General features: G+C 33.9%; 3 protein-coding genes across 13 annotated transcripts in view; 1 reads left to right on the top strand and 2 right to left on the bottom strand.

Annotated features, from left to right (window-relative positions):
• Window positions 1-3,677: 3,677 nt before the first annotated feature.
• On the bottom strand, window positions 3,678-29,551 carry PSAT1 (phospholipid sterol acyl transferase 1). 9 transcript variants are annotated; one of them, XR_016059570.1, is made up of 17 exons: window positions 29,136-29,551; window positions 26,885-27,020; window positions 26,192-26,336; window positions 18,592-18,761; window positions 18,412-18,488; window positions 15,830-16,043; window positions 15,559-15,736; window positions 14,647-14,746; window positions 13,180-13,274; window positions 11,471-11,545; window positions 11,222-11,293; window positions 9,416-9,581; window positions 9,273-9,328; window positions 5,128-5,197; window positions 4,759-4,863; window positions 4,103-4,187; window positions 3,678-4,019 (listed from the first exon to the last, which is right to left on the bottom strand). XR_016059570.1 is itself a non-coding variant. In XM_020675391.2 (15 exons), exons 1-15 carry the CDS (start codon window positions 29,529-29,531, stop codon window positions 3,938-3,940), a joined length of 2,073 nt encoding a protein of 690 aa, XP_020531050.2. In that variant the 5' UTR covers window positions 29,532-29,551; the 3' UTR covers window positions 3,678-3,937. The 9 variants fall into 9 exon arrangements, 4 of the variants coding, with proteins under 4 accessions (XP_020531050.2, XP_088728558.1, XP_088728555.1 ...); XR_002283241.2 differs by lacking the exon at window positions 9,273-9,328 and having other exon boundaries at window positions 11,494-11,545; XR_016059569.1 differs by lacking the exon at window positions 9,273-9,328.
• Window positions 29,552-33,838: 4,287 nt separating this feature from the next.
• Window positions 33,839-52,327, bottom strand: LOC18447285 (RNA-binding (RRM/RBD/RNP motifs) family protein). 3 transcript variants are annotated; one of them, XR_016059573.1, is made up of 11 exons: window positions 52,034-52,327; window positions 48,493-49,949; window positions 48,250-48,387; window positions 45,788-45,843; window positions 38,625-38,696; window positions 37,965-38,006; window positions 37,638-37,727; window positions 36,977-37,084; window positions 36,286-36,378; window positions 35,241-35,311; window positions 33,839-35,131 (listed from the first exon to the last, which is right to left on the bottom strand). XR_016059573.1 is itself a non-coding variant. In XM_006857386.4 (10 exons), exons 2-10 carry the CDS (start codon window positions 49,888-49,890, stop codon window positions 34,351-34,353), a joined length of 2,793 nt encoding a protein of 930 aa, XP_006857448.3. In that variant the 5' UTR covers window positions 49,891-49,949; window positions 52,034-52,327; the 3' UTR covers window positions 33,839-34,350. The 3 variants fall into 3 exon arrangements, 1 of the variants encoding a protein (XP_006857448.3); XR_016059572.1 differs by having other exon boundaries at window positions 45,755-45,843; XM_006857386.4 differs by lacking the exon at window positions 45,788-45,843.
• Window positions 52,328-70,380: 18,053 nt separating this feature from the next.
• LOC18447287 (putative inactive nicotinamidase At3g16190) overlaps window positions 70,381-72,089 on the top strand; it is a 5,454-nt gene continuing 3,745 nt past the window's right edge. The window contains exon 1 of the mRNA XM_006857388.4: window positions 70,381-70,444. Within this exon, the coding sequence (XP_006857450.2) occupies window positions 70,394-70,444 (51 nt within the window). The 5' untranslated portion in view covers window positions 70,381-70,393. The remainder of the gene's footprint in view (window positions 70,445-72,089) is intronic.

Here is a 72,089-nt window from a genome sequence, read left to right on the forward strand (position 1 = left end):
CAAAACTCTTATAAAATACTCAAACGAACCAAGAAAAAATGATGATAAATAGAAATCCTACTAAATGGATAGCAAGAAATGATCTGATAAATTGTTGTATCAAACAGAGTGACCTGATTAATAGACACTATAATTTGTCATTTGCTATGATTCATTCTATTGATTGCCACTATAATTTATCATTTGTTATGATTCATTCTATTGAGCTTGGAATAAGACCGAAACCACATGTAAATCAATAACAAACAAATCCAGTACGAGATTGTAAACACTAATCTCGCCCATAGTTTATATCATCATGCCCTTCATTCCCAAATAGAGAGAAAGAACGCCTGCAAATTTGAGACAGAATGAGAGAGAGTGAAACTGTGAGACAGATTGATCATCTCAATTTGCAGACAGATTGAGAGATAGTGAAACTGTGACACAAATTGATCATCTCGACCTCGAGATGTATGAATATGAAACAAAAAAGATTTTGTGTCTCATAAATAGTGCATTTTGCAACCGTCTATTTTTAAGATTTTTAAATATTTATAGATCTACTTGATGATAGCCATTTTTGAAGTTTAAACTTTTATAATTACATATAAAAATAGATTTTTAATTATTTTTAAGAATTTTTAATATCAAAATTACATGATAAAATTTGGAGGTGCATATTTATAGAAACAACATCCTTAAATAAAAAGATAAAATAGAATTAGAGGGGATATAGAAATATTTACTCAAAAATGGAATATTTGCTCAAATAGAATTAGAGGGGATAAGTATACAGAAAAGGGGAGAATGAGAAAAAAAAAAAACAGATATAGAATATTTTCTTTTTTAAGTATATAGGAATGAGAATAAGAGAGAATACTGGTTTGTTACCCAATTTAACTATATTTACCATTAGTCTCCTCCAATGTTTCAAATTAAAGTAAAAATCAATAGCAACCTTTGAATCCTTTAACTAAAAAATATTACAATTAACTCTCATTCAAGTTCAAAAGGATATTGAACTCTACAGTTTTTTTAGGGATGATCTTGAACTATAAAGTTTGAAAATTGACGTCAAATGGTAATTGGAATAAAGCATTTTATATAGGACATCTATGGAGGCCTATTCACATTTAAAGCATAGGCCTAATCATACATAAATGAAGGCCCATTCACATTTAAAGCATGGGTCTAATCTCACATAAATAAAGTATATCATAGAAAGAGTATCTTCTACCAAAAAAAAATGCCAAATGCGTATTATTTTTTAATATTTCTTTCAAAACATATAAATTACCATACTTCAAAAAACTCAAATTCTTTAAAATTACAGGTGATATTAAATATAGTTATAAAATTAAAAAAAATAATAATAAACTTATTTAAACTGATGATGTCTTTAGTTGTTATAACATATTACTAATAAAATAATAACAAAGTAAATATGATTTTTTTATGAATATCATAATTATATGTTTCTAATTATAAATTTTTCAATATGTATTTATTTTTATTACAATTTTATTAATATTAATGCAGTAATTCATGTATTACGACAATAATAGTATCGTTTCACTAATTATAATTATGAAAATTATATAGAATTATTAAAATTAGAATTAAATATTATTAATATATTCAAATAATAAAAATAAAATTATATGAATTTATTATAATTAATTTACATTTACGATAATAATTTAAATTATTATCATTAACTGTTTTTATAATAATATTAAAATCAACATTAATAATGTGATAGTAATATTAAAATAATTATGTAAATATAATTAATATCATAGAGTAATGTTATGAATATATTTTACACGTTTCCATTGGAAATTTTAAGCGCTCGCTTAACGCATATCAATATATTCAAGTAGTCTCCCCTCTACCTTGCTCTACTTGCATACTTTAGAATAAGAAGTAGGATTAAGCTGCTTAATATATCGCTTCCCCGTGCTTCTTTATTCCTTAGATCTTAGAGCCAGCCTTACTTACTACTCTCACTAAGAGCTTAGTGGACGGACTCCCTGTAACTGTTTATTGCTTCCGTGCTTGCGGGTCAAGGTCGCTCATTTAGGGGGGGGGCATGTATACAAATATATATTAAATATAGGATCAGAAAGACTATCATGACAGAGCTAGAAGTCTGGTTTGCTTTCTTTGCTGGACTACTCTCATGAATAAACATATTTTCTTAATGAAGGCTTTCAGCCTTGACAGTGATTCTATTGTATATTTACGAAATGATTTACATAAATGCTTGAAACATATTTTCATTACATATTTACGTACTTATTTATGTGATCGCTTTTTTCATTCAACGTGTACCACACGTGATCCTACTTGTAGCAAAATAAAGTCTTAAGTAGGCTTTCTATCAAGTAGTGTATTGTATATCCATCCGGATCACATTACACACATTTCTCTATCAGATTTCTTAAAAAAACTCCACCGAAATCATGATCTTTAATTAGGATTCACGCACTGTGATGAACAACACTTGGCAAGATGACCCTAATGGACCTTCAGGTAAAGTATTCCGTTGACTGGTGGAACGTTGCACAACCGCCTCTCTAATAGCTGAGATTTCACATGGTCATAATGGTTTTATATTTTGCTTTTTTTCATTTAAATAATATATTTATCTCAGAACATATTCAAATAAATAAGAATCGCAGCCATCCGCTCATCCCTCTCCTGTCACTCTCTCGCTCTATAACTCAACGAAACCCTCGGAGAGAGTCATTGGTCTCCTGCCACTCACTCGCGGTTCTAATGGTGGAAGTGGAGCAAGGATGACCCCTCTCGCTCGCAGGCACATGCTGCAAGCTTCAAACGCGTCTCTGCTCTCTCTATCAACCAGAATCTCTCGTTTTTTTTCCTTTTTCTGTGGCATTTCATACGGCAGTTAAATATATCTTAGGTTTTATGGTACTTAAATACCATAATATTATACTATAATTATTACAATAATATGACTACTGTGAACATTATTTTTTATCACAAAACGCTCAAATTTGAAGGAAAAAAAAGAACGTCGACAACATTTATAAAAGTTCGAGGTTTTTTTTCTAAATAGACAAAAATTACATTATATTTGTGATCATTTTTCAATTTATTTTTCTATATTTTTTCAAGTGCATGAAGATGAATAAAATTCACATAGTAAATTTAAACCAAATCTAATGCATAGAAAAAGTAAACCAAATCTAATGTGGAGAAAAAACATAAAATAATAAAACATAATCCCAACCATTCAATCAAGATTGGACAATTGAAAGTGCAAGTGAATTACTATAGAAATTTATTTATAAGTGTTTGACAGCATTTCACCGCACACATACAGACGCACATTATATATTACATAATATTGTTTCAACCTAGACCCAGAGTCTGGGTCTGCCATGGAGCCTTAAAAGTCCGGTCAGGGTTGGGGTTGACTAACCCCAATCTGACCTGTTTACAACCCTGATTTCTAATACAAGACAAAAGGCAATTCTAAACATCTGCAGTTTCTTAACAAATTTTCATAAACTCATTGACTGAAAGATCCAAAAACCTTATGATAAATGATCAAAATACACAAAACGAAATTATAGTCAACCTGAAGGTCATTTCTGAATTTTTGTATGTCAAGATAAAAAATTTCAATTTTATAAAAAAAAACTAGCTGGGAATTCAAGATAAAATTTAGCGCAATAAAAGCAAGTTCATACGATGCAATTTCTCCTTACAATTGATCATCTCAAGTCAATATCAACCTACAGAATGATCCCGATCATATGATCACATGTACAATACATTATTAGTCGGAAAAGTTAGCACCATTGAAATAAATTATGAGTTTCAGAGGGTATCTATGGCATGATAAGCAATGAAATTATCCTGTGTTGTAGCTACAAAATGCCAGCTTATGGTAATTGACAAGTGACGAAATTCACTGAGAGGTCTATAGATAGTGTGAAAGAAGATCATCAGGAGAAATCTTCAGCCTACAGCTCTGTCCAAGATGAACATCCCCAAAGAGATACCTAGATTAGCATAGAAATGCAGTGAGGTCTAAAATTTTTGGGCAAGAAAAGAGAGAGAGAGAGAGAGAGAGAGAGAGAGAGACCTGTATTCACAATGGTCAGGCCAAGCACACCGTGCTTTTCCGTAATCCCAGTAACAGTCATCATGCCTCAAAGGTCCTCGTTTAGCTGCATTCATACAATTCTTAAATGAATAGAAATCAATTGGACTTAAGTTGATTGGGTGGTTCTAATGGACATTTAAATGAGTAAGTCTAGAGAAGTTGGAATTGGTTGTCAACGATTTTAGAGTATTTCTGATTGAGTCAGCAATGATGTAGTTCTAATGGGTTCTGACTTTAGAGGTAGGCATCATGTCCATTTTGTAAGAGGAGATATCTTTTTTCCGTGTGCATCTTCTGATTCTCCATATCCTATACTCTAGCTGATTCTTTTTGTAATAAAGTGATATGTGGATAACCACAATGCTTGGCATAATAAGTTAATTGTTGAAACAAAAAATTAAAAAAAACGAAGGCAAAGAACCTTAATCTATAAGAATAAGGAACTGTTGGAATAGCCTGTTCCAAGCATTTCCATTATCTCCTACTTCCACCATTCTTTTTTTTTGGGTAAGTCAACTTCCATCATTCCTTACCATGTTAATTAACCCAGACGCAAAAAACACAAATGTTAACTTCATTACCCAATGATGAATTGATGACAGAATAATTAAACTAAGTTCAATGTATAAACTTACCCTTTGTAACAAACTTCGATTTCGCATCAGGATGGGTATCATGCCACATTTCCAGCCATAGTTCTCGCATAAGAACAGGAGAGCGAACTATGTTCCTATGATTCACTGCAAACAAACATACCAAGATGGTCAACTTCCCACTTGAATATTAAAATAAAAGAAAAAAAAATGAAACTCGGACTTGCTTTTATAGAATGGAAGACCAAAGAAACATCTCTTATTATGTTTCCCACGATAGAGGCTGAGAAAATTTTCAAAAATGTCAACTTTCAGTTAGATTTATAGTGTCAAAAGAAGTCAAATCATTTTTGTGCATGGGAAATGCAGCCAACAATAATGCGGATTGCTTGTTAAGAGGGGTTTACTCACCCAGCTCGTGGTTGGCACCTCCCAAAATTTTCCATGATTAGAAATGCATCCCCAGCATCCAAATTATCAACTGTCCATGTCCATATTGTACAATTTTACAATTTTTCACAAGTGAACGAACTAGTCACCGATAAAAAGTAATTTGTTAAAGTTAAATGCAGTTTTAATCTTGCTTTCTCAACATCAAAGGAAATTATCTATGTTAGCTTCTATCTTGAGCAGCCATATGGACATTCATCCAGATCTTCAATGGCAACAATCATATTCTAGCTTATGAGTTTCTGAAGGCAAGTGAAAATTATGACTGCATGTGCGAATTACAACTAGCTAGGAATACATTACAAGTTTATCATCTCATTCAAGAATGGAAACAAGCTGCCTGTAACACCAATTCACTGGGCAAATGTAGATATAAAGAGGATGGGTTTTCAATCTCCCTCAATAATGTTCTTGAAGGAGCCACATGGTGGATACCCCGGCTCAAGAGAGTTGGGGTATATACAATCTGTTGATGGGGAATGCACCCATGTCTTTATTCTTCCATTCAATATTCGAAAACTCGGCACCTTACCCGCCTAGGCGGTTTAGTCAAGGCGGCAGCCTAGGCGCCGCCTCGACGCAACATGCTGAGGGCAGAAGAATAGCCCTAGCCAAGGTTAATTTGGTAATTTTCCCCCCTAAAAAGGGGGAGTCTTGGAGGGTATCCTAAACCCCCACAACCTATTCTGTGACCCCTAGAGAGATTAGAACTCCTTAAAAACCTCGAATATGTGATTTATCGAAAGATCGCAAAAAATTTTATTTTTTTCTATTTCTTCCCAAAACAGAGGCAATAGTTCGTAGGTGTTTTCTAGTGGTAGATTTTGAAGACTTTTGGTGATCCAATAGATAAGGATTGGGCTGACTTCGTTTTGATTTTGATATTTTTAAAGCATTATCATATTTGAATAAGAGTTTTGATTTGTTTTGCTATAAAGTATTATGTTGTGAATCATTTATTTTTTTCGTTTACTTTTTTTTTCCTTTTATGATATATTTACATGTTTGTAGTTGAAAGATTGAATTATTTTGTGATGAATGAATTTTTTCCTCATTTGGATGATGAAATTGGGCCTATATCGAATTCTTTTATAAATAGTTGATTCTTTTTTTTGTAAAGTATGTCACGTTTTGATATTCTATTTTTTTAATACTTTGTTTTTTGTAAATTAATAATTGTGTTATATCTTAATTCTTATGTGAAGTTATATATGATTATTTTTTTCAGATTGATATCATATACCCATGAAACAAGTGTATATGAAACAAGTGTATCAGAAAACCAATTCGGTTTTACGTTAGGGAGGTCAACAATCGAGGCTATTTTCCTATTTAAGCAACTGATTGAGAAATTAGGGCAAAGGGAAAAGACCTCCACATGATCTTTATTGATTTAGAGAAAGTTTATATTAGAATACCTTGAGATTTGATTTGGTGGGTGTTGGAAAAGAAAGGAGTCTCCAGACACTACATAGACTTGGTGAGAGCTAACTAGTGTACGAACAACTAGTAGAGAGACGAGTGAGCTCTCAGTGACAATAGGCCTACATCAGGGGTCAGCATTGAGCCCATACTTCTTGGTCTTAGTTATGAACGACTTAACTAAGTACCTACAAGATGAGGTACCGTGGTACATGTTATTCGCAGATGACAGTTTTGATTGATGAGATCGAAAACGACGTCAATACAAAGTTAGAACTTTCGAAGGATGCTCTAGAATCTAAAGATTTTAAAATTAGCCAAATTAAGACAGATATATGGAATGCAAGTTTAGTAATAATAGGGGTAGAAACGAAGAAGTAGCTAAGATTAACGGCTAGGAAATACCAAAAAGAGCGCACTTTCGATATCTTTGGTCGATAATCAAAAAAAATGGAGAGATTGGGGAAGATGCTGCAAATAGAATTCGAACTAGGGGGTGAAGTGAAAATGTGAAATCGAAATTTTATGTGATCGCTGCATACTAATGAAGTTGAAAGGAAAGTTCTATAGACAACTGTGAGACCAGCTTTCCACTATGGGGCTGAATGTTGGGCGGTCAAAAATTAACATACCTATAAAATGAGTGTAATGGAGATGAGGATGTTGAGATGGATGAGTAGTAAGACAAAAAAGGATAGAATTCGAAATGAATACATTCGATAAAATTTAGGTGTGATACCGATAGGCGATAAGATGAGAGAGAGTAGACTTAGGATGGCTGGCCATGTGTGGCGCAGACCCAGTATAGTACCTGTTAGGAGGTGGAGTTAGTTCATTTGGAAGGCTCTAAAAGGACAAGGGGTAGGCCCAAAAGGACATGGTTGGAAGTGGTGAGAAAATATATGGAGACTTACACTGAGAGTATGACTATTAATAAAACAGAATGACGAACCAGGACTCGTGTAGCCAACCCCAATTGGATGGGAAAAGGCTTTGACGATGATGATTGATATCATATACTCATTGTTTCATATTATGTGATTTTTGTTTCATATTATTTCCTTTTTTTTCCATAGTTGTTTCATAATATGTTATATATGATTATATGTATATTTGTGCATCTTATTGTAAAGTTCTTCTTTTAGTGTAGTTGCATTTGTTTTATATCTTCATGTAAAACTCAAAGTTTTTTCTTATGTTTTTTTTTAAATAATTAATACTTTAATATTGTGCATGATTCACATTGATACTCAATCAATTATTGTGTCTCTGTGATAATCACTTCTAGTGGATCAAGTGGGCCAAGTGATCTAGGTTGGAAGTATGGATCTTGTTCAAATCCACTTGACAATAATAGGGTAGAGTGCAAGTTTTGTAAAACATCATATACTCCCGGCATCAACAACTTGAAGAAGCATTTAGTCGGCATTAGAGAGGATGTGGCCTCATGCACTCTAGTGCCTGTTGAGGTCAGAAGAGAGAAGATAGAACACTTGGAGGGGATGAAAAACAAGAAACAATGGGTGAGAAAAAGGCATGATGAAATTCTAAGTGTAGACATTTTTGGAGTTCGATGAGAGGAAGAGGACGTTTATACTAAGGTTGGATCTAGGCAAAAAGAGAATAGGGCCTATGGATACTTTCTTCCCCCGCCCTAATCCTGAGGTACTACCACGAGAAAAGGGTCAAACAAGTTTAGAAACACATTTTAAAAAAGAAGATAAAGATAAGGTTGTCCAATATGTGAGGACGTGGTTCTTCCAAGCAGGCATTTCTTTTAATGCTGCTAACTTGAGTAGCTTCAAGGCTATGTTGGAAGCAGTGGGCCAGTTTGTGCCAGGGTTGAAAGCGCTATTTGCTTATAAGCTTAAAGAGCATACTTAGAAAAGAAGTGGAGCGAGCCAATAACTATTTGAAAACCCACAAGGATGTGTGGGGTGTATACGGTTGCACAGTCATGACGGGTGGTTGGAGTGATAAGAGGAACAGAAGCATCATGAATTTGAAGATGAATTGTCTTAGGGATAATGTTCTTGAGGTTTATTGATGCTTCAGACAAGTCCCATGATGCATAATTCATTCTTAATTTAGTTGACCTGTGCATAGAGGAGATAGGGAGGATAAAGTGGTCCAAGTTGTGACCAATATGTATCCAGCTAATATGTCGGCTGCTAGGTTATTAATGGATAAGAAGTCGCGTATTTTTTTGTCCCCTTGTATAGCACATGGCATAGACCTCATGTTAGAGGCCATTGGTAAGAAGAAGATGCCAGCTTGGGGTGATGCAACTTTTCCAAGCCAAAAGTAACTTCATCATAATAACATAAAACCTCAGCATCATAATTACACAAAGTACTTGGAAACTGTATTACTCATAAGTGTAAGAAAAGGGTGAACATAGAGGATAACTAGAGAAGCATTTACAGGTATCCAAAGGGAAAGAAAGACTTTGCCTTTGAGTTGAATAAACCATAAATCCAAACTGCTACGTATTTGGGACATCTTTCAGGCAATAACCCAATACAGTTAAGGATGCATGGTAATAAATAGACCATTCCTTTCCTTAAAAAAAATCGCAGTAAAAAGGACCACCATTAGCTATAGTCTTTTGCAACTGAGCAAGTGTTGCAAACACCGCTCTTAGCCCTTGTATTACAACAGAAAAGCAAATTACTCTATTGTACCTTTTGCAATGGAGACAGAGTGCTGAAATAATGGTGTTAAGAGGTGGAAAATGACGCTGTTGACAAACAAACCTAAACTTAAGAAACAAAGATTAGAATGTACTAATGTGATTACCAACGTACTGCCATTTGGATATGTTTACCTTTATCAAGCTCCCAAACAGCAGTCCTTCTTCCTGGAATGCTTTCACCATCTTCATAATAAGTTATATATTTCACACGCTGTGCCCTTGTCATGTTAGGAACTATGTCTCTTCCATGATGCCCTACATTTAGGTGCACTTGGACATCAAGACCCTCATGCTCTGACTGTATTTACAAGCCAAAAATTGAGAAAGACAATGAGATTCTTAATGAAAAGCAAGCAAATTTTCAAACTGAAAGAAGAATAAAGTTCATTTTAGAAGTAGCATCTTCGCCAAATTTTCCGACAACCTAAAGTGCAGAGTTCGAGAATTATGAATACTCACTTCTTTTTTTATGCTAACTTAAATTTTTTAATAAATAAATATAAAATTCTCAAAAAAAAAAAAAAAAAAAGAAATTCTGAAATTCAATAGCTGGTGAAGCAGCAAGACGAATGGATCAAGATTAGGTGGAAACTCACAGTAAGGTACATACAAACATTTTAAAATTTTATAAATTCAAAAAGAAACAAAACCAATTTTGTAAGACAAGCCGACAACAAAATACCAATCAGACCCAACTTAAACAATTCACAGTAGCTTAAACTTCAAAGCTACAAAACAATATACCAATCATACCCAAATAAAACAATTCACAGTAGTTTAAACTTCAAAGCTACAAACCTAAAGCTCAAAATCTTCAAGTGTGTTACATATAAGATATAATAATAGATCTCTTCGGCTCTAAGATATACTTCAGACAGACCTATTAATAATAAGTATAAATATTTTGAAACTTAATATGAATATTGCTCACTACATGCACAACACCTAGCATCATCACCATCCGAGCCTTATCCCAACATAATAGTCTCTATCATGATCATAAGTATTCTGCTTCTGTCCTTGTTATAATCAGAGGGTCAATGTTTGTGTTACCATAAGGCTACATAACTGTCTTGTCAAAACAATCAGAGAAATCATTTTGATGAGAGCTTTCTCAAAGTCATGCAAACTAGTTATCAGGAAAATAAGACCTAGAGCTACATATTATCCTGTTACTATCTTGAAAACCATAGGAGCCTGCTAAGGGTTTTTTGTCAGGCTTGCATACAGCATGATTGAAATTGGTTTTACTGTCCAGCTAGGACATACGTGGAGGGACTCCTCATGTTCCATAGAGTATTTTCAATTATGATTGAGCATTTTCCTGCTTATTTTCTCCACTTACCAATGCAAAAGCATAGCTAAGGAAATCCAGATTGATCTAGACAGCATAGTGTGGACATGATCAATAAATGCAACTTTGATATCCCAATTTGTATTGAAAGTTTATATGAAGCACTGGATATTTATCAACTCGCAAAAATAGAATATAAATCTACAGAATCCAAGTAAAATTCTCGAATTTCTCGTGTCATATTTTTGCATATTGAACTTAAGGTTGAATAATACAAATTCATATTACAACTCATATGTGGGCTAGCCATGTGTGGCGCAAACCCAATACTGCACATGTTAGGAGGTGCGAGTTAGTTCAAGTGGAATGATAAAAAAGGGTAAGGGATGGAGCCCAAAAGGATATGATTGGAAGTAGTGAAAAAAGATATGAAGACTTATGACCTCACTGAGGGTATGGTCGTTAATAGAGCAATATGACGGACTAGGATTCGTGTAGCCGACCCCAATTAGTTGGGAAAAAGCTTTGACGATGATGATAATGAACTCATGCTCCAGATGCTAATCATATTCCACAAAATGGAATGATAGGAAATTCAATATCAAAGCCACTGAATGATCGATTCATGGAGCAATTAAAGATACCTGAGGACTCCTTGTAACATTCACTCGATTCCCCAGCCAAGTCTTACACCATGAGAGAGAATGGTATGGCACCTGCACAGGAATTTACCATATCACTCTGAAAATAGCGTGTTTCCAAGAGCTAAGGATAAAGGACCATGACAGTAATGCTACAAATCAACATTGGTTCAGAAAAAGTTTACAACATGCGAGCTACTCCGGCACTAAGTACCACAACTAAGACATGGATATGAGTTTATGATCCTCAACCTAATTCAGTATCTTCAGCATACCGTCTCGTCCCCACTTGTGTGTCCATGATTCCCATTAACTGAATTCCCAGATCTGAAGAAAAAAATATATTAGACTCAATTCGTAGTCCACATTCTTCAAACAAGTAGTGAAAATCACCCAAGTATGTCTTGCGCAACATTTACACTGAAAATTTTCAAATGCAAAGATTTAATATATTCAGAGCATTTTGCCAGTAAGATTGTACTGAGACAGAGAAATGAAAACACTCCAATCAAAAAAGAGAGGCACCAACATATAAATCTATATCCTGAAATTCAGAAATTCCTATTTGGCATGTATAGAAGTGAATCATAGAACAAGTGTAAATATGTTTGTCAAATGTGCCTAGTTCTTCCTCCATGCCCAAGTGAGTGTTTAAGGCCATCCAAGCAAGGATCACTCTTTAGGCTTTGACTACAAAGATGTGCAGCACAGAGCCACTAAAAAGAAAAACAAAGTGCCTTCCAGTCATGGTAAATGAAATATAGCTGATTTATTAACATACCAGTTCGAAGTCAATAATGCTTAGATCTTCAATATCAAGTAAATAAATCAGTCTTTGAAAAAGATAGCAATTTTGAAGAATTTAAAAAAAAATAAGGGAAATTTTCGTATAAAACTCTAATTCCTCATATTATTTCATGGTAGACCCTCTTTCCTTTTTTTTTCAAGCGGCATAAGGAAATCCCTAAGGATTTCACCGTACCCCTCATGTCTTATCTCCCTCTTTTATTGACTTTTGACCATAAATATTAGCCCCAACAAATCTTTTTATACCATTTCATCCCAAAAACGTTTTTAACCCTCTTTTTCTCTTTCCACCCATCAAAAAAAATTTTGGGTTGAAATGGTATAAAAAGATTTGTTGAAGCTAATTTTTATGATCAAAAGTCAATAAAAGAGGAAGTTAAGAGATGAGGGGGCATGGTGAAATCTTTAAGGGTTTTCTTATGCCGCTTGAAAGAAAAACGGAAGGAAGGTCTACCATGAAATAATACGAGGAATTAGGGTTCTATACGAAATTTTCCCAAAAAATAAAGAGATGGAAAAGAGAGAAACAAAGACAAAGAGTAAGATAGAGAGATAGAAAATTAGTAGAAAGACAACTGAGAGAGATTTCATAGAACAGAGATTTCATAGAACTTAAAGAAAGGAAAGGAAATATTTAGCACAACATATCAGAAGAATGACAATAGAAGGTAAGGACAATCTGCAGATGGGGGAAAAGGTGTTTTATAAGCCCGCCACTTTCTTATCTCCCATTGAGGAACTAGGGTTGAGGTGAGAGCTAACCCTACGTAGTTGAAAAAGGCTTAACACCATTCTAACAATTCTAAACATCTAAACCTTATCTCCAACTAATAGAATGCAACTGACAAAAACAAAAAACAAAAAAAAAAACACAACATAAAGGCTAGAGGAGCCATAATTTATTTCTTGAATTTATAAAAAGTGCATTTCTTATGTTGTCCAGAGAAACCCAAATCCACAGAGTGTTTCTGGTTACGTTGAAGAAACAAATAAATAAATCAAGAAAGCAACCAATCCTGTACAAGAAGAAAAGCATGGTCATGAGAAATAATACAAAATACCTGTATTATAAGATTGGAATGACATTGAATAATGCATCTCAGAAAAAATTCAAATGATAAAGCTATTACCAACAGAACTTTAAGGCTACTTGCCTTGAGTTTAGTGCTTGTTCAAATTCATATATAACATCAGTTACGATCCAGTTATCAGGATATGGCTTCCCACTTGGAGCAAAATGGTACCCAACCTACATTACCAAGCATATTCTATTGATTCACAATCACCATCATATTCAGCACAAATAGTAAACTGGAAAGAAAAATTTAAAGTGATCTGATATAATCCATAACATGAATAAAGCATGAACAACCAAAATACATCTCTCACTAAGAAAAATTCATTGATTAGAAAACTTAGAATAATGCCATACGCAAGCATTAAATAACCCCATTACCAACAAAACAAACTACATTATGGTATAGAAAGAAAGGGGGTGGGGAAGCCAAATATTTCATCAATGACCAAAGTACACATAAAGCCATTTCATTTTGGGGGCTCCAATACTAATGAACCACAATAGATTCCACCATCAAAATGTGGTTAACGCCAAAATTAAACCGTTACCTCAGATACCTCAGTCTAAGTATGATATGCAATGACCACAACCTGAATATTTGCTCCACTTTTCTTATGACTATGACCTTTTAAACACAATATGACTTAGGAAAGGACAATAAATTTGATGTATCAATTGATATCCCAAAATTTATCCTACAGTCATATTTGATAAAATTACTTCAAATGTATGGTAGAAGAAACAAGTTCAAAATTATACATAAGCAACTCCAGACACAGAATAAAATGATGTTAAAAATAACTCCTAATAAAATGGTGATAATCAGAAGCATGCTCAAAAACTAATAGACCTGTATATTCTCAGAATGTACTTGATGAGAGGATGACCATATAGAGTCATACATTGCCACCCCACCAGCAAATCGAACACTGGAACTCCCATAGTCATCAATAAAACTCTTCATCTACTCCACTTGACATGGTTCTGTGCCAACCCAGCCGGAGTTTATATTTCAAGCAACTACTTGCCTTCACCTGCAGTACCATCTTCACTCATCTGCTTTGCTTTCATTGGGCCAGAGTATTTCTACCATTTTCAGATCAAGACTCTGTCTGACATTCAGACAAGAATTTACCAATACCTTTATTTTTCATAGATTCATCCACATTTCAGTTCTATTTTGGTTGGATTTTGAACTGTTGTCTAAAAGCTAGACATTATAACTGCTCAAACTCAAACCATTGATGGTGAATGTAGGTTAAATATCAACTTTTGAGTGCTCTTCCGGTTATCAGCATTTTATTAGGGCTCTCGAACATTTTACTGCAGATTTGACTGCCATATGAACTTTACTATTTCTACGGAAGGAATAAGTTTCCCCCTAAACCATGAAAGCACTAATCCAAAATTACATAACGGCATGAACAACAAGATATCTGATAAGAAAAAAGAAAGTGGATGTATCCCAATTCCATGTATATAGCCTAAGACTAAGAGGTAATTAGAATATGATAAAACATAGAATTTGGAATATGCACAATACCTCAGTTTTCATGTCTACACCATATATACAGAAAATGTTCTTTAATGGTGGTCTATCCCAAGGTGTTAAAGGATTAAGCACCGGATCATCATGATACAACCTGAAAGTTAAACCATAAAGACCCAAAATCGTTTCAATAAGAATTCTCAGATTCCCAAAACATCAAGCTTCTAAAGATACTTGAATCAAGGATGTGTAAGAAAAAATGCTCAAAGAGCAAATAAGAATAAGAGTCCCGCCCTCCATTCCAACTGTTAATAAAAAAAAAAAAGGAAGCAAATGAGAACAAGAAAGCATTTGACTCTGCCTGCTTTATGTCATTTTTTTTATTCCTCACATAAATAACCATATCTGTCTCAAACTCATCAAAACAATTTTATTTTTCCTCAAAACTGTTGCATATTCTAGAATGCACAACTGTTAAGTACATAACATATTATGTATGCGGCTATAACAGAGATTAAGTAAATACATAAAAAGGTTCAAAAAAAGGAAGCACCACGAACAAATATCTATAGTAATAAAAAGACAATTCATACACTAAATCATAGACAAGTGTTTTCAAGTTCACTTTGTCTCAGCCTCTTCCCGGAAAATGAAACACCATCACATGCAATTCAAATTGCTCCAACTTCAGATGAAAAAAGTTTGCCTTGCTTGTTTAGCTGAAACGATCTCATCAACTAAGTCCAATTTGAGGCATATTTACCGATTTTTAAATTTGTAACTTAGGAAAAAAGTAAAATAACTCAGTTATTTTATCTCTTAAAATAGAAACCTAATCAATGTGACTAATGCCTTAAAAATTGATATGCTGCCTTGCTGTGAGGATCGCCAAGATTACCAAATACAAATTCCACTCATTTAAAAAAGAAGTGGTGTGACTAATCTAAAAAACATAGGGACACTCACTTCTGGAGTTGGTACAGAAGCCTCTCGCTATCCGGGTCATAGTCCTCTATTGCTTTGAAAAAGGTTCCATCTGACAACTCTCTAGCTGAAAAAGATAACTGAACAGGCATTCCACATTCCATTTCTGATGTTACAGCATTTGCTTCTTCTGCAAAAGATGGATAGGCACTACTGTTGCCTGCCATGATCAACACCACAAAAATTTCATATATGGAGCACTCAAAATAATAACTGCATGGCTACGGAGATAGAATAAGAAATACAAGCGCACCCATCTTAGAAGGAACTTCAATATTGATAATGTCTGCTGGCCATCCAGAAAAATTCAGCTGAAATTCCACATCAGCACAATGGCTTGTGTTATTTCCTCTTACTTTCCCATCAAATAAGTGTCTCCAGTGCGAATTATCTGCCCTACAATGTTCTGAGAATGGCAGTAACCACAAAGACGAACCAAACGAATTGTACATCAAACGAGCTGTTCCCTGTTAACTTGAAAAGAAAATAACAAAAATATGTTAGAATAAATGACTTGAAACAAGTACAACAGGATATAAATATAACTAGGAAATAAAAACCAACAAACACAGAATAAAATAACAAAAAATATGCGGTACAAAATGTGAGGTACTTGAGAAAAGGGAAATAACTTAACAATGAATACAAGAAAACACCAAAAACCAAAACTACTAAATATAGTGACACCCACAAATAATTTTGTTACAAATTAGACTTGCCTGCTGCAACATACTGTTTCCTATTACCTATTTCCTCAAGCAATAGCTGATAAGAATATGTTCAACAAATGGATACAACCAGAAAGTAGCAAAATAAGCAAGAAAATAAAGCACCACTAACCAAAATTACTAAATATACTGCCATCCAGAAAAGAATTTATCACAAATTAGACTTGCCTCTCATCAGAGCACCATACTTTTTCCTATTACCCTTTCCTCAAGTAATAGACGATAAGAATATGTGGCAACAAATGGATCAGGACCAGAGAGTAGCAAATTATACAAGAAAAGAAAACACCACTAACCAGAGCTACTAAACAAACTGGCAGCCATGAACAATTTTATCACAAATTAGACTTGCCTATCGTAGGGGCACGATGCTGTTTCCCGTTACCAATTTCCTTGAGTAATAGACGATAAGAATACGTACAACAAATGTTTTAGAACCAGAGAATAGCAATCTATTCAACCACTCCACAAATAGTTTTCAGAAAAAAAGGAAATAAGCCATGGTTCTGAAGATAGAAATACATATTTCTCAAAGAATATAATAATACTATTTCTAGAACTTGACCGAAGGTCAAAGTCAAAAGATTACAAGTCCAAAATTCTGATTTCCGGTTAATTTAACCTCATCTAACTCGATGAAAATGTTAATAAAGTTTGAATAAGAAGAAATACGTATAGGAACCAAAAAAAATTAAAACAGAAAATTTAAACCAGGAATACTTCAGAAAAACAACAAGTCTATTGCTTGAGTTAACATAAGAAGATATTACAAATGAAAGAATCTTTCTATGATAGTTCTTTCTTTTCGATTTAAAGAAAGTTTCAACAGTTTACAAACTGGCCACCTCCGTTTTCTCTGGAAATTTATAACCCTAACATGAAGTCAGGTTGGATAACCACAATTGTAATATGGGACATCCAACAGTGACAGTAAGTATAAACAAGCTACGGGCTTAGAAACATGATCCCCCTACTGTGAGGATTCATCACCCTTCAACTACTTCAAGGCTAGGTATGTTGAGAATGGGGCTGGAGTCGTGGTCGTAGCACCACATGAACCCCAAATAAGATCATACGCTTCTATTCTCCCCTAATACCTTCCAAAACCACTAACAATTTCAAAAACGGGTACGGGCCTGTATCCTCACTGAACTACCCAAAAAAAAAAGCAAAGGCTGGGTATGTTACACATAAAAGCTCTAAAACCTGATGAGTCGATTTTTGCAAAGAGAGAGAAAGATAAAACAGTCACAAGCAAGCAATAAGCACAAGAAAAAATTGCAAAGCAAGCAAGAAAGAAAGAACACAAAGAATTTACGTGGTTCATCATAGATGTGATTACATCCACTGATGAAGATGATAAATTGTTTTCACCATGCAACGATAAAGGGGTACAAGATTGCTCTTACTTGAGAGAATCAGAAACACCAACTCAATCTCTCAATTAGCCTCTCTCAACACTTTGTCTCTCATCTCCCAATGTTTCCCTACTCATTACCCTAAGGAGTCTCTACACACTTAATCTTCTCTACACCCTTAATCTTCTCTACACAACACCAATTCATAGATAAAGAAAGAAAACCCCCAAAATTAATCACTTGTAGGTCCTCTTTATCTTCTCTATCAAAATAAAAACACAATCCCATTAGCTTCATATCCTTTCGGTAAGTTTGTTACTAGGAAGATATTGACTCTCTAATATAAGGATTCCCATGACCCCTACCCACAAAATAGGCAACCATGACCTACAAGACAGGAAATCAAGTCCGTACAAAATACGAAACCTAGTAACTTCCATGTAAGGTTACTTTGGATTCAAGACTTCCCAACAGTGTAGGCAGTCCAAATCAAGGTGGCTAGTGTGCAACATTCAGGCAGTCAATCACTGACCAGTCTTAACAAGACGCACGATTTTGAGGAGATATAATACAGCCAATGTTGACGATCTTAAGAGGAATAGCAGATATAATACAGCCGCTATTGATGATCTTATGAGGACTACATGGCTAAACTATATCAAAAATGCAGTGAAGTCCCTCATACAAAAAAAACAAAATAATAAAGTTTTGAACACCTATTAACTGCATCAAGAGCGTGTGTATATCACCTCAGCAATTGGAAGGCCATAAGTAACTCCAGAAAGTACTGCTTTGACAGACTCTGGTGCACCAAGAAGTGGAGCACCTAAAAAACATCCCGAAAGTCATTAGGTTCAGAAAAATGTAGCAGTTACTTAATTTATGGTGACAAAGGTAAGGGATTTCATATAGAAGGCTGGCTAGCATACCAACGGCAAAATAAGCATGTATGTGATCGTCAAGCCATTTGTTATACATTTTGGGTGCAATTTCCAACTTCAGCCACTCTAAAAAATAATGGAAGACATTGTTACCCATCGAATGAGCAAACACCAAAGATGGACCACCACGGAGTTTGAGGGCAGTCTCAAAAGTTAACCTGCAAAGATGCAATCCACATTTGAAAATCCTTTAACATTTATTTGTTGCATTTAAAAACTTTGAATGCAACACAGGATGATAACTCAAAATAAAGTTCCTACAAAACTAAAGCATCATTGTAATTAAATCTTATACACCAGAGAAATACTAAGCAAACATTCTAATCAAAGAGTGGAGATAGGGAACCCAACGAATTTTTCCAATAAATGCAGCACAGGCATTCAACAACTGGAAAACAAAGTTTTTGCTGCCTAGTAGTAAATGATCCAAGCAAATGGATACTAAATACACAACATAAACAATACCAAATCTTGCAGTTTATACAAATTAAGGAAAGGTGTATTTAGTTGAACACAGGCAACTTAGGAAAATTCAAGACAACTATTATTACCCAATACAAAGGGCCCATCCAAAGCAAATATTGTAGGAAAACCATTTTAAAAAATTCTCGCGAATCACCGACTACATCGAAGCACACTGACCTAGGAGGGGACCTAATTCAGCCAGGTTAAGCGCACCTGCTCGGGTGCCCGCCTGCGCCTTGCTGCCTATGCGGGTGCCTCAACACTGAAGCCAGGAGGTGGAAAACAAACCTTCACGCAAGGGCAAAAATGTCTCACTTTTCCCACTGAAAGGGGGGAAAGGGTTTTGTGGGGCATTCTATCCCATCAAAAACTGCTTAAGTTGTTTCTTAGAGAGAAAGAGAAGACCAAATGGTAAGTAATTGATATTTCTTTCGAAGATTGAAAGAAATTCCAAACTTTTTTATTTCTTTTGAAATCGAAAAGTAATTAATCCCATAGTTTATTAGACTTGAACTGGTTGCGAAAGAAGTCTTTTGGAAACCAAAGGTCACCGTTTCGAGCCAACTTCAATTTCCCATTTTTGGCCTAAAGTTTGGTGCTATTTGTGAATCTTCGGTATGATTTTTTCTGTTTTGGTTTATGTTTTTGTATTTTTCCCTCAAAATTTAGCTTTGGAAATTTGGCCCCTATTCAAGATTGGGTTTCGGACCTTTCATTTGATTTTATTGACATTTTATTAAGATTGGGTCACCCATTCTTAATAAAATGTCAATAAATTTGAGTATCTTTGGATTTAACAAAAAAGTTTATATAAGGTGTCAACCTTATATTATAGAAATAAAGGGCAAGTCAATCCTCAAAAACCCACCCAAAAATGTTGTTTTGACTTTGAAAAGCCTTATAATTGATTATCTAAACATTGAGAATAATGTCTATGAAAAAAAATAGGATTTTAAGTCATAAAAATAGTGCATCTTGTAACTAATTATCTACACCATCCATTCTCAAAAAAATTTAGCATTATAGATCTGCTTGATCTACACCATTTTTAGAGCTTTAAATCTTTCAACTAAGTGTTAAAATCAGTGGATTAAAAAACAGATCGGTGCCCCAGATCGGGCAGCCCAAAAACCCATCGAGATCAGTGAATCGGCGATCTGGATCGGGAATCGGCCCAACTGGTGGGATTAAGCCTTAAAAAAATCCAAAACAATTACTAAAATTCATTATAAATATTGTCTTTTAGGAATCCAATAATAAATGGGGATACTACATTATTAACTTTCATTTTTTTTGTCACTATGTGAATATTGAGATGCTTTTTCCCTGTATGAATTTATGTTAACCATTAAATTTACATCATACAACAAAAAATCATAGAATTATCATGGAAGAAATATAAATCATGCATGGACTACAATAAAGAATGGATTAAATCGATGAAAAAATGACCACCAAAATCTCGAATTGGCAGAAAACCCTATTCTGCTAAAAAACCCCAAATTATTACAACCTAACTAATTATAATCCAAAATTATTACAACCTAACTAACTATAATATTATACACTGAAATTGACATTGTTGGTTTACATTTTATAGTTATTTTATTATACAAATAATAACAAATCCAAAATATCTTATAATATCATCTATTTTAAAAATGTATTATTGACAACTGTAAGAAAAAATAGTAAATCATATAATTTATAATGCAAATAAATTAAAATAAATAAAAGAAAAGATTTGGTTATCAATGTAGAAATAAATTCTAAAGTGGTATGAGTTAGTGTTATTTTTCTCTCTTAAAACATCCTCTAAACTAATGTTTTTTAATATTCAATAAACTAGAATTAGTATCATTTTTTGTTTTTTAATATCCTATGAACTAGTACTAATTTTTAATCTCAATTAACTACTTAATTAATTATTAATCACATAATAAAATAATCCCGTGAGAGAATAGCCTAATAGAGTCTTAAAAATATATGAAAACAGTTCCATATAATTTAAAAATAATTTAGTGTATATAAAAATAATTATATTGCCATAAATTTAACATAATTATATTTAAGTTATTAACATAAAAAAACAACAATTTCATATAATTATGTTAATTTTTGTAAATTATTATATAGAATTTTATTTTTGTAATTATATGTAATTAAAGATTATATGTATTTTATATTTGTATATCATAAAAAAGAAATAAATATATAATTAATCTTAAAAAGGATTAAATCTTAAAAATAAATAAATATAAAAAGAAGACTATTTCATTTGATAGATGTCATCGTATAAGAGAGAGATCTATTTATAAAATATTTAATTTATACACCATTATATATATGAGAGAGAGAGCTATTTATAAAGTATGTAATGTACTTTATAGTATGTAATTTATTTTATATATATAAAGTAAGTAATTTACTTTATATATTATACATATGAGAGAGAGAGAAAGAGAGAGAGAGCTATTTATAAAGTATGTAATTTACTCTATACATATACACCATTATACATATCAGAGAGAGAGAGAGCTATTTATAAAGTATGTAATTTACTCTATACATATACACCATTATACATATCAGAGAGAGGGAGAGAGCAATTCGCACGCACACAGTTTTTTTTTTTTTTTTTATAACTGTTAACTTTTGTATCGATAAAAGAGAGATACAAAATAGTAAAGGAAAATCCAGGAGTACCTTAAGTACACGGAACCCCTGGTAAAAAGAATAGGTCATCCGACCCGATACAAAATAGGGTTATAAAATAATCCCCTTACACAGTATACAGGAAAAGTAAAAAGATAGTAGAGAGAGAAATGGGGTCATAAAATTATCCCTTACACAGTATTAGGGAACTGTACAAAGATAGTAGGAGAGTAGATCACAAAAGATCCCAAGCCAAGAAAGGTGAGCATGTTCTGTAGCCGACCCGAATCCAACTGTGGTATGGTCTAATGTTCAACATGGGCCTTGGCTCCGTCCTTGGCCAGCAGGTCCGTGAATCCGTTCAACGTCCGCGAGATATGCGTCCATAAGACGGGCGTATCCCTGCAAAGATGTTGAATCTCATCACAAATAGACCCACGATACCAAGGGGGGTAGCTATCCTAGAAGCCCAAGAGATAATGTTTCTAGCGTCTCCCTCCACTAATAGTAATTGTCCCCAAGATCGGTCAAAATTTTGTATGCCTCTGAGGAGAGCCATTGATTCAACATATTGTGAATCTTGGATGACGAGATATTCAGAGAAGGTAAATAGTACATTGTGAAGGTGATCTCTGAAGACCCCTCCTGCTCCTTCATGTCCTGGGTTTCCCAAGGAGCAACCATCAAAATTCAATTTGATTGCTCCTTTGGGGGGAGGTTCCCAGGCCCTTGTAACTTTCTTTTTCTTTGGTTTGTGGTATGAAGCAGTTTGTTGGGATGCCACGGAAAAAATGATGGTTTGATGCCCAAAAGGTTACTAACGATGTAACCTCATGGGAATTATCCCACATTGAAGTTTTAGAGAAGATTTGATTGGTATAAATTGTTTGTGGTGGCTGCTTGTTAATGTGCGTGCGTTAGCAGGTGTATGACGTGTGTACCTCATGTTGAGATCCTGCGAGTGACGTGTTATGAACCCCGTGACGTACGGGCAACAAATATGCCCCCAACTTTTAAAAAATTCCAAAGCTTACCCTTCCCGGTTGAATCGCCCGTGTGACTGTAGCAACTCGCCGAGTTATCGCTACAAATCGCCGATTCACCTCTAAACACACTCGATTTCCGGTTATAAGCGATAATTGGCACGGGATGACCAATTCCCGGGTCGAATCAACCGATTTGTTCTGAATCGACAATTTTTAAACCACTGGTTAAATAGATTCGTAAACCATCATAAGTGTTTCGGGACCTAAACTGCATCTTTTAGCAAGATTTAGAGATGTGCCTTCCTTTGTTTAAGGTTGATACCTTATAAAAACAACACCCTTTTTTCTATGCTTTATTAGTCAAATTGTTCAAAGATTGGAAAGGCACATAAAGTGATTCTTTTCTACTTTGTGCCCATTTTCAATTTTTTGGGTGATTTCTTTTTAAAATTTGATGCGGCATTAGTGTCTTTTTTGCATATTAGGTTAATTGGATTTTTTACTTGTATTTTTTATAGTAAATTCCGCAATTGTTTAAATATTTTTTGGGGTTCGGTTACTTCATTCAATACTCGAGTTTAATTTGTTCTATCCTAAACTAAATACTTGATATTTGTAGCTTATAGTAACTTGAATTACTGCATCAATACTTTAGATTTCTAAACTAACAAATATTTCTTATTGCCATTCAGTCAAATTGGTTGGTGTTTAGTGACTCATATTCAAAATTTGGGTAATTGTTTTTTTATGAATTTATCTAGTTTTTATTTTGTAAATTACTCTGAATTTATTAGCTTGGGCTGCTTTCAATACTTTAATTTAATTTGTTGCATCCTAGACTTAAAGTATATGAATTAAAGATTGGGTTTTGATGGTTTCGTATATTTTTCAGGTCGAGATGGTTCTTTATTGAGAAGTTAACAATGTCTTCTATTAGTTCAAATAAAAAAGTTGATATGGGCTAGAAATATGGATCACGACCCGTTCAAAATGACAAGACTATGGTGGACTGCAAATTTTGTATAAACAGCTACATTGTTGGCAGAAATACAATAAAGAAACAATTATGAGAAGAACGTCAAGCTTATGCAATAAATGATACCTGGGATATAGTAGATCTCTCTCCTAAAAAGACAGTGATAGAGAGTTGATGGGTTTTCTAGCTTAATTTTAAGCCAAATGGAAGCATTGAATGGTACAAGGATCAACTAGTAGCCAAATGCCAAAACCTTCAGCTAGAAGTGTGGTATTGACTAGCAAGAGACTTTTGTAACAGTTGCCAAGATGGAAAACCATTCGTGTCGTTTTGCAATCTTTTGCTGCCCACAGAGGGCGGTCTCTTCCAACTGGATGTCAAAAACACTTTCCTTCCTAGAGAATTAGAAGAGGAAGTATATAAGACAAGTGCGCCATTGCCAGGCTCTCCCGAGACCTCCCAGATGGTCCTTAGGCTAAGAAAGGCTCTTTGTGGCCTTAAATAGTTTCACCGCAAGTGTAGCTTGACAGATTCAGTAAGGTCATGGCTGCCATGGGACTCCACAAGACCAATTCTGATTATTCACACTTTGTGAAAAGGAGACCACAAGGTGCTAGACTTCTTTTCTATGTTGATGCAATTGTGGTACTAGGGGATGATGTTGACAGCATATCCTTTCTCAAGACATACTCACCAACAACTAGATCCAAGGACTTGGTGCCCCTTTAGTACTTTTTGGGTATAGAAGTCGCAACCTCTTTTAGTTAACCAATTCTCAAAAAAAAAAAAGTTGCAACCTCCAAGCAAGGAATAGTTATTTCGTCGCAAAAGTATACCGTTGATGGCTTACATGAAACTGGCAAAATAGTTGTTAAACCTCTTCACTGTCCACTTGACGCTAATATCAAGATTGCTGCAAGGCCCTTGGTAAGTTTGGATGTACCAGATGCTGGTTGGCCACCTCATTTATCTAACTATTACACGTCCTGGTATCACCCATGCAATAAACAGAGTCAACCAGTTTATGCAGATGCCACTTCACATTTAGAGGAAATCACACATTGTTTGAGAAATTTCAATGGTACTCCTGGTAAGAGGCTTCTATTCAAACGTAATTCATGATTTATTCTATACAGATAGTGCGTGGGCCAGTGGTCCAGTTGATCGCCAATAGACTACTAGATATTGCACCATGGTTACTTGGAGAAGCAAAAACATGAGTTTACCAGCACAGTGCAGTGCAGAAGCAGAACATCGAGCCATGGTGTCAACTGTACGTAAACTAGTATGGCTACAAGCGCCTCCTAAGTGATATCGAAGTGCACATCGCATTGCCCATACACATGCAATTGACAACCAAATTGTGATCTCCCTTGCCACTAATCCCTTCTTCCGTGAAAGGACAAAACACATGGCTGCTGATTATCATTTTACCAGGGAAAAGTGGCAGCCAAAGTTATATCCATTCCACAAATCAGGACTGAAGATCAAGTAGGCAAGTAGCCAATGTTTTTACCAAGCCGATGGGTCGAGACCGCCTTCATGCCATTATAAGCAAGTTGGGCATGCATGACACTCATGCACCAACTTGAGGGGCAGTGCGCACTTACTCTATATAAGGGCAAATGGCGGATTTTTCTCTTTCTCTAGTAATGTGTTGTCATATATTAGAACTGATTAGTCCTTTCGTAATTTTTGTGGGGCAAAGTTCTTCTTTGTAAATTCTTAACTGTATATTATATAAAAAACAAACCCTAGGCCAATCTTTTGGCCCCCAATGTGGTCACCTTTCCCTCTCTCCTTGTCGTCTCCTTCTCTTGCTCTCAACATGCCTTCTCTCCTCTTTTGTTTTATTATCTCAAAGTGCCTTCTGTCAACAAGCCTTCTCTCCTAGAGATCTAGATCCTCAAACTTTTTGATTTATTTCATTCTGGGACATAAGGCTACAATCATCACTTGCTATAGTGCAAAAAGGCAAAATACTGAACTAAGACCAATGGTTTTAAGCTCATACTCAGCTTGGGATCTGGCCTGGCCTAGAGCAGGGACTTATCAAGTTGACTCGGTGGAGTCTCTTTAAAAATTAAGAGAAATTGTACGACTATGGTGTTCTATAAAACTTGTTGGGTCAACTCTAGTGAGGGTAGAGTTGACTCTTATGAAGTTTTAAACCTTTCAAAGATGGGACAAATATAATTCAGATAAGGTAAGGCCTTTTCCTTAAAATGCTGGCATAGATGTAATGTCCATTTATCATATTCAATGAATGCTTTATCACTTAACCAAAAGAATATGCAACTCCAAAAGCCTATAAGATCAGCATCTTGGGCTTAGTTTTGACAGTAGAATGGCCAGTATGATACCAGCATATTTGACAAGGAAAACAAATTCTTTTGTCAATATTGATAATGAAAGTAAATAAAAGTCATAAATTGATGTGCCAATCTTGTGCTTGGTGAAGATTAATACAAATATTATAAGCAAACTCCATACAAGATAGACATACTTTAGCTTATGAAAGTAAAGGTCTCGCTCCTCAAGCATTGATGCCGATAGTCTCCAGTCATAAGGAACCGCCATGATTGCATTTGCCTCAATTCCAAACTCAATGCACCATCGGACCCAGTCCTTCCAGACAGAAGAAAGAGGACCTGGAAAAGTTATCAAAATGTATGAATTCCAAAGCCAATAGACTAGCAAGTATCTATCAAAAATAAATGTTATATTTAATACTAACAATACTCAATATATTTTCGTCCAAATTTTCTACATATAAGCATCAAAAACACAAATGATGTTATATTTAATACTAACAAATTGGTTAGTAAGATAACAGACAACATAACTTCACAGCTGCCAGCATCAAGTTTGCCCGGACGAATCAAGCACCTAGCTCGCATTATATTGTAAAGAACCAAAAAATAAATTATTTTTTCATGATATTGCAAGGGCAAATAGTTGAGAGAGAGAGAGAGAGATCACTTGCAAGGGCCTCAGCTCACTATGGATCACATATAAACATAAGAACGCACTTTCATAGTGGAAATAATTTCTTCAAATAAAACCATTTTTTCAGGGTTGATGCATTAGAAGACCACAAAGCATTGCTACTGAAGAACCGATAACTTTCAAAAAAAGACTATGGTGACATAAAAACTCAACCATAAATAAATAATATTACTTAATTAACAAAACCAACCTGTTATATAACCTGGATCCAACTCTGTAATTGCAGAAAGTCCACTGTCAGGTCGTGATTTGCACTCAGGATGGTCTGTTTGATTATAAGGGTCTAGTAGCATGCATTTGAGCCAACAATTCACAGCAGATAGAACCTGCACAAATCATGAGATCAGAAATATCAGTTTGAGGGTTCATTCAATTGTTTGATATGATCTTGTGCAAGTCCAACTTAAGTATAAGTAACCAAAAGCCACAAATTGAAAGAACCCTTTCAGATAAGCTCATCAAATTAGCATCATGAACCCTGCAGGCTGTGTAAAACAAATCTCAGGGGCTTAACTGCCCAATTTGTCAAAGAAAACCAGTGCAATACATTGACAGATTAAGACATCGTGCAGTACAAACTCATAAGTTATGTAACTTCCAAATAAATCATATGAATTTCAAACAAGATAAACATGTGGCACAACTTCTCCATGCCCATATTACAACATAGAAAAGTAATCTCATATTCACCATCCAAACCATTATCCAGAACATCTGCTAGATATTATGTATTTGGGCAATCAATTAAACCACCTCTGCCCCTTAATGGTCAATAAAAATGATGAAGCCTAATTAAATGGGTAATCAAGTAAACCCCCCCTGCTCCTCAATGGTCAATAAAAACAATGAAGGTGAATGAAAATGCTGTTCTACCCTAACTCAATAAACTAATCACTCCAGTCAACAAGTGGAAAAACTACACACTACATAACCTGGATCACATTCATATTGCCAACTAGTTAGGTCAAATTCATTACATAAATCTAAAGGGCAATTCAATAAAAAGCAATAACTGGTGATATAGTGTTACAAGTTCAATAATATAGTAGGCATGGGGTGTTCCCATTAAAATTGTAATTTTCCCTATTTTATAAACCTTGATTCTATACAAAGTATTCGCTATTCACTTCAAAGCGCATTTAGATTACCGATAATTCACTAAAAAAAATCCTTAAAAAGCATGCGAATTGGAGCTTATTCACAAGAGACCATTTATTAAGCAATTCAAAATACTCATCATTACCTACAACACAACAAAACTAAGCACTTAAATTATCACCATTCACTATAAAGAAAACTCACGATTTCAAATTGAATAATTAAGCATCAATATAAATGAATGCTCTAAAGACACCTAATTAAGAGTTCTAGTTGCAGCCTATTCATTATGAAGAACATAATCACACTCAAATGACTAATGTCTTCCACAAAATCCCCTAAACATACAGAACATTAAGAGTTATAATTTGCAGCACAGCATTTAACTACTCGGCCAAGTTGCTCGGACTCAATCCCTAGCAGAACCAATTAGCCGAGTACAACTTGGGTCTATAAAAAAAAAAATTAATAATAATAATAATCGTATAAACTTGTAGGATCAATTTATGAAAATTATACACGCAAATTGGATGTGTTTTACAATGATTTATGAGTTCTTATTGTCAAATGCCATATTTATGTATTTTCCCTTTTTTGGATATTCTTGACAAATATCCAACCATAAATCATTTTTTTATAGATCCATGTTTTATAATTTGTTTTCAGCTTATTTGAATTTATTATGGTAGTTGGTAGTTTTGTTTCACTTTTAAAGATAAAATTATATTTTTAGCATGTTTTTGTTTATTACGGCTTTTTGGGCCCTGTTCATTACTCGAGTGGACTCTGGCCGTGTTACTTGAATTGGGAAAGGGCTGACTACGAGGCCCCACCGAGTCTCTAACGTTGTTGCAACCAATCTATTATGAAAACCATAATCATGCACTCAACTGCCTAATCATTCCTGTAAAAACTTTTTTCTCATTAAACTTACAGGATATTTACTTCAAAAGAATGATTATTTACCCAATTAGAAGCATCAAAATGACTGATCATTCCCTAACAAACAAATAAGAATTCAACGTACAAGAGAAACAAAACCTTATTAAGCATTCAAATTAGTCAGCGTTCACGACAGAACTTGAATAAGCGATCAATTAGTAAATCAATCATTCAAAACGAGTCTTCACTGCAGCGTCCTGATTAAACATTCAAATTCGCTATCATTCAAAAGTAGAATTACCAAATAAGCAAACTGATTATTCACTGGAAAACCTTATGCAACTTCAAAATTCACTCGTGACTCACCACAAATAATAATTATAATTTAGCAACCGAATCACTGATCAAACAAAAAAAAAAAGGAAAAAAAACCCAAGTTCTCCAATGGAGAAAATCTTCACCTTCCGGGTATCAAGCCATACAGCATCGAGGGGGTTGAAATCGAGAGGAGAGTAAGGGCAATCGAGTACCGACCAAGCCCTAAGCTGAGTAGAAGCGAAACCAGGGATTATCACGCCTGAGAACTTCGAGTAGTGAGAGGACGAGTCCGAAGCTCGAACAATGATGGATTCTAGGGTTAGAGTTAGGGTTAGGAGCAGGAAGATTGCGTATAAAGGCTTTAGAGAGAGAGAAGCCATGACTGGTTCGAGCAAAGAGCCGGGGTTTCCTGCGAGAGCACCAGAAAATGAAAGAATAAATATTTCCTCGCCCCTATGGCTTAAAAAATGGAGCAAATGGCTGCGATTTTCGCCTGTTTTGCTATTCCCACCTGAAACTGCTATTCCCACCTGAAACATGGGTGGAAATATAAGAAAAGGGCATGGATTTTGAGTGGAAATGGCGCACGTTATTTTACCTTTGGACTTTTCACCGCGTTTTCGCTTTGTTTCGTACTGTCGTGGTTCCCGCCAACTTGTGGCCGCGATTGAAGTGTAAAAGACTGAAACTGTCCCTATCTTAGAAGTTTAAGAGAAATGTACCCAGAACTTTTAACGACTGGTGCTAACATTTTGGGTGGGGATTGCGTAAGGTTGCAGTCTTACCTTTAAAATTTATTATAAGTAGTAATGTTGCCGTCAAAAAAATTTAAAATGGCATGTTTTTTTGTATTTTTAATTTATAAAAATTTAAATTTTATAAATAGTTGAAATCAAATAGATCTATAAATATGTGAAAATCTTGAAAATTGAAAGTCGAAATAAGGTGTTACAAGGTGCACTATTTTTGGGACTCGAAATCTTCTTCTTCTTTTTTTTCCATGTTATCTTGATTTCAGGATTATCAATTAAAGGGTTTTCTAAAATTATAACAGCTTTTGTAATAGATTTTTTAGGTGCACCTTAATTCCACAATTTAATATTACAATTTTGTATAATTTTTTCCTAGTATCTTTACAATTTTCCTAATACCTACATGATGAGGTACTATGGTGCATATTGTTCGCAGATGATAGTTTTGATCGATGATACCCAAAACGACATCAACTCAAAGTTATAACTTTTGATGGATGCTCTAGATTCTAAAGGTTTTAAAATTGACTGAACTAAGACAGGGTATATAGAATGCAAGTTTAATTACAATAGGAGCAAAGACGATGAAGTACTTAAGATTGACGAACATGAAGTAAAAAAAAAGACCGCCATTTCGATATCTTGGGTTGATAATCCAAAAAAATTGAGAAACTATGGAAGATGTCACGTACAAAATTAGAGCTAGGTGGACAAAGTGGAGATGCGTAATTAGAATTTTACGATCGCCACATACCAATGAAACTGAAGGACAAGTTCTATAAGATAGTTGTGAAACCAATTTTGCTCTATAGGGCGGAATTTTGGGTGAACAAAAAGTAATATAACCATAGAATGAGTGCAGTGGTAAAGATAATCTTGAGTGGCAAGACAAAAAATGATAGAATTCAAAATGAAGTCATTTGGGAGAATTTAGGTGTGGCACTAATAGGCGATAAGCTGAGAGATAGTAGACTTAGATGGGTTGGCCATATGTGGTGCTGACCAAGTGCAGCACATGTTAGGAGGTGCAAGTTAGTTCAAGTGAAATGATTGAAAGGGACAAGAGATAGGGCCAAAAAGACGTGGTTGGAAGTAATAAAAAAATATATGGGGACTTATGGCCTCACTGAGGATATAGCTTTTAATAGAGTAAAATAGTGGACTAAGATTCGTGTAGCGAACTGTAATTAATTAAAAAAAAGATGATACTGATATGTTACAGTTTCTTAATTCTACTTTAAATTGGACATGGTTTTTACGAGTCTAGGACTCATACCTATATACAATTACGTAAATAATATATTCGCAAATTTTCGGTATATACATGTAAATTATATATTCATAAATTATATATACGTAATTTTTTCGGTTTATATAATTTCTAATGTCATGAATGTGCAAAACATAAATAAATTTCAAAAACCATAAAAATGATAATTTTCTAAGGAAAACTCTAAACCTTTAATTTTGTCTTTTCATTGGATAGAATACAACTCCTCATGTGGGATCCCTTAGGAAACGCAAACATAGTTATGCGTCCCTCTTATGCATAAACCACATTTTCTTTAGAATATGATGGAGTTTCTATAAGGCCTAAGGTATGTGAAAATACAAAGTAAATCCCGACCTCGAATCCTCATCTAGAAAGTACTTTGGATATTGAAAATCTTCATTATGTTTCTAAAATCAATTTCCAAAAAGTTTAAAACTCCAAAAATGATATAAATATTGTAAATATGTGAACTAAGCCAATCAGTCTTGCTTGAACAATGGAAAGAGTCACAGGTTTATCCCTCCATCAAATCAAATTAGCCAAAAGTGTGTGTTCATGACCCATGCTAGAAAACATTTACTTTTAGGGCAGAAATGGATGGTCTGAATAATGTGTTACAATATGTATTATTTTATGACTTGAAATCCTATTATTTTTTCACAACCATAATGGTAAAGACCGAGATGATCTATTTGAAGATTTTCTAATGCCAAGCTACAATTTTTGTTGAGTTTTGAAGTGAGGTTTTATTTGTTTTTATAGGACTCACTTTAACATATTTTACAATAAATAATTCATACTTTATTCTTCCCATACAATGGGATTTTGTTTCTATAAGGTTGCAACCTTAAACGATCCAATTAAGCCGCACCTTAAAATTTTATTATAACATGTAATTTTGTTGTAAAAAATTCTTAGTATTATCTTACAATATATTTTCATACTTAATTAGAAATTTTTAAATTTAAAAAAAGATTAAAATGAGTTAGATTTATAAATATATGAAAATTTTGAAAATTGATGGTCTAGATAATGTGTTGCAAGCTGCACTATTTCCGAGACTTAAAAACTCTTTTTTTTATATATATTCATACATCTCGATGTTGAGATGATCAATTATAGGGTTTTTCCAACATTAAACCAACATTATGGTTCTATATTTTAAGGTTGCAACCTTATATAAACTTTTTCCATTTCATAAAACGTAGGTACTTATCTTTAATCCGAGAGTTGCCCTGCATGTCATAATATCTCTCTCGAACAACTACGTTCTGTTTTCTCCACAATCGATTTGCTCACCTCCCTAGTTTGCGATATGAACTCCAGGGATATGAACTTTATTATCTCAGGTTGGGATATGAACTTTATTATCTCAGGTTCCATGTTGTAGCTTCCCACCTTCGAATATCTCATGTTCCATGGTGTAGCTTCCATTCCCACCGGCACTTTCGAATAGCAACCACTGACGATTTAAAATGCTCGCATTTTAATTATGGGTGTGGTTTCTATAAGATTGCAACATTAAACAATCCAATCAAGGTGCACCTCCAAATTTTATCATAACATGTATTTTTAACGTAAAATATTTTTTATCTGAAAATCTATTTTCATATCTAATTATAAAATTTTAAGCTATTTTCATATCTAATTATAAAATTTTAAGCTCCAAGTAGATCCATAAACATATAAAAATTTAAAAAATAGACGGTCTGAATAATGTTTGCAAGATACACTATTTTTAAGACTCAATTTATTTTTTTCATATTCACATATCTCATTGTCAAGATGATCAATTGGAAGGTTTTTCAACATTAAAACAACCTTTTTTTCCAATTGATTTTTAAGATGCTTATGTAATTCTACATTTTTAGGTTGCAACCTTATATAAATTATGCCTTTAAATATTTTAAAGTTACTTTTTATTGGATAGTGCATGGCTTTCCTTGTTCTAATCATTTTTCCAATCCCGAGTCCAAAAATACCGATTGACGGTTCAGATTCTTCCTAAAGTCACAAAAGAGGCCGAAAACTCTCATAACATATGATACCCAAATTTTCCGCTTTGTATTTGGGCTACAGTAATTATATGGTTCTCGAATTTGCGTCCCATCAATCAGTTCCATGGTGATGCTAGGACACAAACTATCTTAAAAGGCGCAGAAAATACAGAACGAACCACCCCGAGTTTGAAGAAAACACCGAGATAAACGTAAGCTGATGAGCCACAAGATTCTATGCTCCCATCAAAGTATACTATTTCTTTGCTCCGCCAGGTCAAAAGGGTCTCTTTTTGTATCTCAAATTTTTCTGATGTAACATCTTTAACCTAACTACCAAAAAAAGGAAAAAATATTTGAAAAAATATTTAAAAAACATACTTCATTGAAAAAAGTCCCAAGATTGGAACAGACGGATAGGTATCTCAACACAATGTACTAGGCTCCATTCCCACCATTAACACTTCTAAAAAATAAAATAATAATAATAATAATAGGATCATTCTTTGGTGGATCCCAAAACTTAAGAATGAGAAAATCCTCATCAGTAGCTCTGCTCTTTTACCAAGGTAATCTCATCCTCAAGAATCTACTTCAAAATAAAATAAAAATAATAATAATAGGTTCATTTGGTGGATCCCAAAACTTCAGAATGAGAAAATCCTCACCAGTAGCTCTGCTGTTTTACCAAGATAATCTCATCCTCAAGAATCTACTTCAATAAAGCATAACACCCTTGAGCCTACTATCATTTGCAAGCACGTGTTGACGCCCTTTCTCTAAAAAAAAAAAAAAAAAAGAAATGAAGAGGTGGTAAACAACTATAACAGCAATATCTACAAATCCATAATATATAACGTAGAGGTCCTTGAATCCCTCTTAGAATTCACGAGAATCAGCAAATAGGTTTTCATATAACCTCAGAAAACCCAGTCATGATCAAGCCTCTGCAACTACTGCCAATCTGGCCTAAGAGGAAGGAAATCCTCAAAACTCCTCTTTCTAAATATTCAATAACTTATAGGTAAACTTGATTTGACGAAACTAAAATGGAAGAGCATATTTTAACCAATTACAGGCCAACCACTCAGTACAGGCTCCAAACGCTAGAGAAATTTTTAGTTACTTCCCGATCTGGGAACCCAGCTCAAAAGAGATTTCTCCCTCATCTGGAATTGAGACATTCAAGCGAAACCAGAAAGTACAACCACTACAAATTCGAGAGATTCACTTACCTCTCTCTCATCCCCAGAACCAAATTCGAGAACAATATCGTATGAGCTTTCTCTCATCCCAGACCCAAATTCGAGAAATAAGATCACATGAGCTTTCTTTCTCATCTCGGGAACCTGGCTTGATAGAGATCATAAGCCACATACTCCACTGCAACCCTGTGATCACCATAAAGCCGGCCATGCAAGCAGTGAGCAGCCAAGCAAGCAGCCTCTTTCCTAGAGTACTCAACAAGAACACAACCCGGCTGAAAGGCATCAAAATCAGAACTTGGGTTTATCATGGTCTTTTGATCATCACCACTACTGCCCATATCAAAATCTTCCAACTTCATAGAACCAGGAGCTTCACATTTCTTCTGAAACTCCTCACTAACTCTATCTTGTTGAGAAAGAGAGAATGTAGGTTCGTGGGCATTGTTATATTGTAGAGAGAGAGAGCATGGAAGCTGGTCTGAAGCATCATCACCTGCCAGAGTCGTTTGTTCACAGTTTGATGTTCCAGATTCATCTTCTTTATTCTTTAATAAGTGTTCATCTTTATCATCGGTAATCATCTCAAGGTCCCGAGTTTTCTCATCAATGGAAGCAACAATTTCAACATTCTCAGAATAACCAGGCTCCCATATTTCTATTTCTTGAATTGGGTCCTGATCAGACATTTGCATATCACAATTTACAGGGTCTGATTTCTCCAATTCGTGAAGCGAGTCTTGTTTGGCTCCTAGTATATCACTATTTACAGAATCCAATTTCTCCATTATCTGAGTTGGATCTTGTTTGGGTCCTGGCGAATCATTGTTTCCAGTGGTAATGGTCATGTTAGGGGCCTCCTCGGAGCTTTTGCTTAATCGAATGATATTCACCGACTTAACTGTGCCAAACCTGTACAATTATATGCTCAAACACAATTAAGATGCCATTTTCCAGATATTTATGGTTATTAATACAAGTCTCTAAGGAACATGGCCAACCAGTATACGTGATTACAGACCTCGTGCATTCAATGCGTATGTCTTCCAATGATTCTTCGATCTCGGACTCAGACAGATCATCCATGTTGAACTGGAATCACATCAAAGTAAACAAACTCAGCATCTGATGAACAGAGAGAACAAGGTCAATAACAAGGGAATGAAGATCATGGTTACAAGACCAAGAGTGGTTTTGAGAAATACCTGTACCATCAATCTTGAAAAATATAAAGAATATCATGCACTACTCTTCAAGGAAAGATAGTTATGCCATTGTTATTAAGATGCAGTAACTTGCAAATCCTACTCTCTAATTTATAAAACCTATTTTTAATAAACACCCTACACATACTCTCTCTCTCTTTATCGTTTCCTTTGTCTTTCAAATGTCGAAACCAGTGTTTTAAAGCAGTGACCCAGGTCAGGACTTGACAAACGCAGCAAGTCCCATCCTGATCCAGCCATGAAAAGCACTACAGGGGTTAGAAACTGTAAAAACTCGGTCGAGTCCCATGGTATTGGCACAGGACTCACCATGGTACAGAGGCAAGTTGACTCGAGCCCAAGTTTTAAAACTAGTCGAAGCCCATGAACCATACTCCACTTTTGCAAGGGAGACACAAAAAGAGCACAATATATGGTAACACCTATTGGATCGGTAGCTGCCTCTCAGCAGCAGCCCTAAAAACCCTACACACTGATGTGGGGGCAGAACAGCGGGGGTGGGAGAGATTCATGATCAGCTAGAGAGAGAGAGAGAGAGATGCCAATAACCCATGATCAGAGAGAGAGGACTGGGGTAGAGGGGCGGGGGGAAAACCATGATCTAATAGGTAGCAGCCTCTACTTACAGTTACAGTAGATACTGCAAAACAACTGACCACCCCAAAACACAAAACCACAGTTGCAAACCAAATAAAAGGAATAGTAGAATTTGCAGTAGGCAAGGTGCTCAGACAAAATAATTGTAATTTTCTCTTTCTAAGGCAAATATTTCTTATTTTATTTTTTGTAATTTTTTTCCCCGTAAATTCTTTCTCTTTTTCTTTTTTTGCAAAAACATACCACATTCTTCAACTTCAGGATCTGTGTGGGTTCCTTCAGTAGTGGCTTTGCATGCTGAGGTATCCCATAGGAAGGAGGGCCTTTTGAAATTTCCTGAAGAAAAGCATCCATTTAAGTATAGTTTTAAAATACTGCCTTAAAACGAAGGGAAGAAAAAACCCTACAGAAGATAGCAATTTTGTAATGAGTAATGATCCTATGAGACCCTCCCACACCCATGTGTGTAGGACCTCAAAGGATCACCATTAAATTTAGCACAGATCTCTAAAAAAGTCAAATCCCACACCCATGTGATAACTTTTCTAGAGATCTGTGCCAAATTTAATGGTGCTCCTTTTGGGTCCTACACGCATGGGTGTGGAAGGATCTCATTATGTAATACAAGCAAAATTTTCCTTCTTTCCAGAACTTTACTATCAGTTTCTCCTTGAATCCTAACACATTATAATCAAGGGGAAAATATATTTCAGTCCTAAGGAATATGAATATGCAAAATCATTGTCCATGAGGTAATCAATGCCCAATAAAACAGAAGTGACAAAGTGAGACCCATCATTGGGGTCATCTGCTGCTCTACTGATCCTATTCTCCCTCCATCACCGAGTATTTTATCATTGGACAGTGATGAGTTTAATGGACAATAGTTTTTGATAGCCAATTGGACAATGAATCATGTAACCCTCGGGAGTACCTCTGCAGAGACATCAGGAAAGGCCTGGACCACAGTTAATACACACCCTCCCAATTTCATGCCATTCAGCCCAGCGCATGCTTTAAGGGTAATGGACTGATCAGTGTACTGCAAAAAATAAAGAAATCAAACAGTTTTTTTAATTGATAACAAAGAATGAAACAGGTGCTTTAAGGGTAATGAAGTGATCTGTGTACTGAAACAAATAAAGAAATGAAACAGTTTAGTGATTGGTAAGAAAGAAATGAAACAGTTGCTTATGAGAGATAAAGCATGAATGGTCAGAAGTAACAGTTTAGTTTCAGCCAAGTTTCAAAGAATCTTTGGAAGTTCAAGTTTCATAAAGGATTATCCTTTATCCTGAAAGGTTCTAACTAGGACTGAAAACCATTACATCAATTTGGCCCAGGTTTGGCAAAATTTTCCACCTAATTTCTGCAGAAATTGCTCAAGTTCAATCAATTTGGAAGAAAATCCTAGAAAACAACAAATTGAATTAGTCTAATTTCAGATATAATCTCATAATAAAAGACTCAATATACCAAAGTTACCGACAAATAGAATGCACCCCAAATATCCAAGTGTTGGCACTTATGCTTGCACCAAAAGATAGCCATGCACAATGGAAGATCAAAGAAAGAACATTCATGGCTTTCTATACCTCTAGAAATGCACAAGAACCGCCACTCTCCCGGTTAACTTCAAAATGATAGGCCTTTAAATGTCCAAATACACTGACAATCTCCTGAAGCTGTAAAACATAAGGCCACAAAGGCGATCATAACAACATTGTAGTTTAGAGATGACCCAAGAATGGGTGTGGGTGTGCAAAAAAAAAAAAATTCAAAGTATTTGATGAAGCATTACGGTTCTTCAAAACACTACCAGTAAAAAAGTAAAACATTTAGTATGATTTAGAGCCTAAACAGGTTAGTGTTAACATCTATACAATGAAGGGACATTTCCTTGAACCAGAACATCTCCATACCTTATCAGATGAAAGAGATTTTGGAATGCCCCCAATGAAAATCTGGAAGAAACAATACCAGCGAAGATCATGATTTTATCAATTCATTAACACATATTCGTTCTCCATCTAAGCAAACATGTTTTTCATCATTTAATAAAAAGATCAGGGTTACCATAGTAATTTCACAACGAGGACATGGGCCCGGAAGCGGCTTAGCCGGTCTAACCGGTAAACTGCCGATTCAACCGCTCTAACCAGGTAAGTCCCGGGCGGTCAAAAAAGTGTTTAAAAAAAAAAAAAAAATACAAAAAAAAAAATCTACCAACATATGAAAAGCACATAAAGATTAAACAAAACACATTCAAATAAAGTTGAAAATTAATGAAAAGAAATGAAATTTAACAAATCAATTTGTGCCTAGGGGTATTTTTAAAATGTTTTGAAAAAGATGAGAAACTATAAAGGTGAGTATTAATGACCAAAACAATTTTTAATCTTTACCATAATGTAAAGAATATTAAACAATGCATAACAAATCAAATTCCTTATTTTTGGGAATTTATATATTTTTTTAATTTTTTTTTAAAATACCGGTTGATCACCAAAACCGCCCAATATTATATTCCAGTCAATATATATTTTTCCTCATTTTGTATTCAATATTAGACGTGTCATTACCTTGTGTGGCGAATCCTTCACAATGTCAGATACTGCATCCACTGTAGCCACTGGTTTCTCAGTGGCAACAGCCTGCATGAAAAGGAACAACAGTCAGAGGACAGTAAACGGATGGCATACCTAAAGGAAAATGTCTAAAGATTAAAGGGCCAATCATCCATTATTGGGAGACATTTAAAATGCCGCAGAACTTATATAGTAACAAAATAAGAAGAAAATGAACGAGACTAGTACAGAAATAATATTGTGGAGATGACTAAAAAGCAACATTATTGTTAAATGGTGAAGCCAATCATACAGAGGTGCACAATGAATTGCCAACTGACCTTTCGTCTCCACTCTCAAGCAACCGATTATATAGATGCACATTTAACAGAGACTCCAAGGAACATGAACCAAATGTAGAGAAAATAAATTGTGGCTCCAATAGGAGCTTCTTCAACAAGGAAAAGTTTTGCATCTCTACCTCTTAAGTAAATAACGCTTCCACTCAGTATACAAATCCTGACCCCATATTGAACTTTTAAGATTTCGCTAAATCCTACACAGTCGTATTCTAAGAAGTAAACCTCATACAAACCTCGTACAAACCTCATTCTTTTTTTCTTTTTTTCTTTTTTTTTTGAAGAAATGTTAACTTACAAACCTCATTCTTTGGAGAAGATAAATCAGAATACAGTGGAGAGAGAGACAGAGAGAGCCTGAGCTTGATGGACAAATGTACAGAGAAGAAAGTTGCATAAAAAGAGAATGAAGATAGAGAGAGAGAGAGAACGGACTTGATTGAGAGAGCACCAAGTAGGACAATAAGAGTCAAACCTAAGAACGTACGAAACAAGTAAGATGCATTCAATGAACAATAGATTTTCTATTTGAGAAGGTGTTAATGTAACAACAATAAGTTTTCTTTGATTCTCCAAAAAAAGGGAAAATTTATGCAACCGCACCCCCCAAACCGAAAAAAAAAAAACTGCTGTGAAAATCCCAAACCTTAGAACCCTACAAATGGAAGCCCCACCATACAGTTGTTGGATGCGACGATTTCCTTTTTTTTTTTTTGGTGGGGGTTAGAGGGAAGAGGGGAAAAGTGGGAAAGGGGGGAGGATGAGGGTGTGTCTCACCTCTATTTCGAACAAAAATGCCCATTTCTCCAGAAATAGTTTGTTCACATTTTTCTCGTAAAACCTCCACTTTCTCTCATTAAAACTCTGTTCATAAACCAGAGCCACTTTCTCTTGCTACAACACCTGCTCCAAAAGCTGCCACTTTCTCTCACTATTACTCTACTCGTGAACCTGCCACTTTCAGAAACCATCAACTTCTCTCAATAGAACTCATGCCCCAGAGTAATTAAGAAGAGAGAAAGAGTTTTTTTTTTTTTTGTAACTCCCCTAGAGAAAAGGGCATTTTTCTCCAAAATAGAGCCGACTCCCCTCGGTATGGAGGGGGTTTCATGCAGGGAGAGTAAAAGCGGTGGGGATGCAAAAGCTGAAAAGGTCGGAGGTTTCTGGAAACTTGCATATGGGTTGAATCAAGTTGAATTGCGCGAGTCGATTTAACCTTCAAAGTGGTCTTTTGAACTTCATGCAAGTAAAACGGAAGGGGTAAAAACAGAAACCTTCAACTGTCCATTCTCTCACTATTGAAGAGAAGATTCAGCAAAAAGTTACGTGGTTGCAAATTTTCTATATGGGCAGAGAATATACGAACACCAAATGTAAATCACAAACTAATCTACTTTCTAAAAGGTCCAAGCACAAATATTCCTCTGGTAGAAGTCAAGTCATGGAAGACTACAGAAAGCTAAGTATATCCTCTTAGGCCTTTTTATGTCCAATTAAGACCACACTAAGGTATTAGAAGCCATATCAGAAAGAAGTGGTACAATCATCAATTCACCAAAAGTTAAGAATCTCAAATTTAAACATTGGCTAGCAAAACAATAACTCGTTGGGGAAGGAACATTATAGACATCAGAATATGCAGATCAGGAAATCTATCTAGGCGAGGCAATGCTCTGCCAACAAGTGGAGCATGAGACATGCAAATCACTATATGCATCAAAATCAATGACAAAAACACCATACTAATTAACCAACTTTAAGTTTCAAGTCCCAACACTAGTTTTGTTGAACTTATCAATATTATCAAATTATCAATAACAAATTGGATTAGACGTACCTATCATTACAAAAGCATACTTAAGAACATATGAAACATCATCAACAAGAGATAGAAACAAGTAATTGAATGATTATGCATGGTAACTAACTGAAGCCATTCTGTGCAACAACCCTTAAAACTATTGAATAGAGCCCAACATAAAAGGACACAAACTAGGGAAGCAGACAAGCCACACTAAGCAAAATGAAGCTTCTAGACGAGTGTGCCCAGTCAAACAGGTTATTCAGTTTTGAAGCGAGTAGGTAAACAGTTTGTATGTTCAACACAAAATAGAGAGAGAGAGAGAGAGATGGATTTTGGGATGTTCATATTCCCTGTAGAATAGCTGTGCCTCAGTTTCTCATGTTGTGAACAGAAGCAGGTGGAGCAGTAATAGCAGGCGGGCTAGGCCTTGTGGTTCGCCTGTTTACTTCTTGTGTATTCATGTTTTTAACCAATGTCAATATATATTTCATATCATTTGGGGATAGAAATATATATTTCATATCATTTGGGAATGGTGCTACAAGCATGCTCTGTTAGGAAATGGGATTTCCTTTGGTTAGAACAGCTGTGCCTTAGTTTCTCACATTGTTAACAGAAGAAGGTGGAGCAGGATATTTAATAACAGGGGTTAGGTCTTGTGGTTCGCCTGTTCACAAAATCTTAAGTTGAGCACTGAAGAATCATTATTCATAAACTTTGCAATGGCCATACTCCTAAGAAGTATATACTTCTTGTCTATTCATGTTTCCAACTGACGTTAATATCTATTTCATATCATTTGGGGATGGAAATATATATTTCACATTATTTGGGAATGGTGCTAGAAGCATGCTCCATTAGGAAATGGGATTTCCTTTGGTGTGATAGCCTTTTTGCTATATTGTAGTGTTTGCAGCAGAAAAGGATTATTTGGTGGCAATGCAAGAGTACATTACACTCGCTAGTCTGTGAGTTCAGAAGCTTGATTGTCTCTAAGATGACCCAACCCATGATAGATGTTCTACGAAAAGGGAATACAAAAGGATTTTAATGATGAAAATTGGCCTTTTGTCTTTTGTTATTGGTGAGTAAAGCCGTTCCACAAGGGTTCCTTGATTCAAAAACAGGTCTGGAAGTGAACTTGCTAGGGCTGAAGTTCAAGTGGTGGAATGAATGAGAAAGGAAGCACTTTGCAGTTTGCACCTATGTTATTAGAAGCAGAAGGGACTTTGACAAGGCCCTGCCTCGCCTAAATTCACCTAGCCCTAACCAACTCACCCCCTTCTTCCCAAACACCACAAACACAAACACACACACATGCACACAAATTCTTCACTTTTTATGGTACAAAGTACAATAGGCACACATCAAGATATATTAGAGATATGTGACCATGAATATATCATCATCATTTTAGCCTTGTCCCAATTAATTGGGGTCGGCTATATGAATCCTAGTCCTGCAATCTGCTCTATTAAAGGCCATAAGTCCCCATATCTTTTCGGACTACTTTTAACCACTTCATTTTGAGGCCTACCCCTTGCTCTTTTCAGTCCTTCCACTTGAACTAATTCGCATCTCCTAACAGGTGTTGTACTTGGTCGACGCCACACATGGCCAGCCCACCTAAGTCTACACTCTCATTTTATTGCCTATTAGTGCCACGCCTAAATTATCTCAAATAGATTCATTGTGAATTCTATCCCTTCTTGTCTTGCCACTCATCCATCTCAACATCCTCATCTCCGCTAAACTCATTCTATGGGTACATTGTTTTTTGTCTGCCCAGCATTCTGCCCCATAGAGCAAAGCTAGTCTCACCGTTGTCCTATAGAACTTGCCCTTCAACCTCATTAGTATGAGGCGATCACATAAAATTCCAGTTGCACATCTCCACTTCGCCCACCCATCTCTAATTATGTGTGCGACATCTTCCTCGATCTCTCTATTTTCCTGGATTATCGACCCAAGATATCGAAAGTGTGGTCATTTTTATACTTTATGGCCGTCGATCTTAACTACTTACTCGTCTCTACTCTTATTATTACTAAATATGTATTCCATATACTCTGACTTAGTCTGACTAATTTTAAAACCTTTGGATTCTAGAGCATCTTCCAAAGTTCTAACTTTGTGTTGACGTCGTTTCGGGTCTCATCAATCAAAACTGTCATCTGCGAACAACATGCACCACAGTACCTCATCCTGTAGGTGCCTAGTTAAGTTGTCCATAACTAAGAACAAAGAGGTACGGGCTCAATGCTGACCCTTGATATAGACTTATTGTCACTGAAAACTCACTCGTCTCTCCACTAGTTGTTCGTACACTAGTAACCGCTCCATTGTACATATCTCTCACCAAGTCAATGTAGTGTCTAGAGACGCCTTTCTTTTTCAACACCCACCAAATCAAATCTCGAGGTACTCTATCATAAGCTTTCTCTAGATCAATAAAGACCACCCTTCGCCCTAAACTTTCCAATCAGTTGCCTAAGTAGGAAAATAGCCTCCATTGTTGACCTTCCTGGCATAAAGCCAAATTGGTTTTTAGATACACTTGTTTCATGCCTTAGTCGTTGCTCAATGACTCTTTCCTAGAGCTTCATAGTATGGCTCACAAGCTTGATCCCTCGATAGTTTCTACAATTTTGTATGTCTCCTTTGTTCTTGTAAATAGGTACCACAATACTTCGTCCATTGTCTGGCATTTTTATTGTTTTCAACACCTTGTTGAACAACTTTGTCAACCAGTCAATGCCAATTTCCCCCATGCACTTCCAAACCTCTATCAGGATACCATCTGACCCTAAAGCCTTTCTTATCTTTATCCTTTTCAAAGCTTCTTTCACTTTTGACATCCTAATCCTACGAATGCATCTGTGACCCCACCATCACTTGTACCAAAAGTCCCTTCAACCACTATGTTCCCATTTTGTTCGTCATTTAATAATTTTTGAAAATAGACTCTTCACCTTTCGTTGACCTCATCACCTTGTACCAAGACCCTGTGTTCCTCACTCTTAATGCATTTAATATTGTTTAGATCCCTACACTTTTTCTCTCTTATTTTTGCTAATTTGAAGATATCTTTTTTACCATGGATATATAAAGGAATCAAAACTCATTGAAATCAAAAACCATCCCCATGAAACGAATCATTCCCAACAACCTTATTTGTGCCAAAAAATTACACCACTGGATAGGGAATCCCTCTCAACCCACACATGGCAAAGATTTCACCTCCCAATTTGACTCCTCGAGCATGTAAAAGGAGGATAAAAATTCCCTCACCATACACAATCAGTAAGATAAGCTAGAGGAACATCTTGATAACAGAATTTTACACGACTTAACGGGCCCCCTGGGTTTTGAAAACATGCAAGTTCTTGACAAGCATTCTTAACTCCAAAACAGTACATGTATGTAGCTCACTTGTATCTTTTATTATCAGTGGATGAACAGACCTGAATGTTCTATGGTGCATGAAATGCCCTTTCCATTGTCATTGGAAGCAATAATATCTTTAAGGAGGTTTGACACTTGATGCAACTGATTAATAGGAAGAGCTTGGTGATGTCCACCCTACTTTGAGGCTTCTAGCCTCACTTATGGGTATTGAGATTTACATGAGATGTAGTGTTAGGCTTAGGTATGCATGAAGGGCCCTTTGTTTTGACCTATATGGAAGCCCTACAATCTTGTCACTATCTCAGAGTGAAAACTTAAGGATGTGAGATGTGTGATTATCTGCACTTGGTATTCCTAGAAAGTATAGAAACAGTGCTCAAGTGCCTAGATCTTTCATATCTTTCGAGATCCACCCTAGAATATGGGGTCCAAAAGCCGAAATAAGTGATTCATTTTTAGCCCTTATAAAACTGATTCTTGAACCTTTTCCACGCTCATGTAACGTCGAGGTACTGCAGAAGAAAAAACTGCAAAATCCGATCCAATTTTTTGTAATCGATTGGTTAACATGTTGGTTGACCGTATTCTGAAACAAGGAAAAATATCATTGGCTTATCATCTGCCTGCTTGCATTTTAATTACATTCAGATCAACCGTGATGGTGACCTTCAAAGTTTTTCTTAACATTTCCTCAATTTAATTTATACCTGTAGCTAATCATGACCAAGTGGTAAATATATCAATCTCCAAATTGCACTTCTCAGCCTATGCAAGTTATCTAACATTGAAAACACTAAAAGCAAAAGAACAAACCAACATGTAAAAGCAAAACTAAAACAAATTTTAAACATCCATGAAAGTACAAAAGAATGATGATGAAAGATAGAATTAAAACTTCAATGGACCGTACAAGTTTGAACGGTACATTTTCATCAGAAAAATTTCAACAGTATACATTACTATTCCCAGGTTCTTGTATTTTTAAAGCATACACATGAAAACTCAACAAGGAACAAGAAAATTATATGCAAAGCTAAAACAAATTTAAAACATCCATGAAAGTACAAAAGAATGATGATGAAAGATGAAATTAAAACTTCAATGGACCGTACAAGTTTGAACGGTACATTCCATCAGAAAAATTTCAACAGTATACATTATTATTCTTAAAGCATACACATGAAAACACAACACGTAACAAGAAAAAAGATCAAAGGTTATATTTCAATTCTCAACGTTCCAAGTTACATTTCTTCATCATCCTACGACGAAACTTATTTTTATAACCAACTTTCAGAATTTTCAATATTTATGAACTAGAATCATGTTCCTCTTAAAGTAAAATCAACCAAATAATGCAGGTAGCACAAAATTTGCACATAAATGTCAATACAGAGAAAATTCTAATCGATAGTGGTGTCAAAAATCCAGAATAGGACTGCACTGAATAAGCAGTTGTAAGGATTGCCATTGCATAAGGGCAAACATGAGGTCAAGGCAAAGTGCTCCTTCAAATGTCAAGATCTCAAATAGTAGACATTATACTTGAAAGAGGAAGCTGCAATAACATCAACCTCAGCATTACATCCGGAAGTCTGCTTTTATACCTCCTCGCTTCATCACCATTCTGAATGTGAATTATGAGATACCCAATAAAAATACCCTATTTAAGAGATTCCAACAGGATGGTCAGCCAAAATTTCATCCAGGAATGCTATAAAGATCATTCATACTCAAACCAAAAATTAATCAAAAATGAAATACAAAACTGGCGTATCAAAAGGCATGAAAGCAGTCTTTGGATGTTCAAAGGTTTCTAGTGCGAAAAAAGTACCACTCTTCACATGGAACCTTAGAGCACCAAAAGGATTTTCTTAAAAATTTCAGTGATCTGATGGTAAAAATATGTGGTTCTTTGATATGAATGATGTGATTGGATTCCAAGTGTTAAATCCACATGCTCCATGACTTCAAATTCCAAAGAAAAAGTAAAGGGAAGGATGAAGCGCAATTTATTAAAAAAAAAAAAAAAAGGCTCTCCACCTCAAGGTCCTATAAGAATCTCTAAGGTTGACCCTAAATGAAAAAATAAAAGTGTCGTCACAAGAAACAATTGCATGCCTGCTCCTCTACGAGTTTTCAAAACCAAAACTCTTACAAAATACCCAAAAAGAACTGACAAAAAAATGATGATAAATAGAAATCCTACAAAATGATCACAGTGAGGGATAAATTGTTCTGTGTCAAACAAAACAGAGTAACCTGATTAATGACCACTATAATTTGTCATTTCTATGCTTCATTCCATTGAGCTTGGGATAAGATCAAAACCACATACACAACCATTTTCTGAAAGTCAATAACAAAGAACTCCGGTACGCCATTGGAAACACTAATCTCGAAGTATTTGCGCCATGGTTTATACATCATCATGCCCCCTCATTCCCAAATCCCAAATATTTCACTCATTCCTCAAGGGGAAATATCTGTTTTCATAGGATCATTGGGGACTAATTAATAGTTTAGTCTCTCGATCAGCTTAAAAAAATTATGCTCATAACCTTAAAATGTATAATCTGAAAACCCAAGATGTTTCAAGTGATATCTACAGATGTATCTGATATTGGACCACAAGAAGTTCCAAGCATTATTGGATTTGAATCTAGTAACGGATGTCAAGAGATATTATGAACATTTGTAGAGCCAATAAAACATCATGTGGTTTGAGTAAAAGAGTTTCAACATTTACAAAGTATGGAATCCACATTGAAGACTATGTCAAACATTACAAGGATCAGAAGTCACTAGTTCCTACAATCGGATGTATGCTCAATTTGATGCCGTACCTAGAGGAACATGACCTCATCTATTGCAGTTTACAAACGATAAGTGAGATGCAGATTTAAGCTGGGGGAGGGATCTAATTGGGAAAAGCAATGGCACTCGTAGCATGACTGAAAATTAGAGTACCTCGGCAACTAAGGATTGTGATAATCGAAGTTAATAGATGTATTCAAAGCAAGAAGATCGTCTTTAAAGGATGGCATTCCTGATGGTTATTTTATTTGCTTTAATCACATTGTTACCCTTTTATGATAATCACTTCTGCCTTTTTTCAATCATTACCATTTCAGAAAAAGGAGAAAAAGATATTCCTGAAAGTGAACAAATTACAGGTCCTCCATGGTAGCACTTAGTCATGAATAGTATATTGGGTGAGAAAGGCGGACTAATCATGGATAGTATATCTCTAAAATGTACTTAAAAGAGAAGCCTCTTAATTGTCAAGTAAAAATTTGACTAACCCACCATTCTCATCCTTGCAGCCCCAGAGTGCTTCATGCAAGTAAATAAGATTCTTTGATTACCATGAAAATGCATGTAATCAAAATAATGGTTCATATCAAGCAATGAAAAACTGAATACTATTCATAACCATCAGAATTGCGTTCAATCGGTCAAACATAACCACATATTACAATGGCAAATTTCATACCAAGACCTACATTCTATCAGTGAAACATAAGGGCCGGTTCCTTCTAATATAACCATAAGATATAGTTGTTCCACGTATTGGATATACATCTAATGAAATACACCTCCAGAATAAAAAGAGCACTGAATTTAAAATATCCACTAAAACAGAGTATAATCAATTCTAAAAGGCATCTTTCTGCAGATATATTGCAGATTTTATGACAATAAATGTCCATGAGCATCCTTAGGCAAGCATGTCTAAATGTGTGCGACTTTGATTAAACTTAAGAGTATAAGGTGGATATGCATGTTTGCACATATGGACGTGCATGCACACATAAATGGACACACATGATAATCATCTAACTGCTACTACAACAAAGTCCTAAGCAGAGAAAACTCGATAACAATATGAGTGAAGAATAATATATATATATATATATATATATCACACCTTCCAAATGATAGGAGATGGAATCGAACAATAGTTGCAACGGTCACACTGATGGTAGCAAACTACCAAGAGTGAGAACATATAGCTGAAAATAAAAAAAAACACATGGTAGTCAACACGAAGCAAAAGTAATCTTACTGGTGTTTCGATGAAGTCCTTAGGCCGCCTGATTTTGACTATGGATCCAGAGATTGACTTGCCATCAAAAGCAAGAGCTGCTGTTGCATTTTCAGGTGTAAGAAACTCCACAAGAGCTTGACCCTTTTCTTTGTTTATCTGAGAACACAAAACTAAAATGAGAACAAAGGCCCAGCCATAATGGAATATCCATGATCTTAGCATGCACAAATAACTGATAAGCCAAATTATCGAAACACTTACCAAACAGCTGATGCAGGGATGAGTTCCTTTAATGCGAATAGCACCTGATGATAGAAGGAAATTATTGAGGCATTCCACAACAGACTCATCAGACGCCGATGCCGGAATGTTCTCTAGATAAAGCCTTCTAGACGGTCGAGTGGCTTGAGTAAGTTGAACAGAATCAAAGGGGTTTTCAGCAATTAATATGCCAGTCTTCGTCGAATTTAACATGCTAGAATTTAGAGCAGATGATGCAAAGGAGACAACTTTGGGCAACTCGTGAGTTTGAGATGTAACTACTTGGCGAGATGAAGAAGACTGCAAAGAACCCACATTTGAAATTACACCAGTTGTGTCCAGACCAACAGGTGGGAGATCCCAAGCTGCACTCTTTCTTTCAGGTGAACGAACCATTGGAGACGGAGTTCTCACTGCTGCCTCAGACCTTCTCTTTCGGGGAGAATACCCACCAAGACCACTTGCATTACCATGGCGCCTATAATGCCCATTTGAACTTGACCCGTTACTTCCTTTTCTACTCCTTTCTGTTTCGGAATGATGCCTTCCAACCCTTTCCTTGATAGAATAGTATGTTGACTCATCATGGCCCCAACCACGGTAAGAAGTACGCTTACGTGACCTTGGCGAAAGTGAAACAGATCTTCTTTCTCTACCTCTGTTTGGTTCTCGACTCTCTGACCTTCTACGTTTTGGCCTCGTTTCATCGTGATAAGAGGATTGGTTTGATTGTTTCTTCCTGCTGTTTCCTTCAAGATAATCATCGTCTTCTCTTCTGCTAGGTTCCTGTTTCCTTGCAACAACTCCATCTTTCTCTAGTTTATATTTTTCATCACTTTCACTTTTATGCTTCTTTTTGCTCTCTTTCTTGTACTTATCCCTCTCTTCATGCCTATCCTTTACACCCACTTCACTAAAATGGTGTTTCTTGGACCCTGTATTATGGTCATCCAGTTTACCCCGATGATGACCATGCTTTTCATTCTTGCCCCCGGTATCCCTACCCTTATCCCTGTGCAACTTTTCCTCTTTTCCTTTAGAATACCCATCTTCCTTGGTAGGAAGCCTACCATTTTTCTTTTTGGAGCTGCCCTTCTTCTTAGAATCATCCAAATCATGCTTCCCCTTCACATCCTTTGAAGATGAATCCCTTTTGTGAATTGTGTCAGACCCAGAGTGATCGGAAGTGGCATCAGTTTCTGGAACAGATTTTTTTGTTTTCCCTATAGTTCTTTCGCCAAAAGTCTCTAGAAGTTTCTTGTTATTCCTTCTCAAAATCAAATCTTCTATGGTTAAGGGTCTTGTTCGGGCTGATGTACCCTCATTTCTTTCATTCCTAGATAGCTCATAGAGAATTCCCGATTTACCGCTTAGCCGCTCAACTTCTGCCATCTTCATTAAGCATATAATAGTAACTGTATGCAACTGATATGAAATAAGGAACTCTGAACAACGACCTGGACAGAGTCAAACAAAACGAGTTATGACTGAGCTTCTAAAACATAAAGCCCAAGTGTTTCTACACTGTATGCTTAATCCCAAAATGTCTGCGAAGCAACAGGCCTAAAAGTTATTAATGCCAGAATATGAGCTCAGTCACTAATGGCCTTTTACAGAAAACGCAATTAGGGGCATTTTTTTACTAAAGCTTCTTATTTTCGTGTTACAAATTTTTTGATAATTTCGTGACCTGCAATATCAATTTATCAAACGGGATGCTGCAAAATTTGTTAAGCCTCAAGATCCCATGGGAGAACCACAATAATCATGTGCAAGGTAAATACTGTAGCTCAAAATCACATGGGACCATAATAATCATGTGCAAAGGAAATACTGTAGTAAGACTGCAATCAAGCCCAAAACATGCAGATAAGAACCTGATTTTTTTCACCAAGACTAAAAGCCTCCTTTCACAATTCAGAGCCATAAACATGGATATATCCAGTGCAATGGTATCCATAGTAAATATTTCCCCATAAATTGGAACTATGCACCCTTTTTCTATCATTAATTATGGATCTTTTAAAGGAAAGAAATTAAAAAATGAATAAAATCATAAGGCATTCCACTTTTCTCAAACAAAAGTTGATAGATATGGAAACGAATGAAACAGTGTTCAGTGAGATTATAGGCATAGGAAATTTGGTCATTCGCCATTAGCCATTACTCAACCAGTCGAAGATACAAACAATTACCAACTTCTCAAAAAGTAAACAAGTGGTAAAGTTGCATGAGGGATGTAACCAAGCAGATGGATCTTCAATGTGTAATAGATGTGTTCCAGGATAAACTCGATAAATCTTCCATCTCAAGCAAGGCATTAATAGGTAAACACATGAACTTTATTTATTTGTCAGTAACAAATGAACAATTTTGGTATCATAAAACATAGGGAAAATGATATCAAAAAACCATGTGAGCGAGAACTTCTTACTACTGATGAAAGAACATTTAATGAATGCGGAATGGAAACAATACGTGCAACCAACCCATGTATATGGCAAAAAACACAGTAAATGATCCTTAATTCCATGTTATTGGTAAGAAAATTCTTCCTCTTTTTCACAATGAAGGATATAACATAAAGCCGCACACTCACATTGTCAATATATCTTAGGATGTGAATGAATCTGTTTTTCAATTAATTTGTAATGTAGGACACTACTGCTATGTAGCAACTTTGTATTTCAAATCTAATTTGAACCTCCCCATACTTCAGAGTAAACACCGCATGTATGCTCATGCATTAAATGATTTCATCAGGATTCAAAGAAAGTTTTGGCGTTTTACATCAGCTGCCTACCTAACACAATCCACCTCATTTGCCCGGGGTTGAGACAAGTTAAGAGAAAGTTTAAGGGCCACACCCTTCTTAGACCAAATTACATATGATTTCATACAACTCGTAAAATACCTCGTACTGAATCTACTAAATATTTTACATTTAAAAAAAAAGCAGTAAAAACATCGAACACGCAATTTTTCAAGTTTTTTAAGTAGACGTAAAAATATTCTACTCCTTCTCAAGCATAAATAAATAAATAAAAGAGATGGTACAGTCCAATATCTGAAACTAGAACATTTTCACAAAGAAATAAAATGCATTTTTTAATTTTAATACAATAAAAGGCATTAATCCATAAACCAAATATTCTTTCCAGCAAAAATTCGTATGCCACATTCAAAACGTAACTGGCTAGTAAAAGTTTCAACAAACAATTATAACAAAATATGGATGAAATACTTATAAAGAAACTAAGTAAACATGTATCAAACTCATAAAATTTCCCATTCATAAAATACAAAATAAGTACAAATATCTCTAGAACGAAAAAAATAAAATAACTGACAACCCTATTATCAACATAACTAACAAGCTCGGCCCAAAATTTTGAGTTCTGATAAGCCGAAGAAACATTATTGCAGAAGAAACATAACGAAATCAAAGAGCGACAAAGATTATCAAATAACAATACTTTTAATATGCACCTTGTTTAGATACAACAAATAATAGGTAAAGACACAGAGGGAGAGAAGTTACCAGTTATGAGACAAAACTCATGCTTTCACCTAGTGAAGGAAGTTGCTGTTCTAGAGAGAGAGATTTGCAATTAGGGGATGGAGGCGAAGAGGGAGAAGCTCGGAAGAAATAAGGGTAAGAAAATAGGGGTTAGAGAGAGAAGGGAGTTTGAAAGGGAAGAAACAGAGTTTAGGTTGTTCGCCACATGGTTTGCCTTTCTCGACTGGATGTAACCACGGGAAGGAAGAGAGACACGAATGGGGTAGATATTTACAGGGGCACTTATGGCTTTATGCTGCTCCCGCCCTACCCATAACAAATATAAAAGGAAAAATTACGTAAATATCTTTTATATTTTTCGTTATTGAAACTTTTTTCGTTATTTAATCAATGTCCGTTTTTTCAACTTGATAACACTGTTCATTTTCGGTTTTTTGAAAAATCTAAATTTTTTAAAAAATGAATTTCAAAAACTGAATTTTTTAAGTATCAATGTTATGTATTTCCAAATTTTTAGGGAGTGAATTATTTTTTTTGTTATCATGCATGCCTCTACATTTTCACTTCAAGGGTTTGAATCCCTCATACGCAATCTAAATTTTGTATTACTTTCACGTCAAGGGTTCGAGTCCTCCATACGCAGCCTAAATTTTTTCAATAAAAAATTGATGCTTTTATTTTATTAAAAAGAAGAAAAAAAACTCATCATGGAATGGATGTTTTTATTTTATTAAAAACAAAAAAAAAAAAAAATCCCCCCATAAGTAATCTAATTTTTTTAATAAAAATCTAATGTTTTTATTTTATTAAAAAAAACATTATAAAATAGGCAAAATTTGATACCAAAACCTTTTTGAAGAAAACCAAATACTTTTACCAATATATTATTTGATTAATGGTGATATATATATATATATACCTTTTTGTTTTTATTACTTCTTTTGTTTTAACACTCTGAGTTACATGCAATAAAATTGGTTTTTCAAAAATCAAAAATAAAAAATTTAAAATTTTTATTTTTGAAAAATCAAATATTAAAAAAAATGATTTTCAAAGACAGTAAATGGGTAATTTCATTTTTTTTTTTAAAAAAGCGTTATGAAGTTGAAAAAATGGACATTTGGGTAATAACCGAAATTTTCAAATATTTTCATAATAACAAAAAATATTATGGATATTTGCATAATAGTCCCAATATAAAAATACGGTTGATATTTTGGAAAATATATGAATAACAGCTCAAATTGGGACCAATACCCCCATCAAGCTTTCTAATATTTATACAAAGAGACTATTTATTTTTAACAATAAGTGATCATAATCATTTTTGTTCTTCGGATTTTAAATTGGGTGGTTGCAAGTATGTTATTGACTAGATTCAAAGTTTTTTAAAAAAAAAAAAATTATCGAACTTTGTGATATCCCAAGTCATCCAATTTGACATCTAATAACTACGAATAATTACATCATCCTGGGATAAATGGTTTCATTGTATACAATTTTTTTTTATTTTTTAGCATTCCCATGCCTATTACTTATGGCATTTATGATTTAACCCTTTGTAATTGAACTAAGCCATAAGCCTAATCACCTTTCAAACCTTCGACCTTTTCACATTCCAAACCCCTCATGCCTTTTGTCTCGATTTTAAATTTGGTAGTTGTAAGTGTGTCGACTAGATTCAAAGTTCAAAAATAAATTATTGAACTCTGCAACACACCCGAGGATATCTAATTTGGTATCTATTAGCTAGGAGTATGGAGTCTTCGGGGGTATTGGATTGTGGGTCGGTATTTCGCAAGAGTAAATATTGCTGGTGTAGATGGGCCTTTATTTGGGTGATTGGTATTTGGTATGGTATTGAGAGGCATCTGCTTTTAGGTTTTAGGGGCAATATGTGGGCTTTTTATTGAATATTTTATCATATGTAGAATTGGTACAGTTGTGGTAGTTGAGTGATATATGTTTGGGCTATGTTCCTGTATTTAATTTTTCCTGATTTCAGAGTGCGGTTATGCAAATTAACTTTAAAGGGGTGAAGATGGAGGATGGGGAGCATTTAGTAGAAGTCAATGAGTTATTAGTGAGTTATTAGCAAAGTGCTTTGCAAAGAAGATGGAGGGAAGATGGGTCTGTGCAAGCTAGATGGAAGCTGTAAGGAAAGCTAAGCTAAGGCAAGCTAGGGGGGGAAATCAAAGGAATAACTAAGGGGGAGCACAAGCCCTGCCAATTAAAATAAAAATAATAATAGATGGTAAGATATTATACTTTTTTTCGGTCTGTAGGGGAATCCACTCAAAAAGATTTTTTCACAATATCGATTATTTATTGAATCATCAAATTCTCTTGTACCTTCCACCACTTGTGACTTTTCAAGCTAAACCGCAACGGACGGCGCCAGTTCTGCATGAATTTTTTGATTGCCGCAAACCTAGTATGTCTGTGACGGTACCCACCACGGACATGCTAGGTCTATGGGAGTCGAAAAAAGCATGCTTCCCAAATTTTTCGAACGGTGGTGAGCCTATAGGCGAAAACACTATTCATTTTTCACCCATAAACATAGTGTAGATGCTTCATCTCTCTCTCTCTCTCTCTCTCTCTCTCTCTCTCTCTCTCTCTATCTCTCTCCCATCCTATAGGAAAAATATGGGATTAGCCCACTAGCTCATGTGAATATATGAGCCCAAAGTCTTAAATTAAATATGGGCTGATCTGATGATCACAGATGTCCGGTAGTATTTGAATTTTATTTATTTTTCTAGAAATTCAAAACACTTGAAATTTTAGGTGTGTGTTTATCAAAATAAATGAATCTTCAAAAAAATATCAAAAAAATATTTTACATAAAATAAATTAACCAAAATACCCCCAAAAAGATTTGAGGGGTATTTTGGTCTCTCTATTTTTGTGAATAAATTTTTATATATTTTTATTAGGTGCGTCTTGATGAGAATAACACACACCTAAAATTTCAAGTGATTTGAATTTGTAGAAAAAAAAAATTTAACCACTATCGGACATCTGTGATCGTCATATCAATCCATATTCAATCTGTGTCGTTGGGCTCATATGTTCATATGAGCTAGCGGGCTAATCCTAGGTTTCTCCATATATATATATATATATATATATATATGTCTAGAGTGAACAACACCTCAAAATATAAACAGTTAAAGTTAAAAGGAGTTGTGATGAGTGTATTTATCAAAACAATCATTACTTTTTTATTAAAAAATTATTTAAATAGATAACTTTACCATTAAGCAATGTCAAATTTGAAAATTTTCACAAAAATACATTGGCATTTTGGAAGTTAGTATCTTAGAACTTTATTTGTAGAGTGTCATTGTCTTTTAGTTAAAATTTCAACTTTATTCTTTATGGATATGATAAAAGCACATTTTATCTTGTAGTAATATTTACAAAATTGCCCCGCAAAAGTAACTTTTTTAAAAAATAGACTACTAAATTAATAAATCCACCCTTCAAAACTCTCTCTATCTTATATATATAGATAAAAAGATAAGATTAGCCCAGTAGCTCATATGAACATATAAGTCCAACGTCCCAGATTGAATTTGGGCTGATCTAACGATAACGGACGTTCGATAGTGTTTGAATTTTAATTTTTTTTTACAAATCCAAAATTTTTGAAATTTTAGGTGTGTGTTCATCAAAAATAAGTGAATCTTAAAAAATATCAAGAAAATATTTTATATAAAATAAATTGACCAAAATACCCCCGAAAAGCTTTGGTGGTATTTAGTCATTTTGTTTTTTACAAATAATTTTTTTTATATTTTTATTAGGTAACCATTGATGAGAATAACACACATCTAAAATTTCAAGTGGTATGGATTTCTAAAAAAAAAAAAAATTCAAACACTACTAGACATCTGTGATCGTCAGATCGGCCCAGATTCAATCTGGACCATTAAGCTCATATGTTCATATGAGCTAGTGGGTTAATCCCATGTTTTCCATATATATATATATATATATATATATATATATATATATATATATATATATATATATATATATATATATATATATATATATATATACCTAATAAAAATATAAAAAATTTATTCATGAAAAAAATAAGCAAAATACCCCTTGAAACTTGTCGGGGGTATTTTGGCCAATTTATTTTATGTAAAATATTTTTTTGATATTTTTAGAAGATTCAACTATTTTTTATAAATACACGCCTAAAATTTCAAGTAATTTTTATTTGTAGAAAAATAAACAAAATCCAAATACTGCCAGGCATCCGTGATGGTCAGATCGGCCCAAATTCAATTTGGGCCGCTGGGATCATATGTTCATACGAGCTACTGAGCTAATCCCAGTTTTTTCTTATATATATATATATATATATATATATATATATATATATATATATATATATATATATATGTGTGTGTGTGTGTGTGTGTGTGTGTGTGTGTGTGTGTGTGTGTGTGTGTGTGTGTGTGTGTGTGAAAATGACTAACAAACATTGGCAGCTATAATGAATAGTAGTATATGCGGAATTTCAGTCGTCAGATCTTCATTATGTGGTTCATAATACATATCACTATATTAATTTTAATAGTTTTTTTTTAAAATCTGATCATAGTGACATTTTAAACTGTGCACCAAAAAAATAGGGCGCACAATTAAAAAATATAGAAAAAATATTTTCCATAATATAAAATGGCCAAAATACCATTGAAAAATGATGGGGGTAATTTGGTCATTTTAAATTATTGAAAATACTTTTTTATATTTTATATAGTGCGCAATAATGTTAGGTATATACACCCAAAATTTCATCTTAATTATATTTATAAAAAAACTAAAATTAAAATAGTAATATGTATTTTAAACCACTCGATGAAGATCTGACGGTTAGGATTCTATCTGTATTACTATTCATTATAGCTGTCGGTGATGAGCCTAAGGGCAAAAACGCTGTTCATTTTTACCTATAAGTGCTGCGTAAATGCTATATATATATATATATATATATATATATATATATATATATATATATATATATATATATATATGTGTGTGTGTGTGTGTGGAAAAAACTGGGATTAGCCAACTAGCTTATATGAACATATGAGCCCAACGGCTCAGATTAAATCTAGGCCTCACTTAAAATTTTAGGTGTGTGTTCTTTTCATCGAGGCGCATGTAATAAAAATATATATAAAAAATATATATGCGAAAAGAAATAACCAAAATACTCCAAAAACTTTTCAGAATAACTTTGGCCAATTTATTTCATGTAAAATATTGTTTTGATATTTTTCGAATATTCAACTATTTTTTATGAACACACTCCTGAATTTTTAAGTGCTTTGGATTTTTAGAAAAAAAAATTAAACTGCAAACACTACAGGACATCCGTGATCGTCAGATCGGCCCAGTTTCAATATAGGCTGTTGGGCTCATATGTTCATATGAGCTAGTGGGCTAATCCATATATATATATATATATATATATATATATATATATATATATATATATATATATATAGAAGATGCTAGGGTGAGCCTACTAACTCACAGAATAGTATAAGCCCAATGGCCCAAATTGAATCTGGGCCGATCTGACGGTCGAGAGTTTTTAATTTTAATTTTTTTATACAAATCCAATTACATGAAATTTTACGTAAATATTCTTCTCATCATGCGGCACCTAATAAAAATATATAAAAAAATAATCCCTAAAATTAAAATGACCAAAATATCCCTAAAACTTTACAAGGGTATTTTGGTCATTTTTCATGAAAAATATTTTTTAAAAAATATATTTTGAATATTCTCCTATTTTTTTATCAACACACGTCTAAAAATTTCAAGTGATTTGGATATGTAGAAAAAAAATTAAAATTCAAACACTATCGGGCATCCGTGATCTATAGATCAGCCCAGATTCAATATGGCCCATTGGGCTAATTTTTTATTGTGAGCCCATTGGCTCACAGAAGCTTTTTCCTATATATATATATAATACTATGCAACGCCTATAGGGGGAAATGAACAATGATTTTGTCTACCCCCATCATGGTCAAAAGTTAATCGCGCAGTCACGATTTTTCGGTAGTGTTTCATTTTTCATTTGTTTTCTACAAATCAGAATAACCTAAAATTTGAAGCGTGTATTATAAAAAATAGGAGAATATTTAACCATTTTGGGGGTATTTTGGTCCATTTGTTTTTTACAAATAATTTTTGTTATATATTTTTATTAGATGCACCTCAGTAGGATGTATATACTCTTAAATTTCAAGTCATTCCGATTTATAGAAAAAAAATTGAAAAATAAAACACTACCGGACAATCGTAACTGCGCGATAAAATTTGGACAGTGATAGGGGTAGGCGAAATCACTATTCATTTTCACCTCTAGGCGTTGGGAAGACTTTTTCCATATATATATATATATAAGGTTGCAACCTTAAAATGTGGAACAATGGATGCACCTCAAAAAATCCATTGGTAAAGGTCCTTTTAATTTTGAAAATCCCTCTAATTGATCATCTCGACATTGAGATGTATGACTATGAAAAAAAAAAAGATTTTGAGCCCCACACAAGGTGCATCATATAACATATTATCTATACTGTCCATTTTCAAGATTTTGATATGTCTTTAAATCTACTTGATTTTAATCATTTTTGGAATTTTAAATTTTATGATTAGATTTGAAAATAGATTTTGAGATAATCTTAATAATATTTTACATCAAAAATATATGTTATGATAAAATTTGAAGGTGCTCCTTAAATGGATTGTTTAAGGTTGCAACCTTATTGAAACCACACCCTATATATATATATTTATTTATTTTAACCCTTTTTTATCTGTCCAGGACTTGCTCGGTTAGGCCGGTTGAACTGTTTCCCGCCCCATGTCTAGTTAACCATTACAGTTCAATTTTTCGAACTGCCCGATTATATCAGAATCAGCCACTAGTCGATCCAAATTGAGTGAACCGGCGAGGCATTTTAAAAAAAAAATGTAAAATAATTATACAAATCCAAAAAGCAAGGGATTTAATTTGGAGTGTATTTAAAAACGCTTTTATCATTTTGGAAAAAGATTTGAGAATGTTTTGGTATTTTCCCATCTTTTTTGAAAAATTTCAAAAATATCACTGGACACAAATCCATTATTTAAAATCTATTTTCTCATTATTTTCAATTTCATATGTATGTGTTTTATTTAATCATTATATATATATATATATATATATATATATATATATTATTATGTATTTTACTATATTTTTTGAACACTTTTTTTACCATCCGAGACTTGCCCGGTTATGGCAGTAGAACTGCTTCGGGCCCCATGTCCGGTTAACGATTTCAGTTCTATTTTTCGAACTGCTCGATTAGCCCGATTAAATTGGAAGCCGCCACTAGCCAGTTGCAATTTTGGTGAACCGACCAGGTATTTTAAAAACAAATGTAAAATAATTATACAAAGGCCCAAAAAAATAAGGGATTTTGTTTGGAGTGTATTTTTAAATGCTTTTTTATCATTATGGGAAAAGATTTGAAAATGTTTTGGTATTTTTCCATTTTTTGAAAAATTTCAAAAATACTCATGAGCACAAATCGATTATTTAAAATTTATTTTTCTATTATTTTATATTTCATTTGGATGTGTTTTGTTTAATTATTTTTAAATATATATATTTTTTAGGGAAAATATCTCCATATCCCTCATTTTTAAGTTCCATTTCTTTATAAACCCAGGTTTTCAAAAAATATCTTATAAGCCCCTGGCTACTTTAAACCTATTTTTTTAACACAAACAAATATGAGAAATACATGCTCTTTCTAAACTCTATCATTTATTTCTTCACTTATATACCCAAACTTATCTGTTTCTCTCTCTTCCTATATCTCTCACCCTCTCTCCTCTTGTGTTTTTCCAAACACCTATCTCTCTCCTCTCGGTAACCTCTCACCTCCATGAAGCCTTTATCTCTCTCTAAAAGTTTGGGAGATGGATTTTAGAAAATGAATGTCTTTTAAGATTTGTTTAGCCCGGTTTAAATTAGCTTAGGGGGTTAGAATAAATAAAATCTACAAATTTGATGCCACAAGATATATTTTAAAACCTCAAGTCTATTGTGAAATGAAACTTAAAAATAGAGGGTATGGAGATATTTTTCTATTTTTTATTATATATGTTACTATTTTTTCAATACTTTTTTGATCGCCTAGGACTTGCCCGGTTAAGCCGGTTGAACCGCTTCCAGCCCATATGAGGTTAACCATTCAAATTCAATTTTTTGAACTACCTGATTAGCCCGGTTAATTAGAAAGCAACCACCAACCAATTACCATTTTAGTGAAACAAATGTAAAAGAATTATACAAAATCCCACAAAAATAAGGGATTTTGTTTGGAATGTATTTTTAAATGTCTTTTATCGTTTTGAAAAAGATTTGAAAATATTTTGGTATTTTCCTACGCACATGGGTGTGTGAGGGTCTCATAGGATTATTACTATATATATATATATATATATATATATATTACTATGTTTTTGAAACACTTTTTTGACCGTCCGGGGCTTGCTCAGTTAGGACTTGCTCGGTTAGGCCAGTCGAACAGCTTCTGGCACCATGTCTGGTTAACCTTCAAATTTTCGAACGTCCCAATTAGCCCAGTTAAATCGGAAGCAACCACTAGCCGGTTCCAATATTGTTGAAAGGGCAAGGCATTTTAAAAACAAATGTAAAATAAATATATAAAATCCCAAAAAATAAGAGATTTTGTTTGGAATGTATTTTTAAATGCCCTTTATCATTTTGGAAATGGATTTGAAAGTGTTTTGATATTTTCCCATCATTTTTTGAAAATTTCAAAAATACCCCTGACACAAATCGATTATTTAAAATCAATTTTTTTCATTATTTTCAATTTCACTTGGATGTGTTTTGTTTAATCATTCTCTCTCTCTCTCTTTATATATATATATATATATATATATATATATATATATATATATATATATATATATATCTATATTTTTTTTTTATTGTGTGTTTTACTATTTTTTTTAACACTTTTTTTACCACTCCTGGTTAGGCCGGTTAAACCGCTTTTGGCCCATGTCCAGTTGACCATTCCAGTTCAATTTTTCGAACCGCTCAATGAGCCCCGTTAAATTTTGGTGGAGCGGCGAGGCATTTTAAAAACAAAAGTAAAAGAATTATACAAAATCCCAAAAATTTAGGGATTTCGTTTAGAGTGTTATTTTAAATGTTTTTATCATTTTGGAAAAAGATTTGAAATTGTTTTGGTATTTTCCCTTTTTTGAAAAATTTCAAAAAGTATCCCTAGGCACAAATCAATTTTTTCTTTATTTTCAATTTCATTTTTTTCATTATTTTTAATTTCATTTGGATGTGTTTTATTTTATCATGCTTTATATATCTATATATATATATATATATACATATATATATATATATATATATATATATACATATATATATATATATATATATATATATATATATATATATATATATATATATATATATATATATATATATATATATATATATATATATATATATATATATTATTATTATTATGTGTTTTACTATGTTTTTTTTAACACTTTTTTTACCACATGGGACTTGCTCAGTTAGGCCTATTGAACTGCTTCTGGCTCATCTCCGATTAACCATTACTGTTCAATTTTTCGAACTGCCCGATTAGCCTAGTTAAATTGGAAGCTGCTACTAGCCAGTTCCAATTTTGGTGAACGGGCGGGACATTTTAAAAACAAATGTAAAAGAATTATACAAAATCCCAAAAAATAAATGTCTTTTTAAATGCTTTTTATCATTTCGGAAAAAGATTTGAAAATGTTTTGGTATTTTCTCTTCTTTTTTTGAAAATTTAAAAAATACCCTTGAACACAAGTCAATTCTTTAAAATTTTATTTTTTTATTATTTTCAATTTCATTTGAATGTGTTTTGTTTAATCATTATTTAAATATATATATTTTATTATGTATTTTACATTGTTTTTCTAGCACTTTATTGGTCATATATATATATATATATATATATATATATATATATATATATATATATATATATATATATATATATATATATATATATATATATATATCTTCCCAACGCCTATAGGCGAAAATGAACAATGATTTCGCCTATCCTCATCACTGTCCAAAATTCATCGTACGGTCACAATTATTTTGTAGTGTTTTATTTTTTATTTTTTTTACTAATTAGAATGATCTGAAATTTCAAAGGTATGTACATCTTAGTGAGACGCACTTAATAAAAATATATAAAAAAATAATTCATAATTTTTTACCAAAATACCCTCGAAACTTTTTAGGGGTATTTTGGTCATTTTATTTCATATAAAATTATTTTCTGATATTTTTCATAGATTTGCCTATTTTTTATGAACATACGCTACAATTTTCAAATTATTATGATTTGTAGAAAAAAAAATGAAAAGTGAAACACTACCGGACAATCGCGACCGTACGATGAATTTTGGATGTTGATGAGGGTAGGCAAAATCATTGTTCATTTTTGCCTGTACGCGTTTTGTAGTATATATATATATATATATATATATGGAAAAAACTCTTGAACGGTGGCCAACAATAGGAACAGTAGTTCGGTGGTACGCCAACCGTCCATTATAATTACTAAATGGACGAATGAGATTAAGACTTTTGAAACAGGGTGCTCTCCCGTCTCTGTTTTTCTTCCCACTTACCAAATGGACAAATGAGATTAAGACTTTTAAAACAGGGGTCTATTTCATAAACGAACAAAATATTAATGGTTCGAAAAAAACAATGGCATGAATAAATTTTTCCTACACCTTTCTCACTCTCCCCCATTTTTCCTTATTCTCTCTCTCTCCCGTCCCTCAAACTCTCTCTCTCTCCGTTTTTTTTTTTTTTTTTTTGCTCTCTGCTCTTCCTATTTTTGCTCTCTCTATCAAAGAAGCTAAAGGAGGTAAGAAAAAAAATGATTCAAATTCTTTAGCATACAAAAGCCTTAGCTAAAAAAAGAATATACTTCAATTTTTTCTTACAAAAAAAAAAAATCTTACTGTTACAATAGGGCAAATTCCTTTTATACATATAGAGACACTAGAACAAATGTACCAAATTAAGTTTGTAAATGAATGTATACAAGTGGATTGTATGTATTTATCAAAATATATAGAAAAAAGGTACGGTTTGTATAAGGCATCAACTTTAAACAATAAAACTAAGGTATATATGTTATTTTTAATTCAAAATTTTTATTGGAAAAAAGAATAATTTTGAATCCTTGAATGCCCAACTCCGGTGCATGCCAAATAGAGCCTACTTTTGCTGAAAATGACATACTCAATTTTCTCCCTTTTTTGTGCGTGTTCATTCAGTTTTCCTTGTTCTAATTTTCATTGCCTAGATGAAGTTTACAAATATGCAAACTTTAAGAAGCACTAAATCTCTACTTCCAAAGTGGATTAGGCTAGCCCATTAGCTTAACTAATGTTTTTCCTAATCATTATGGCCTGGGGCAAAAATACCAAATCATAGGATAAGACCAAAAAACACAAGTGAATCTCAGAAGGTAGTCAAAAAGTTCATATATCATTCAAAATTGGGTGCGGTTTGCAGAAGGTTGTAACCCCAAAGTAAGGTGTACCTCTAAATTTCATCATATATGTAATTTTGGTGTAAAAAAATTATTAAGATGGCCTGATAATCTTTTTTCATCTCTAATTATAAAATTTTGAATTTGGTTCAAATTAAATATAGCTATAAGCACATAAAAATCTTGAAAATAGACGGTCTAGATAGTGCGTTACAAGATACACTATTTTTTAATTAATTAGAGGATTTTTCAACACCAAAATAGCCTCATATGATGAGTTTTTGAAGCGCATCTTAATTTTACATTTGAAGGTTGCAATCTTATATAAACTTTTTCTTTAAAAATTTTAATGAGAAGTTTCGACCATCTAATATTGGTGGATACTATCACGATCCAAATTGTAAGACCCAAACACTCGATTATGAAATGTATGGTGGAGATCATGATTATTTTTGGCATTCTTTTATGATTTGTATGTTGTGTGCTCCATTCTTTAGAAGTTTATTGCTTTATTCTTTAGAAATTTATTTTGGATAGAGTAGCTGGGATTCGAATGTAAGACATTCCATTCACTGGGTCCTTGTTACATTTTTAGGCAACTGGAATTTTATTTTTTAGTGTAAGAATGTCATTGTTTAGTTAGTGGGAACCACTTATAGTTTTCTACTTACCAAATACGAGACATTTTCATATTTTAAAAAGTAAAGCAAATGGGAAAACAATTCTCTGCCAGCTTTTTAAGTTCGAAAAAAAAAAAGCTAATATATCTTATAAATAGAGGTATTTAAAAATGATAAAAGTTTATAAGGAGGCAAAGCACTAATCAAATTAGAGAACACCTCAAAAATTTAACTAGAAAAAGTTGTTTTGATGCCTAAATATCCTAAAATTGATCATCTTGACATCATGGACACAAGAAAAAAATAAATTTCAAGTTTTGGAAATAGTGCATCTTGTAATGCTTTTTTGGACCGTTAGTTTTTCAATATTTCGGAGTTTTCATAGATACGCTCGATCTACACTATTTTTAAAGCTTTAAATTTTATAATTGATGATGAACATATATTTTAAAGCTGTGACAAAGATCTCCAGTATTGAAACTACATTTCTCAACACTATTTGAAAGTGTGTTTTACTTTGATTTAAAAATATGTTTTGTATATGTACACTCGTGCTCTTTTTTTTTATTTATTATTATTTTAAATACAGCTCATTTTAAGAAATTAAAGAACTTGTTATTTCAAAACATGTTGTAAGGAATCTAGAACACCTATTGTAAGGATTTAAAATATGACATTGTAAAGAATTAAAACAGTCCATTGTAAGGAATCAAAGTGCCCAAGAACTATTAGTTTCAAATTCCCTTTGATTCTTTACAAATATGGGAGGATAAATCAGTGTTGTCCAGACTATTAGTTTCGAACGGCCCATCAAAAGGGCATGTGTGGTCTGGAGCAAAATAGTTCTAAGACCAAGAGTATGTGGAAAAAAAAAGTCAAAAAGAAAAAAAGAAAAGAAAAAAAAGACACGAGCATAAATATAAGAAATATTTTTAAATATCATTTTTATAAAGGATATTGGCATAAATTTCCCCATGTTTCAATTAAATTTTAATAAAAAAAAGAACATTGGCCTTGGCCACACCAAAACAACATTTGGATCCATTAGAAATCCAAAAACCCTCTATAAAATTTGCAAATTCATTGAGATGGAGCTGCTGTTCTTTAGCCCTTGCTCCATAAAGATGATGGATTTTGAAGGAGTCATGTATATATCAGGAATGGACCCTTGGCTTAGATGGTGATAATGGCCAAGCCAGAATAAAGGCTTCCAATTCTTGCCTCATAAAAAAGTAAAAAAAAATTAAAATTACATTTTGTAAACATTAATTTATTTGGTTTTTTAGGGAGATAATTAGTCTTTTTTTCTTTCTTTTTTGTTATTTTGTACTTTAATTACTGCTAAAAACTTTTTTTTAGTCTTTGGAGGTTAGGATTTGAATGCATCAGGAGCCCTATTCGTTATTGTAAAATCTGCACCTCACTAAAAAGAAATCTATTTTTTATGGGTAGTTAATAAAAGTCTAAAGTTTATCTCGGCAATCCACACTTAACACTTTTAATTGGACCTAGATTGCATCGTATCATATAGATTTTCTAACTCATGTGGTACATGCATCTTATCCCAAAAAATAGAAATAGTTATATTAAAAAAAAAGTAATGATCCTATAGGACCCTCTCCACCCATGTGCGTAGGACTTCAAAGGATCACCATTAAAGTTGACACGAATATTTAAAAAAGTTGTTACATGGGTATGAAATTTGACTTTTCTAAAGATCCGTGCAAAATTTAATGACAATCTTTTGGGGTCCTACACACATGGGTGGGGGAGGATCTTATAGGATAATTTCTCATTGAAAAATCCCTAATTTTAATGAAAAGAACAATTGTTTCATGTGGGCTGGTGTGGTCCATCTTAAAACAATCGTAACTAACCGTCCAAATGTCTTTTTAATAGAATTATTATTTACTGTTTTCATATTTTTTTTCATATTCATGATTTTCATGTTAAAAATTATATATTCTCTAAAAAATAGGATCAAATTAAAATTAAAAATATATTTATTGCCATGCCCGTATTTCTACATTATGTGGGTTGGTCGCATGCTAACAGCCTGCAAATAACTCGGTGAATATTTATTTTACAATTAAAATTTAAAATTCCCAAATTAATGGTGAATATTTTTACTTTTAGAATAAAAACCAAGGAACCGATAAAAGGGTAGGGTTTTAGGTGCGCCCTGGCATGCAGCTATTAAAGTGAGTCCACCCATCCAAAGTTCATCTTAGAGATGGAATTCGAATACAAAACCATGATCATGAAAAAAATAAATAAATTTGATTGAACCTTAAAAATGGTGCGTTTTTGCATTTTTTTTATCAACAATAAAGACCATCTAATGTGAGCTCCAAACGCATGGATTGAAGTACAAATGGATTCCCAGTGATCCGGGGTGTGTTTTCGGTCATGACTCATGAAAACGGATAATCTAATTTATACTATTTTAGAGTTCCTAAATCTCTTAAAAATCAGGGCAGACGCAATAAAAATAAACACACAATTCAATATGATTTAATTATTTTTTTTTTAGTTTTTAGAATTGGCCAATATTTCATTGTAGGTAAATAGTATAAAATTAGGCACCATATTAAAAATTTTGGATTCTCAATTGTTCTCAAAAAAAAAAAAAAAAATATTTTCCGATATTTCACATAAAAAAATCTGAGGACAAAACTGTAATTCATAGAAACAAGTTGAGTTTTGTGGGTTCAATACCAGGAGGCAAAAAAAAAAAAAAAAAAAAAAAAAAAAAAAAAAAATTCAAAAAACCAAAAAACCAAAAATCTCCAAAACAAGTGTCTCTTTTATTCTATGTTGATCGAGTCGTCCCTGAACTCAGACTCGGCGACGATTCCGTGCAGCTCAGGTACACATCGCCGTCAGAGCTCTCATCCGTTAGATGCATCTGCTTCAACGTGGCGGGTTCCTTCGCCCTCTCGAAATGATCGGCGCCGTTAAATTGGTGAGACTCGAGGGGTCTTAACGCCGTTTGCTCTTGCTCCCTTTGGAAATGATCGACGCCGTTAACATGGTAGGGCGCAGGAGGCTTTAACGCCGTTAGATGTATCTCCCTGCACGTGGCGCGTTCTTGCTTACTCTCGATACGATCAGAGATTCTTTGAACCTCCCTCTTGACGCAAAGAACGCCATCAGGCAATGAAGCCCACTCGCAGTCAGAGCCCGTCGAGTTGCCGGAGTTTTGGTTGGAGTCCTCAACGGGAAAGTGGGTTTGATCGGGAATATCGCCGGAAAAGTGGTTCTTGCCTAAAACATAGGTGGGGTGATCGGAAAAGATGGGTTTCCGGCGACGCAGGCAGCCTCCACAATGGAGTTTTCCGAAAAGAGAGGGACAGAAGGATTTGGAGTTGTTTGATCTTCTTTCTTTGTAGAGAGAGAAAGGAAGTTGTTTGTTATGTTTCTGTTGGTTTTGGAGGAAAAGAAGGCGCTGGGTGAGGCAATGGGGGCACACCCCTTGTGGAGGGACAGATGGGTTCATCAGGTAGCGGTGGGTGCTGCACTCTTGGGCCATGCTCATGCTGCTCTCTCTCTCTCTAACGATTACAGATTCCAAGATTTTTCTTCTTTTTTTCTCGGCCTCTCTCTCAAGATGGTAGATTCTAAGTTATCTCTCTTCTCGCTCTCTCTCTCTTCTTTTTCTCTGCAATTTATGCGTTCGGTTTTCTCTCTCCTCTCTTTCTTGGCAAGCTTTTTATGTCAACCGTTGTTCCGTGGAGGGTTAAGATTGCCCCAATCACAATGTCAAGTATCTAAATTATTTTATTTTTAATTGTTTTTTTATAAACTATTTTTACAACAAATTTCAAATGTTCAATTCTCTATTAAACTCGTACCAGCGAAAAAAAATTTTAATTTTTTTTCAATAAAATAAAATGATCAAAATACTTTTAAAAATTTTAAATGGTATTTTGGTTATTATATTTTATCGAAAAATTATTTTTAATATTTTTTATAGGTACGCTTCAGTGAGAAGATGACGTAGCAAATTTCATATTCATACAATTTGTATTAAAAAACCTAAAAATAAAGTACTTTGAGATGTCGGATCTAAGATAAAACAGTTAGTAGCTCTCTTAATCAAAATTGAACAGCTGGATAGTAGAGGAAGCATAGATCTTTTGTAAAAGAATAGAAACTTTCCCCTCTTTTCTTTCTTGCGCTAAGAAAATGGTTTTGAGTTATCTATCTTCAAATGTGTAGCCATATGTGTCTATCTTTTCATAAGGCTTTCTCTATCTCTTGTATGCCAAAATTATACGGGGAATATATAATCAAGGATTACAAAAATCATTTAAACTGCTATAAGATCATAAATTATATTGGAAAAGGTTGATATAGAGTGGATGATCTAAACAATCAAATTAGAGCCCATCTAAAAAATTTCACTAGAAGAGGTTTTCTTGATGCCCAAATATCTTCAAATTGATCATCTCGACATTAAGATGCATGGACATGAGAAAAAATGGATTTCAAGTTTTGGAAACAATGCATTTTCTAACACATTTTTTTACTATCAATTTTCAAGATTTTCAAGTTTTCATAGATTTGCTCGATCTATACAATTTTTGAAATTTCAAATTTCATAATTAAAAATAAAAATATCTTCTAAGGGTATCAAAGATTTTTAGTATCGAAACCACATTTCTCGATACTATTTGAAGGTGGGCCCTAATTTGATTGTTTAGAGCCTAGGCTCTATATAAACCGCACCAATATTATTTGTATGTTTGTTTTTAAATTGAGGTAATTTATGTACTGGTGCGGTTTGTATAGAGCATCGGTTCTATACAATCAAAAGAAAGTGCACATTCAAGTAGTATGGAGAAATTTGGTTTTAATAAAAGAAATCTTTGTGATAGCTTTAGAAAATATATTTTTCATCTTTAATAATAAAAATTAATGAAAATCTTGATAATTGACCGTCAAAAAATGTGTTACAAGATGTCCTATTTCTAAAACTTGAAATCCATTTATTTCTCATAAACTTTACTTAAAATATGAAATAGGGTAATTTATGCTAGAGAAACAAGATATACTATTTTTAAAACTTGAAATCCATTTATCTCTCGTGAACTAAGTAAAGGCATATACAAGGTTTGAAGTCAGGATTTAAGATTGGAGAACCACAATGTCTACAGTTTGATGAGGTCATAATCATAACTTGTTGGTCTATCACCATTCAATCAACTAGTTGTACAATGATGGGAAAGAAAGCAGGCAGTCAAATAGATTAATTGAAATTATCCATTGGGACCCCTTGCTTGTACACCGTTGATGATAACGATAACCAATAGATTATGCCACTACCATGACCTTATTATGCGGCCTAAAACACAAAAGGGATTGTACACTATAAGACCACTCACTTTTAATATTCAATGTAAAATCCTACAGACTGAAGTGTGTTATAACATTTCCTTTATTTAGAATTTTCTGCCCAATAAAATATCTGCAACCTCCCGATTTCAAATTTAACGCTCGATAATAATACACCACCTTATAATTAAAAGTACATGTCTGATTATTGTGTTAGGGTGAGGTTTGTATAAGTTTTCCTCCTTTGTACTGTAGAAGCAAGGAGTACCTCTCAAATTTACTTAGAGAAGTCATTGTGGTGTCAGAGACTTAATGATTTTTTGAAAATGTATTTTCATCCGTGGTTATAGAATTTAAAATTTCAAATATAGTATCGACCAAATCAATACACACTCGAAAATCTTGAAAATAGACAATCGAAACAATTTGTTATAAAATGCACATCTTTTAGACTTGGAATACTTTTTTTTTCCATTTCTATACATCTCAATGTAGAGATGATCAATCTCAATGTAGAGATGATCAATTGGATGGTACTCCAACATCGGTAAACTCTTGCTTAGGATTTTTGAGGTGCAGTTTACTTCAATAGTACAAGGTTGCAACCTTATATAAACTTATCCCATTGTGTTAACGCTAAAAAAATTGTGCGTCTTATTATCCTGTGCATTTCTGAAACCCACAGTGGTCCCTCACCTCAACACCCACTATTTTACGAGTTCTCTCGCTTTCTCACGGTGAAGGGTTTGGACATGGATGAAAACAAGTGGAAGAAGACTGCACTCCTTGTTATTGATATGCAGGTCTCTCTCTTATCTTCTCTACATTATTGGCATTTCTAAGCTTACTTTGGATTGCTAACAGTTTTAGCCCCTGTTATTATAAGCATTGTAGTTGTTAGGAAATTATGTTGATTTCTTTGTTTCCAGCATATATTGCTTTCCATTTCTTTATGGATTTTCGGAGCACGGAGTTTTGTTCATTCTGTTCTAGGAAATAATTTAGGGTTTATATAGGTTTTCTGATAATCTGAGCTAATTATCTGTTAATTTTTCAATGGAAATTCAGTGTTCATAGTTATCGTCAACGTTGCCTACAGAGAAAATTTTTTTGTTTTCCTTTTGTGTATTTTCAATGTTTTCGTGGAAATGATGACGTTTCTGATTAGTAATGTTAAGTGAGAGAAAGATGTTAATGGAGAATTTGGTTTTGGCTGGAAGAAAGTTCTTAGCTGAAAGAAAAGGGATTTATAGAGGGAAATGGAGTAATCAACCAACAGGGTGCAGATACCAATGTCATTTGTATACAAATTAGTTTCATAGTAAAAGAATTTCAGCAGAGAAATAGAATTAGATATTTTCTTATAGTTCTTGATCAAACTTTATTTATTTATTTAATAATCAGAATTTAGTAGGAGAATTGTGAAATTACGACAATTTTATTCTCTCTCTCTCACACACAAACATACACGTGTATTTGTATAGCAATCCTCTATGTAGATGATCATAGAACAGCTTTTGGCAATAGTCCTTGGTTTTTACATATTTGATACATGATCCTGATATTATTTATTGAAATATGAGTGGTTGATGATTTAATCCCCCTTACAATATGTGGACACAAGTGAACCTAATATTCCTGTTAGTAAATCAGAAAAGGTAATTTGCAAAAATGATACATATATGCAGTTAGGGTTTGTCCCACATTTGAGTCGTTATTTGGAAAACTTTTAACCTTGGTAACTTTGGTTTTAAAGTGAAAGTTAAACGAATTAAATAAATGTGGTTAAGTGGCGCCAAGTGGGAGTACCGATGGTTGCTTTGGGTTTGGAATTCGCTCAATACAGATTGTAGGGTCGATAAAAATAAATAAAAAAACAGTTATTTGTGTTACTTCCAAATTTTAATCCATGTCATAATAGTTTTAAGTGCGAATGCATGTAGTTGTTTTAAATATTGAAACTTCCTTCTATAATATAGGCTTGTCGTGAAAACCTTTTTACTTTATAATGCCTTACAAGCTTTATGAATTTTTTTAGATTTGAGCCTAAAAATCAAGATGCAGTTCTATTTCAACGATGGATTATGAGTATTAATAGTTATAATATCATTTGTAATTTTATCAATGTGGAAATGGAGAGTTGTATGATAGGTTAATAAGTATTATTATTTAGTAAATAAATGTGAATGATTTTGTAGTTGGAACTGCATATCTTCTTTGAGTATAAATTTTGATTTATTAGGATAATCGTTTTAATTTTCATCCAATCCTATAACTTCCCTTTTTTCTTTTTACTTTTAGTTTCCTGAAAACTGACAGTTTCACCTCAAAGAAGAATCACTAGGTTGCATATCTTGCCCTACCATACATAAGTTCTCTTCACAATGAATTACTCTTAACAACAATCACTTGACTTGTTAATAGACTCAAAGGATAGCAACACACCAT

The sequence above is a fragment of the Amborella trichopoda genome, chromosome 7 (assembly GCF_054954075.1).
Source record: "Amborella trichopoda isolate Santa Cruz 75 chromosome 7, AtrichopodaSantaCruz75HAP2 v2.0, whole genome shotgun sequence".
Taxonomy (NCBI): domain Eukaryota; kingdom Viridiplantae; phylum Streptophyta; class Magnoliopsida; order Amborellales; family Amborellaceae; genus Amborella; species Amborella trichopoda.

Coding starts and splice junctions, on each gene's coding strand:
- PSAT1 (XM_020675391.2), bottom strand. CDS start 29,531: ATGTTTCAGGTGGGAATAGCAGTTTCAGGTGGGAATAGCAAAACAGGC. Junction 18,762..26,191: donor CTTTACTTTCATAAGCTAAA/GTATGTCTATCT, acceptor GCATCTTTGCAG/GTTAACTTTTGAGACTGCCC. Junction 18,489..18,591: donor ACATGCTTATTTTGCCGTTG/GTATGCTAGCCA, acceptor GATGTTTTTTAG/GTGCTCCACTTCTTGGTGCA.
- LOC18447285 (XM_006857386.4), bottom strand. CDS start 49,890: ATGAAGATGGCAGAAGTTGAGCGGCTAAGCGGTAAATCGGGAATTCTC. Junction 37,728..37,964: donor AATCTCTTTCATCTGATAAG/GTATGGAGATGT, acceptor TATGTTTTACAG/CTTCAGGAGATTGTCAGTGT. Junction 35,132..35,240: donor ATACGCATTGAATGCACGAG/GTCTGTAATCAC, acceptor ATAATTGTACAG/GTTTGGCACAGTTAAGTCGG.